The sequence below is a fragment of the Vicia villosa genome, linkage group LG7, assembly GCF_029867415.1.
Source record: "Vicia villosa cultivar HV-30 ecotype Madison, WI linkage group LG7, Vvil1.0, whole genome shotgun sequence".
NCBI lineage: Eukaryota > Viridiplantae > Streptophyta > Magnoliopsida > Fabales > Fabaceae > Vicia > Vicia villosa.
Window position 1 is genome coordinate 84,905,123 of NC_081186.1, and position 72,089 is coordinate 84,977,211.

The following is a 72,089-nucleotide window of genomic DNA, read 5'->3' on the forward strand; positions in this document are numbered from 1 at the left end:
TCAGTCGTTAGTATTTTTCATAAAATAATTATGTTGTGAATGAAGTCAAATAAAAAAAGTTGAGATTGTAGTTAAGCAAAATATAAAAACAATAATTTAATAAATTTATCTAATATATTATATAAAATATAAAAATTAATTGTTTAACGTGTGAATCAAAACTGACAGGTGATCGATATAGGTATTGCAACAAAGAATTTAAATTTTTTGTACGGTGAAAGAGAGATTGATTTGCAAAATTAACACTTTATGTTAATCTAGTGGAACATGGAGTGCATTTGATTGATCATAAATCCAGATCATCTAACATATGTCGCATGTGATGCGGTGAGTGTAATTATTGGATTTTTAGCCGACTTAAAACACTAATTATATTTAATTGCATTTTTTAATCATCAAAAAATAGTTATTTTAATTTATAATATTAATCATAGCGAGTATATATTTTTAAAATAATAATTAATGTATTATTGAATAATTTATTTTTAAAATAATAATTAATGTATTATATAAATGTAATAGTATGAATAGTATTTTCTTAAGAAATCCAAATTTTGTTGTCGCTTTTGGAATTTGGACTAGTTGACAATGACAAAACATAATATCTCTTGTTGTTAATTTTGAGAAAACATGGTTGATTTCAACTGATTTTACCAATTATCAATAAAACAAAATTGAGAAGGACAAAATAGCATGAAGATAAATTTTGAAAACAATGAAACCCATTAATTTCAACAAAATCGCAGTGACTTGTAATATTATTGACAAGTACTACGGTTCATATGGTGATCAAGTTCATGTTATACTGGTTTGTGGGTATTGGTCCACACACACAGAGCAGGTTCGCAGAAAGCACATTAAACTGTCCTTTGACAACTCTTTCTTGTTGTTTTAACCTATAAATGGAGAACAATGCCGTTTATTCTCCGACCTCTTTGTGTTTGCCATTTCACTGGATTGGAGCGTTCTACTCTACACCCAACCCACGTCTAATTTATTTCAACACGCCACTTATTTTGTATAAAAAATAAATAAAATATTCTTGTGTTGAAAAGGCACAATTTATTTTGCAATATATTGGGTAGTTATTGAATTTTTTTAAGGTGTCTGAAAAATTCAAGGGGTGTAATGTGATATTGTCTAATTGTTTGTCGTCTTTCTATCATATTTTTCAATATACTTATGTTTCAAACCAAAAAAGTAGACACTTAGAAGCTATTGACTCTCCCTCTTATATTTAAATAGGGGGACCAATTGAATTGACACTCTGTATATATATTTTTTAATTTTATTTACCTATTAATTTGACTTTATGTGTGCATTTACCTGCGCATGCAAAATGCATAGCAGATAAATTCGCAAGTAACGTCAAATTTACAGGGAAATTTGCAGGTAGTGTAAATAAAATTAAAATAAAACATACCGGGTGCCAATAGAGGAGTCCATTTTTTTTTTTTTGAAACACAAGTATATTGATATATATGATAGAAAATTGTTTATTTTAGAATGTAAGTTGGAAAAGATGGGTATAGGGTAAAAATTTTGCTGTCGCACTAATTGGGATGAGTGGTTAAGTCCCAAAGAAAAAGACATGTGTATGAGTATGTTTTAGTTAGAATAAGCGTCAAGTTTGTTCATGAAGTCAACACTTTTGTATCCTTTTTGCAAGAGTGTTAATGATTTTGAAGTGAACTTTTCATATTACGGTGAGGTGACATGGATAGATTAGGGACCGAGTTGTTTCCAACAAGATAAAAACATGAATTTGACTTTTTTCGAGAGGCAAAACTTCTAGATGCAAGACCAAGAATGACTAGGAGCCAAGTGATGACCAATGACACCTTCTTTATTGTTTAAGAGCCACAAATAGCCTTTTTTTTACAGAAAAATTACTGTTTAAGTGATTAGACCAAACATAGATGTCTTCAGTGAGATTATTGAAATTAATATTTTTTTTTAACATCTATAATATTTAGAGCAAGCTTGGTGAAAAGGTGATTGAGTTGGGGGAGACATGTTGAAAGAACCCCACTCATAGTTAGAGCAAGATCATTGATGTCTACATAAAAGACGATGGTTGAACTAGAAGGGTGACAAACTAGGTTTAGCTCTCCAATCAAAATTATTTTGAGTATATTCTTGGCTTCGATTATATAACTTCAAGTAGGGAAACATGTAGTGACAAATTGCGATAAAATATAGGGACTAAAAACATATCTGTTGGAGAGGATGCTAACTTAAATCTTGTCAGATGCTTGAAGCATGTCTCACACACGGTTTTTCAATCAGAGAAGTGTTGGCATCCTTGGCTAAGCATATTAAGATTGGGTGATAACCTGTTGAACCTAATTAATTAATTTTATAAATCAAAGAAGGATCACTCAAGTTTTTATTCACTTCACAACTTGTAATTACCTATTAAACCTATCCTTTTAGACGTGTTTAGAATTTTCTTTCTAGCTAATCCAAAATATCAACTAAATTTTAATTAGTGCAAACATGGTCCTTGTCATACCCCAATTTTTGACCCTAAGATCCTATATCATTCATATCCCAATCATTAATCAAGAGCTTCACTTGGAAGTTTTGTTTGTGGTGTTGCACTCACCTCATCAATAAGAGGGACCATCAAGCACCAATGATTGTTTATCTTGTATGCATATTGTACTAACCCAAATATCAAAAATATTGCTTTGTTTCTTTGTAGGCTTTTGTTTTGTAGGTACCAAGTGTAGCAACCTGCCCTAAAAATTTAGCTTTTACAGTCGCCACCTATTCTGAAGGGCGAATAGGAAACCCTACGTAGTTGAGAGATCGGGGTAAGATACTATATTCAGGTCGAGGGAAGGTGTTAGGCACCCTCAACCCTTTCCTAAAGGCTAACATTCAAAGATAAAGATTTATGGCAAGGTTTATAAAGAAAGATGACAGAGAGTAGTAAGAGTTAAAGGCTAATTATTTGAACATGATTAGAGTTTGGAAGAGGGGGACTCGCCTTGTTGCCAAGTGCCTACGTATCTCCTTAGGGAGAATCAGAGTCAACGTAGTTCGGGGACAGGGTTGTACGCATTAGGATTTGATTTGATATGGTTTGAAATTGATTAAAGGCTTTTTGAGTGGCCTATTCGCAGTTTGGAAATTGATTTGAAAGGCATTTTGAGTTGCCTGATTGAAAGGGATGAAAATCCGTAGTTTGTGGTTTGATGTGTTTTAAGTATTTTAGATTTGGGCGTACAACCCTGATTTGATTTGTACTATTAATCGCGATGATCAATAGGTTTGACCACCATAATTAATAGATTAGCAGGGATTGCTAACAATTCTAATCGATAGGTTCGATTATCACTAATAGCAAATAAATGTGTTTTTTTAGAATTTAATTATTATCGTTACCCCTCATAATCAATAGATTTGATTACAAATAATAACGAATTTGATAAAGAGGAAATGCTAATCATCGTAACCAATAGATTTGGTTAAAACCATTTAGCAAGATAAGTTTATTTGAATTATATTAATTAATTAAATAATTAATTGATTATTACCCACCGTGATTAATTGATTTAATCAAAGCGAATAAAATTTTAAGATTGGTTGGCTAAAGGCTAAGTTGGTTAGAAAACCCTAATCCTAATTTAATATCCTAATCCTAATTAAATAATATTATTTCAAGAAACAATTATTAAAATAGATAAAAAAACAAAATAAAAATAAGTTGTATATAGGGAGTAGCGCACCACCCTTTCATGAACCATGTGAAATAATTTTAATCACTCTTTTTTGGCTTTTCAAATTAACTTATGTGCCACTAAAATTTTGACATGTGGCATGTAAAAATTAAGAGAGAAAAAAAATAAAATAAAAACACATATTTATGATGGCATACGAAGAGAATTGTTTCTCTCTCTCAGGATGATACAGCGGACAACAACAACACATATTTTCTTTCTTATCTTACACCTTCTCTTTTTTATTTTTATAACATAACATAATCATAAGCATAACACACAATCACACAACAAACAAAAGAGAAGAGGTGATACCTTACAGAATGCGAGGGCTTCAGATCGAATCGGCGAATTCCAACAGCACTTTGAGATACTTGATCGCCTCCTCTCCTTGATTTCTTCCACTGTTCTGGAAACGATTTGAATTGTGGAGTGGATCGTCGAAGGTTCGATTGCTTTTTGCGGTTTTAAGTTGTTGGAGTATCGTACGTCGCGTTGCTCTGTTTACGATATGGATCAGTTGTGAGAGGTCGATGAACTTGTGGATGAGTGTTGGATGTTCTTACGGCGGTGTTGTTCATATCGGCGTGATGGCTTTGCGGCGTATCGGAGAGTGGCTGTGATGAACGTAGAGCGGCGGATATGATGCAGTAGCAGCCGGTGAATGAAGTTGTGATCGGCAGGAAGTGCATCGGGTCAGCACAAGGGCATCGTCCGGTTGCGTATGCGTAGAGTTTCTCACTACTTTTTATTCTCATTGAACCCAACGCTTTTGAAGTTTTAGTTTCTGGATGGTTCGTGATGCAAGGTTGGAAACTTATTTGCTACAATTTATGTTACGGTAATGATGTAGCGTGAGATTTGTCTCTGAATGGGTATGGTTTTGTGGTTGTATTTTGGAATAGGGTGATGGAGTTTTTACTGCTATGAACAAAATAAGGTTTTTTTAATAGTGTGTAGTGATTTCTACAGTGCATATATACATTCAACATATGTGAGAGGTCAAAGCTTTTTTTTTTTTGTGTGGTGTATATACAAAACGAAGACTAGGATATTCGGTAGAAAATTGCTCACCAGCTTTGGTTTGTACGTGAACAAAAGTATATAAGGGTTAGGAAAATTGATGAACTCTATACCTGAAAAGGTGTTTTTTCGGTGTCTCTCCCCGCCCCCTAATTGATAGAATTAGTCCCTATTTATAATGTTTGAATTAGGGTTTTCTATACCTAACGGGCCTATTGCCCAATTAACTATGTAATTATACAAAATAATAATAATAATCCTATAATCTATAATACTAAAAGTTAATATTAACAATAATCCGCAATGATACAATATTATTAACAAGTTTGGAACTAATATAATTAACCCCTAATTAATTAATAACAAAAAAAAGTTAATAATAATCTTATTAATATTAATAATAATTCAAATAATAGCTAATAATACTATTAGTTAGCAAGATACCAATATAAATGATAATAATAAAAATAAGTAAATACCTAAATTATAATAGACTATATAAAAACAAATGAAAGAACCCTTAGAATGAGATATATTGGCTAATATTTTTGGGCTCAAATTCCTGCTAACCACACATCTTTATTTAATTAAAGAGAGTTTTATAAGAGGTCAGGTTTAAAAATAGATATGTTAAACCCCGTAGCCCTTAATTTTAACACCTTTAATAAATTTAAAAATGCGAATTGTATCGGGTAAATTTTAGGGTATGACACCAAGCCAAGACATGCAATAAACAAGACATTTTTCATATTTTGGACTGATGAAATTGATTTCCCTACTGGGTAAATCGATTTCCCTGCAGCAATCTTCAACAAAATCACATTCTGGACAGCATGAAATCGATTTCCCTCCTGGGTAAATCGATTTCCCTAGTGTAGTTTGCGCCAAATTCTCTTCTGGAACAGTGTGAAATCAATTTCACTCCTGGGGAAATCGATTTCCTTAAGGCGAAATTCAAAAAATAGAGAGGGAAGCTTGACATCATTTTGGCACCTTTTTCTTTGATCATTTTTGTTATTTTACCAATTTTCCACCTCATCAAAATTAACCCCTTCATTAAACCCACTTAAGCCTCATTTTACCATTTTTACCATTTAAATGCCACTTTAATTACCAATTAAACACAAGTTAATTACCAAACACAAAAAGACCAAACTACCACTACTCTTGCTCCAATTCTATAAATAGAGACCTCTACTCTCTCATTTCTCAAGCTTTGAGAGCCAAAAAACCCCTTGCAATTTCTCTCCTCATCCCTACCAAATTCACCAAAGTTCTTTGTTCTTTCATAAAGTTTGTGAGTCACACCTTGAACCTCACAAACTTTGAGCTAAGCCACCTTTCATTTCACTCTTTTTCTTCAATTGTTGAGAGATCAAGATTTGTGTTGGTGATTCTTGAAGTAGATCTAAGTTTTGTTCAAGATTTGGTAATTTTCTTCATCCTTTTTCATCTATCATAATGTGATTCTTTTGTGCTTGTATGTGATGCATCTTTGATGCTATATTGGTCTTATTTGATGGTGATTTGATGGAAAATTCGTGCTCCAATGGATATATGATCATAAGGTGTTTGTATGTTTGCTCAAGTTGAGTTTTATGCCTTCTAATGCTGTTTTTTTTGAAAATTGCACAGAGGAAATCGATTTCCTCCTTGCAGAAATCAATTTCCACTCTGTTTCTGCGCCTGATTTGAAAAAACTGCACTATGGAAATCGATTTCCCCTGCATGAAATCGATTTCCTGCTGGCAGAATGTGGTTTTTTGCCTTTTTTTATGCTTGTTTTGGCTTCCTTCTTCCTCCACTTCATTAATATCATTGGATCTAGGATGTTGATAGGTTTGAAATGACCAAATCCATAATATTAGATGAATGATATTAATGATAGTGTGAGTTGATTATCTTTTATGCATTTATTCTTCTTCCTCCACTTCATTAATATCATTGGATCTAGGATGTTGATAGGTTTGAAATGACCAAATTCATAATATTAGATGAATGATATTAATGATAGTGTGAGTTGATTATCTTTTATGATTTTATTCTTCTTCTCCTTTTTTTCTTTTGATCGATGAAAGTCTTAATACTTTGAGAATTCTTATGGATTCTTGGTAAAGACTAGATCGTTACCTATTTTCTTTTCGTGCGGTATTGCTTTCAGAGAATGATCTACATATCATTTCTCTCGCATGCATTAGCACATAAAGTTTTGACCGGCCTCGTTGTAGGGTGATTTCTACATAAATCACTTGGCGATCTGCTTAACATAGCGCAATATTTCGTGTCCCAAATAAAAAAAGATCAAATATGGAAGAGAATTGTATGCGGTTGATTTAAGACTTATGGAGGTTTATCGTGTAGTCGCTATGATTTTATCAAGCTTCTGATAAATTTCCATTGAATTTAAATCCGAGAACATCCTTCACTCACCATCGATCTTCATTACTAACTTTGATAACATACTTGACAAGTTTCAAGATGGTTATCTTTAACATCTAACAACTAACTTTAATTTCGGCACTTTATTATACCGCTCTTTATATTTCTCGCTTTATTGCTTTATTTTATCATTTCATCATATTTACATTCCGCTATTTTTCCTTTGTCCATTTGGACACTATGTTTATGCTTCCGCTATTTTTCTTTTGTCCACTTGGACCATACTTTATTTTTATGCTAAAACACTAATAAATAAACGAAAATCTAAAAAAACACTTAAGGCTCTCTTTTGGACTATTGGTTACTATCCCTAGCATGTTGGAGATTCGGACTTATGGACTTAGTACCTCTGGACCCTTATGATGTTGTTACTCTGCTGTTATTCTGTCTGTCTGGCATTGGATTGTTGTCTGTTTGTATGTGCAGGTATTTCCTTGAAAGCCCTTGATGGTTAATTCCAAGGCATTGAGATAAGGATTTTACCCGAAAACAGCCGTTACTCTGCCCGATTTTCGTCAGAATTTTAATGTGCTTAATGCAAAATGGTGCTAAGATAATAAATTCATCTGGATCCCCAAGTGATAATGTTGGTTTAGTATTGATATTCCAAAGGATGGGAAATCTACCTTGACTCACAATGTCAAGTGTTGGCTTCTTCTTCGGTTAGACCGTTTCTTTCCTTAGCTTTTATTTTACGCAATAGGATAGCCTCTTCATCTCCTCCCATTCTTAAATTTTCAAAATCTTCTCCCTTTTTCAAAAACCTTCTTATGTTTGCAAACCTTTTCAAAACCTTTTCTTTAAAATATCTTTTGCCCTTAGTGGCTTTTTCTTCAAAAGTTTAGACACTGTTAATTGTCGAAACGAGTAGTTATACCCCACGATTTTGAAATTGATTGATATAATGAGATCTTTTCCGCGTGAGAGAGCTAGTGGCATACTCGTCGATTTTATCCGAGTTGGAGCCCTTCTTTCATTTGCGAAGCAAAGAACTCGTTTGTTCTCATGCTCAAGATCAATGGCTAAGTATTTCTCTCCGACGACGATAAAGTGTTTATTCGTTTTTAAAATGTTTTTCCTTTAAGCGGAACTACATTAGCTCTGACTTCTCCATTGCACCGAGGAGGTATGTAGGCCCAAAGCTTAATGCTTTGCCGAGCTTATTTTAAAAAATAAAACAAACCCTTTTTTAGCACACACGACACAGATTTTCAAAAAGGTTCCTGTGGAGTACCACAGATATGAGGGGTGCTTTAAACCTTCCCCTTGTATAATCAACACCCGAACCTGAGTTCTCTTTCTTGTTTTAAAAACAAAACTTTGGGTTTTTCGTTCTTTTCCCTTTTCCTTTGAAAAAATAAAGCGCGGTGGCGATTTCAAACGAAATATTGAGTCGAGTCAATTCCATGGCTTCGATCTCAGATTTTCCCCGCTACAGTCCTCTTTAAAAGCTCTGCTCTAGAATCTTGGATCCTTGGAATCTTTGAATTTTCATTCGTGAATCTTTCTAGTTTTATTATTGTCTCTTGGATCCTTGAAATATTTGGATTCCCTATTGGGAAATTTCTTATTCCTTCTATTTGAAAGACGTCCCACTTTCCTTGAAATGAGGGAAAACTCATCATCTTCTGATGCTTTTGCAAGATCTTCATTTTCTGATTCTTCATCTTGTAGAGTCTTGATCTTCTTGCCTATAGACTTTAAGGAAATAGACTTTTGTTTCTTCTTAAGTTCATATTCATTAAGATATATCCTAAGTCTCTGGAGGGAGATAATAAGGTCTTTAAGAGCTAAGTTATTCTGATCCTCAATTTTTTTCAATAAATATTATTTTTGGTCTTTATTTCTTTAGGAGACTATTAAAGATTTTCCCGACATGAGCAAAACTAGTATAATTTTTTTTTTATGTCCAGATACTATTGTTTAAAATCTAGAAGCAAATCATCTCTGCATTTTCATCGGCTTTCATTTTGAACAACTTATCCTTCTTTATCAAAACATTTGATTTGGATTATTTCACTTGTATGTTCCTTTTTTTTACTGATTCATTATTCACAACCTTATCATACTCCTAGAAGGAAATGGAATTAAGAAAAAAAAAAGCTTATGGATTTGAGATGAAGGTTGAAGTTTTTCTTTTAAGCATCATTAATAGAAAAAGGATCAATGTTCTTTCCTTAAACATTTTAAAGATGATTATAGCCATTACATACAAGATTCCATAGATATAGATAATGGTAGATAAAAAAGCTATAAATTTTATCCTTCAAGTACTTAAATCTTTCTCTATTGAACGGGGAAAATTTAATTGAGTAAAAAGTGTTGTTTCTTTCATTTTTCTCATTTACAATTTTAAATGTATTTTTCTCTTACTAGTTAAGATTTTAAATAAAAGTCCAAAACTCTAGCACCAACTAGAGGTGAAAAAAATACGTCAATCATAAATGTTAGAAGGTAAAGATATAAGGGAAGAAGCATTACTAAGATATCTCTTTGTCCAGCTATTTTAAATCTTAGATTTCTCAAATACAAATAATTGATTCAAACTAGATCTCTTTATCTTTTCAAATAAAATTGACCAACACATAACCCTTTAAAAATTACTACAATCGTATAAATGAATAAATGATAGAATATTATAAATGAATAAATGATAGAATATTTCCTCAATAGACAGAGAAATAAAAGAATGAACTATTATTTCGTAAATCTTACAATTCATATCTAAGTTATAGTCAAAGTTTTCTAGCAAGACAGCCGTTTGATTAACTTCCTTAAATATGCGCTTAGTACAACCACACCAGTTAAGCAGCACTCCAATACAGCTGACAGGAATAATACCCCAACACTAAAACACCCACACATGCTAGAAAAAAAGAAAGGTAAATGGCACTTATGCACGCCAGAAAATTAAATCTAAATAACAACCACAAAGAGAAGAAACCTCCTTAAGTTGGTTGAGAAGATCTGTCAAAGAACAGGGTCAATATAAAGGAGGGCAGAGCCATTCATTTCATAAATTCGTTGAATTTAAAAAATGAAAATTTGCTTTATAACCTTAGTAGATGTTCTAACTTCTGAAAATCATTTATTTTGCCTAAAGAATTGTTTATCATATTCGAATTTCAATAAGTGCAAACAATTTTTGTGTTTGAACTAATTCATATAAAACAAAAACCAGCTTTAAGTAGAGCTCCACAAATAGACAATGGAAATGATCTTCCAAATTAATCAGTCTTAAGACCAAATATCAAATTTTCCAAAAAAAAAAAGCATGACTAGTTTCTTTTTATAGAAAATATCCTCAAATTACAATGAGTGTGTTGGGGCCAATGTAGTCAAGATCGAGATCTGGGTTGTAGGATTGTAAGATCTTACGATCTTTTATTGTCTTTTAGTGCTAAGATCTTGCAAAAATCTTTTTTGTGTGCTTTTGTAGTCAAGAACGAGATCTTTTAAGTAAGATCGTAAAAATCATAGATCTAGGCCTGTTTTGTTGGGCTTTCTAACCGGGTCATATTTTCTAAGTGAACCCAGTTTTTTTTGTCTTACTTAAAGTTCTGCCTTCCTAACCCTAATATTAAGAAACACAAAACAGCTGCAGCTTTTTTTATCCTTTTAAGCTACTTATTTTGAACTTGATCTTTTGAGCTTATTAAATTAGGGGTTGATGGTTATGAATTATTAATTTATAGGTTATCTTGTTCATGTATTATAAGTTTCATGTTTTTGTCTATGTGAATTTACCATTTTGCCCTTTAGTAAGATCTTAAATGCCGATCTACGATCCTGCTTTTACGATCTTTCACTGGCCGTCCAATCTTACTTAAGATCCCGTGTTTGACTACCTTGGTTGGGGCAGTGCATATAAAGGAAAGCACTAGTTTTAAGTGTACCACCATTTTTATATAACCATCAAACTCAAACAAAATGCTCATTACACAGAGAAAGAGAGAGAGGGGAAAAGGGGATTAATCTCCCGAAAGCTTAAAATAAGTGATGCTTCATATTGCAAAACATCAAGAAAAAGGATTTGTTGGAACAACAAACTTTTATTAGACAAGTTAAAATCCAGAAGCCACTTTAATTCCTTATTTTAATTACAATTTACAAATTTTAATCAAGATACTGCATTAAATTTTCTTTTAATAACCTAAAAGCCATCTCTCTAAACCCAAATCTCCAATTTTACAACATATAGTTACACTTCCCAACAAATCAATGTTGTCCATGGCAGTCCAGGTCGGAGAGACAAAATCCCCCCATGCCGAACGCTTTGTGGCGCCGTTATAGCAGATTATGGGGTTATTGGCCGATATTTGGAATTGCAGGAAACCCAAAAACCACCACTTATATCCGCCATAGCACCGCAATTGCAAATATTGGATAACACTGAACAAATTAATTGTCCAAACACTATATGTACATCAAGTTGGAAAACATTTTGACTTTTTATCACCTTTTCCATCTCTCACAATCAAATCAGCAGATATAAATGATGTATTTTTATTTGGCATGGAAACATGATATTGGATTATTAAAGTTCAAATAACTTCAACAGGGTTTCAAAGAAACCTGAATATGCTGGACATGCCAATTTATAGAAACAATAAGTATTACAACCAAAAGTGACAAGAAAACATAGCACATTTCACAGTAGTCTAATTCACAAAATCTCAAATCTTAATCTACCAAATAATGCAAGAATAGCAAAAATAGAAAAGCAAATTTAGATCCAAAAATGCTGACTAAACTGCATTAATTAATAGCACATTACAATAATCTCTTGTCATAAAAATGTCATATATCTATAAGCCCTAAGCAATTTGCTTTGGATCTAAAAGCCAAAATAAACTTTGCAACAATTTCAATTTCAGCATAATACAAGATAAAACGTTGAACAAACCTCATATACTAGAAAACTCCACCGGATCACAGATCTCGCCGTCTACACGCGTCCAACAACCGGAGCAGCGGCCGAGGCAGCGCCGCCAAGGAACGACAAGAATCCCGAACTATTCACCTCTTGATCATCAAGAAACAAATCTTCCGGCACACGAAACGCACCGTGCGCACACACGATCGCCAATCCAACCATAAGCGCAGAGATCAACAACGATCCAACGCTAGTGAGAAACACGACGAAGATAGTAAGAACAACGAGAATCCCTAGGGTTTCACGATCGGCGAATGTCCGGCCGAAGAGAACTAGCGGCTGATCTGAAGGACGGAACAGGTAGAGAAACGACCACGACGCGAGGAGTCCGAGAAGAACCAGAAGCGAAAACGGATGCGTGATTAGCGAAATCGCGAGCGCGAAGACGATTAGGGTTAGGTAATTGACACGGAAGTATGTGAAATTCTTGCGGATCCGTGAATACGCTTCGGCTAGGGTTTCAGGCCGTGAGATTGAGGAACGGTCGACGAGTTCGTACCACGGGCGGCGCTGGGAGAAGGCTTGGCGGAGGGAGGAGGAGATGCGAGATATGAAGGCGCGGAAGGCGGGAGTGGCGATGGGAGGTTGAGATTGGGAGGAGGTGTTGGTGGTGTTTATGTTAGATTGGGAAGTGGAAACGGGGAGTGTCGGTGGAGAGGACATGGTGGCGCGTGAATCTCCGTTGCCGCGCGTGACTATGGGTGGTACCGATAGAGAGAGAGGCAATGGAGATTCGTGCGTGGTTGGGTTTGTGGTTTGTGAGAGGAAATTATTTGAAGTTGTAAAGTTTATAATAGGTTCAAAAATAACGTGGCTTAGATTGGATGGTATGATTCTATTTACAGAATGTAAAGATGTTTGAAATAATAATAGAATAAGCTAATAAGTGTTAGTGTATCATAATTGATTTGAATTTAAGCCACCAATTTTGCCTTTTATTTTTGCATCAAGTTTTTTTTTTTTTTTTTACAATCAAAAACTCAATTCATTTCATTATTATTATATAATAAAGATTCAATACAAGGAGGATTCGTGTAAAATAAACTACGCCTAGTCCAAGAATCGGCTGCTTTTGCTAACGTATGAGCAACGGAATTCGCTTGGCGTTTTACAAACTTTACCTCAAAGTTAAGAAAAGAGAGCAACAAAGACTTAATAGAAGAGATAATGAAACTAAACTCAGAAATACCATTGTGGTTGGACCGAATAGCATTAGTCACGTTTTGGGAATCACTCTCGAAGATAACATGATCCAAACCCAAATCAATAGCGTTAAGCATAGCTTCCTTGAGCGCCAAAGCCTCCATATCCAGAATTGGAGAAATACCAACGTCCCATGCTGCACCTACAATCACAAACGAGCCCAAGCTATTCCTCACACACCAGCCCCAATTCGAGGTCCCACGGAGATTGTTGAAACCCGCATCCACATTACATTTAACCATTCCGAACGGAGGTGGAATCCAAGATGTATTAGTCACCTGAACATGAACCCGATGATCACTCTCTTGAACCATATGCCATTCCTGCCAACCAGTTAGAGCATGCAACCCAAGTTTGGAATAATTCTCACTCTCATTTTTGCATCAAGTTTTAAATATACTATAATATGTTGATTAATTTCTCATATTACTTTAGGTTTAATCCTAGCCTGTATATGATAAAATAAACAATTGAGGCCAAATTTCTTTCATGGATGAGTATAATACACACTTATATGTTATGAATGTGTGTAGTTATGGTATTTGAAATTTTAATATCATCTCTACTGATCTTCATGACTTAAAAATGAAGATGGCTAGTGTCTTTGTTAACGAGTTTGATGATATTTTTATTGCTTAATTTGTGTATCTAATCCATCTCATATGTAAACAATGATTTGATCTTGAGTTTGGAATCTTAAATTATTTGAAAATATTTGTCATTTTGTTTGGATCATGATGCATGAGAAGTTACCTATCAATTATACACGAGTAAATCATCACATGTCAACATATGTCTCTTGTTATACATGTGGTGCAGCTAATGAAACCATCTTACACACTCTTAGAGATTGCCTTAAAGCCATGCAAGTTTGAAACACTTTCAGTTTTCCATCTCACATTCATTTTTATGAGGATGATGTTTATAATTGAATGAAAATTAACGTGGTTGTCAATCATGACCCTTTATTTCTCATTTCTTGTTAGATGATTTGGAAATCTTGTAACGAAGAATCCTTCAAAGACAACATTTAATTCTTAGCCAAATAACCCTTTATTTCTCATATTCTTAGCCAAATAACTACTTTTTAAAACTCTACCAAACATACATTTGTGTTTCTAGTAAGATATTAGCCTCTAGACTTGTGTCTTGGCACACCCTCCTTAGAGAATGTGATAAAGATCAATGTAGATGGTAATTCCATTGGTAATCCAGGGTCATCCGACTTTGGTGGTCTTTTAAAAATCATGGTTTCAAAAATATGATTTGCGAGTTTAATTCTCAAACGACTCTGAAGTTTATTTCAAAGGGTGTGTCTTCTTCTCATCATTATGCGCCTCTGGTGGATTATATTCAATCACTTATTTATAAAAAGTAGCAGTTTTTCCTTTTTCATACCTTATGATGCATATTATTTTTTTTTAATGATACATATTATTTCGTCACGTTAAGCAACACTAGTCTATGATAGTTATTCTCGCACATAGAGTTATCGATCCAACAAATCAGAAATTGGGTTTTATGCATGTTAAAAAATTTCCCACATGAAAAACAATTCTAGTGTCAATCACAAGTGGGTGTCAATTAAACAATTGTGTAAATAAATAATTGGAGTTTAGGAAACATAACAGATGGTAGACCTATGTGGTAAGAAATTTTAATTTTTCTTATAAACATTTTGATTTTAGTTAAAAACTTACTATTAGCAACTACTGAAGGTTCAAAGAAACACAAGAAATTAGGGGGTTAAATTGGATTTCAAGATTAAAACTTTTTTTCACCCGAAAACACAAACAACAAAGCTTATAACAAAAATAGAGACACAAGTATTGTTATTCTGATTCGCTGTTAACGAAGCTACCTCTAGTCCACACGTCAAAGTGATTTTTCCTTCTCGATAAGGACATAATCCACTAATCAAAGATTTGATTACAACCTCGATGATAACCTGTCAAAGACTTCTTGAGAATCCTAACTATATCCTAGTCTCTCAAGAAATTTAATAAATGTTAAATACAAAGTTTGTGTTTACCATATTGCTTTTATATAAGCAGATAGACACATTATAAAACAAATTATACACTTAAGAAAATGTGTATTAAAGTGCTAAGTGTTTCTCTTTATTTTCTCTTTCTCTTTGCGTGAATCACTTCATGGTTTTTCTCTTCTCATTCGTCTGCTTTTCCAAGCTTCCAAGTCCTCTTTATATAGATAATGAAATATATTCATTTGAGGGCAAAATTGGAATATTCTCAGTTTTACAACTTAATGGAGATGCTTGCAGCAAATAATGGGTGTGAGGATGAAACTAGTGGAAACAATATTGGTATAATAGTACAATCCTTTTTCCATATTTTTAGAGTAGTGGAAAGAATATTTGAATTTGTACTAGTTGTGCTTTTGCCACGTATTCTTCTTTTAGAAATATTATTTATTTAATTATTTATTTAGGTTAAATTTAACTCATAGAGATTTAAATTAAAATTAAAATCAAGTTCTTTTAGTGAAACTGTTTTAGATAAGCAAATCTTAACTGAATCTCCACCATATCAAGGCGTGATTATTGCCTAAATCCAATGAAAAAAGCCCAACTATTGATTTCTATATAGAGAGACTCATTTCATGCCTAGAAGACAACGAACTTGAATGATAATTTGTGTTTTAGGCCGAGTCTTTGTTTATGTTAATTATACACCACGCTATTGCTTCATTCATAAGGCGTAGTTGCTAGTTTGTTTTGTTGGGTTGTAATTCAAGATTCATCATTGTGTTTATTGAAGTTGATCACTTGAGATTAGTGATTGAGAGAAAGTGGTAGGGGTTCTAATATTTAGAGGGAGTCCTAAATAGAAAGACACTAGCTAGGTAGAATTAAGAATATGGACATTGAACAAGGGGCTTGTTCATCTAAGACACGTTGTACTAATTTTATAGAAGTGTGGATTTCTTTTCTTGAGTTGGATGTCCCCTAAATGTAGGCGTGGTTTACATTGAAGAACTGAGAATCATATTGCAAACATCACGACGAAAGAAATGCAAGTCGAAGTGTTCAAAAAGTTAATATCTACGATGAATGTTGATAACTTAGACACAATAAATTAGGGATGTGTTAAGAGTAATTCATAGTGTCGAAGCATGTTGTTGTCGAATCACCTAGTATTGTCGAAACGTCGAAGTAGTGTACCTCGACATGGATTTTCAACTTAGGCTTAAATTGTTTGTCTTAGCATAATTACGTATTTTGTAGTTTGCTTAAGGAGAAATCAAACTCAAAATCTATAAATAGAGAGTAACTTTATTATTGTTGTAGTGTGTGATTTACTTGTAGTTGCAAAAGAATAAAAAATCACTGTTTTGAGGGTAGAGAGAAACTCTGCATAAACTCTACTTCTTCTTTCCCTATTTTTGTTAAAACCGTAATTTCTTTTCTTCCCCAATTCATATTTTCTTTTCTTCTTTCATTATCGATTGTGCAACTTAATCATCTTGCAATTAAGGTTGGTTGATTCACTCGAGTGAAGAGTGAAGAGCAAGAGGCGAAATTCGATCGGTTGATTGAATCTTATTCATCAAGATTAATTCAAAATTCTTCATAATTTAGTGTAATTCTAACATATTTATGGCTCCTCACGTTTATCTTTTGTTCAAAATTGAAATTTTCAAATAACGAGAGATTTCTAATTCATACACGAAACACGTCTATGAGATATATTCTTGTCAGTGAAATTTAACTATCAACTCAAACATAAACTCAACATCTCAAATCAAAATATAATTTGATTGTTGATAAATCCATTATTTATATAAACTATGTTTCAACTTTTGTTTGCTTTATTTTATTTCATATAAACTTTATTTCAAAGATTGTTATTGAATATATTCTTAAACAATTCACTCAAATACTTTTATTTTTAATATTATTTTTATTAGTTATTCTTAATTAAAAAACAATTTAAAGATAATCTAGTTCAATTTTAAATATTTTTAAGGTGTGTAAGATAACTCAACTCATATACATACAAAATATAAATTTAGACTCCTACTTTGCAATCATTTGTAAAACAAAACCACCTTGAATGTAAACCATTCAAAGAATATGAATATCAAAACATAAGGCCACCCTCTCATTTTTCTTCTATCAATTTCATTACCTTTAAACCTTTCTCTCTCTCAACCTTACATCTTTTACTGCTTCTAGGAAAAAAAACACTAAAAAGAAAGAGAGAAAAAAAACACACATGAAAGTAATCTTTTAATTCCTTCAAAATTGTTCCCATACATTGATCTATATGAATTTTGAATCAGGAACCTATAAATTTCTGTGCCAAAATCCTCGCAATTATGATAATTATGATATCTGGCACTCTGCCAACCCTCTTCATAACCCACGTTCTCTTTTCTTACTTCAATATTCTTTGCTTTCCATTGTTTCTCAATTTATCTTCCTTTGTATCCAACCTCTTGGTCAATCATCCATTGTAGCTCAGATTCTTGTAAGCTTTCTCTACTCTAAACATGTTTTATTCTTCCATATAATATTAATATTGGAGGAAATATACAATTTATTTCTTTGAAATTGTATGTGTTTAAATATTATGTAACATCGACACCTCTAACATGTATCTGAATCGGTGTGTTGGTATTTTATAGTTGATGAACAACAATTATTATTACAAGGAAAATTACACTCTCTCCTGGAGTTTTTTAAAATGACACTAACACCCTCTCTAATTCTAAAATATACATTAACCTCATCTAAATTTATATGTACCAACAGAAATATTTTAGTGACAGAAAAAAATCGTAGGTACATGTCATTTATACCTATAACTTTTACCTGCCACTAAAAAATTGAGGAGGGTGTCGTTGCCATTAAAACATTGAGAGTGTCATTATCATTTTAATAGACTTCAGAAGAGAGGTTAGTGTATTTTTAAAACTACAGAGAGTTTCAGTAAATTTCTCATTATTATTATTATTATTATTATTATTATTATTATTATTATTATTATTATTATTATTATTATTATTATTATTATTATGATATAATAACAAATGTTGCATGGGAACAGACTGGAGTATTACTTGGGCCATCATTTCTTGGACACAAAAAGTTATTGATATCAAATGCATTGTTTCCTCCAAAAGGCTCAATGGTAATTGAAACAACAGCAGCATTTGGAGCAATGTTCTTCTTCTTCATAATAGGTGTAAGGATGGATCCTGCTATATTATGGAAGACTGAAAAAAAGGCCATGATAATGAGTGCTTCTGTATTCTTGTTCACATTAATAATTCCAAGCAGTTTATCCTATTTGCTGACTCATACTGTTGCCATGGACAAAAGCCTTTCCAAATCTCTTCCATTTATAGCTCTTTCCCAATCCTTTACTGCTTTTACGGCCATCACAATCGTCCTCAATGAGCTAAAGATTCTAAACACAGACATCGGCCGATTAGCCATGTCGATCTCAATGTTTGCTGACATTATTGGATTCTCATTGGCAGTAATTTTCTTTTCAGTAATTCAAAACAAAACTGGTAGTTTTGTTAACTACATACGCATCTTTTCATCTTTAGCTGCACTCGTTCTTTCGATTATCTTTGTAATGAGACCGATGCTTATAGCGGTCTCTAAGAAACTAAAAAGCGAAAAGCATGTTAGTGAATGGTTCTTTGTTTGTATCATGATCTTTGTTCTTATTGCTGGATTTCTTAGTGAAAGTATTGGACAACATTATGTTATGGGACCATTGCTTTTAGGAATTGCTTTACCAGAAGGGCCACCTATAGGAACAAGTTTGATTGCTAAAATAGAGGCGTTTACTTACGCGTTCTTTTATCCGATTTACCTTACGATTTCTGGAATGAAAACTAATATCTTCAAAATTGATTACAAGTCTATGTGGATTGTGTGTTTCCTTGTGGTTTTTTCTGTTGCGGTGAAAATTGGAGCTGTTATGTTTTCGGGATACTACACTAAAGTACCTATGAAAGAATGTTTCGTGATCGGACTGATTCTGAATACACGGGGCGCGGCAGAACTTCTTGTTTATAATCTATGGAGGGGATCCAAGGTACAAAATCATTCTTATATTTCAGTTCAACACTCATTTTTTTCTCCATTGATATATGTGAATTTGTTTTTTTTTTGTTTGTATGACAGTTAATATCGGAACAAGAGTTTTCTTTGGTAGTGTTTTCTGTCATCGCGGTGAATGCTATCATAATACCGCTTATAAAAATCTTGTATGATCCTTCAAAACAATATCATCCTATAATAAGAAGCTCGATTCAACATACAACAGGAGATTTGGATGTTCTTCGAATCATGGTTTGCGTTTACAGGAACGAAAACATCCCAACAATGATGAACCTATTGGAAGTATCTCACGCCAGTGAAGAAAGCAATGTTAGAGTGATAGCTCTTATTCTAGTAGAGCTTTTAGGAACATCAAGACCACTTCTTGTCGCGCATCAACCGCACGATATCCTACGGTGCACCTCGTCGAAATCAACACAAGTCAATCATGCATTTTACCAATATATAGAACACAACAAAGGGTATGCAACAGTTGAATTGTTTACTTCAGTCTCGAATCTCGAAACCACGAATGATGATGTTTGTCGTATAGCAATCGACAGAATTGCCAACATTTTGATTCTTCCTTTCCATAAGCAATGGGAGATTGATGGAAGTGTTGAAGTAACAAACAAATCAATTCAATACATGAACATTAAAGTTCTCAACACGGCGCCATGTTCTGTCGGAATCCTAGTTGATAGAAGTGCAAACCATGCCAAACAACTGTTTTCAAATCCTACAGCACCATTAACATACCAAGTCGGCGTGTTCTTCATTGGAGGTCCAGATGATATAGAAGCACTAGCCTATAGTTCAAGAATGTGCAGGCATGAAAACGTGAAAGTTACGGTTGTTCGGTTTCTAGAATATGGATTGGAAAATTCTATAGAAAAGAGGCGCGAGGGCGATATGATTGGCGAATATCGAAACTTAAATAGGGGAAACCGTAGGTTTAAGACTGTTGACGAAGTTATAAAAGACGGAATAGAAATGTCGAAAAGAATTAAAAAACGGATAGACTCTTTTGATTTGGTTATGGTAGGAAAGGAACATGCAGAATCAGCTTTGCTTCAAGGGTATGAGGAATGGAGTGAGTGTCCTGAATTAGGAGTCATTGGAGACATGCTTTCTTCTCCGGATTTCGAAACAAAGACTTCTATTTTGATTGTGCAACAACAGAGAATTATTCGAAGAAAGTTATCTAAAATGACACATGAAAAAGAAAAAGATTACCTTTTACATTCTCATGCATTTGATATGCAAATAAGAATAGATGAAAAAAAGTAGTGAATTAATAAATGTTTGTGCTCTCTTTTAGTTTATTTTGTTGTTTGATTCTTCCATGCTTGTTAAGTATTTCTTGCACGCACGTAATGGCTAGCTATGAAAATACAAAAATAGGAGCATCTTTGGTTTGCAACATGGTCTAAAATGCAGTTTTCAAATATGAATCAATTTCTGCATCCAAATAATGATCAATGATCATGAATCACAATCACAGCGACAATTACATTATCTCTTAAAGATATAGAATCTAATCTACCATGGTTAATCACTTGCTACATTAACTAGTCAGTAGTGTAGAGTGCAGCATGAAAATTGGAATGTCAATGAGATCAAATTTCTCTTATGTGCCTAGCAAACACCATCAACTACCTAGTTTTTCAACATTCCCTGAAGTATCTTAAAACTAGAGAAACAAAATGATTCTTGTAATTGTGGTAAGTAAAATATAGGATACCGTGCTTACAGTAAGACGCGCAAGAGAGCTTCCTCAGTTCTAATTTGTATAAAGGATTGATCTCTCTAAGTCCGTGTGGCTGAGGGAGTTATAGGCTTAACCCTTTCGCCAAGGAAACCGGTTCCAAGGTTTATATGCTCGGTCAGATAGTAGGAATAGGAGGAACTTAACAGGGGATGCAATTATCTTCCCAGACTAGTGGTGACTCCATTTATCTCTCTCAAAATGTACACGTCCTTCTGTGATTCAGGGTTGAGACATGTTGTGCCACACCAAAAGAACCATGAGACTGAGGCGTATTGGATTGGACCAGACCGGACCATATCACAAGATTGTCACGTGATCTCAAGCTCTAGAGAGGGAAGACAAGCCGACTTGTCAACTAAGCCACAATATACATGTATTTTAGGTCTGCCTCCTCTAAATGTCTGTTTTGTCGTGTAGTATTAATATAATTTTCTTTTACACTTCTAGGTTTTAAAAGTGTTATGCCCGCGTACGTGTCCTGTCTCGTGTTCATATTTTGTGGGATGAGCTAAAACTTTAGATCCGCATCTTTAACTATGCATCTCGTCCTTTTTTTTTTGGATTTTTTTGAATCGATTATAAACGAAACTGGGATATCCGTTTGTCATCCCTAACTCTTATATTATATATTTATTTTTTTTGTCAAATTAAATATTTTGAAAATGGTTTCAAAATAAAAACCTTTATATGAATGAAGAAATTGGAAACAAAATTAATAAGGGAAAAATGTGGTAAAAATTGAAAAGGAGAGAAAGTAAAGATAAGGGAAATTGAAATACTTTTTAAATTGCCAGGTAGGTGAAAGTTAATAAAAGTGAGAGGGAAGAAAAACATGTTCCCTTTGTTATATATTATTTACTATAAGTCCTTATTTACACTTTTCCCATATTAAAAAATATAATTATTATTGTAATCTATGAAAGATTTTATAAAATAATTGTTCATTAATTTTAAAAATCAAGGTTATGTTTAGATTAATAAAAATATAATGGAGACAATGGAATATAGATTTTATTCTATTATTATGTATTTTTTTTTATAATTTGATGGAGTTGAATATAACAAATTAACCCATTCCGTTGCATTCGATATAACCCGCGGCATTTCTTTGTATTTTACATGTCATCAACTTAAAAAAAGTTATTAATTAAATCAATTTAATTATTATTAATATTGGTTTTATCATTTCAGTTTATATTTTTAATATGTCTGTATTACTAGCGTTTTTTTTTTTGGGAAAAGCTAACATGTGCCCCAAGGGCACAAGATAATTAGATATTTATAGAAAAAAATTCTTGGAACGCGTGTATTCAATATATCGAAACTTTAAATATGACTTTATTGCATTTAATTACATTTAATTTTTTCTAATTATAATATCCTTAACATGTGCTTAGCATGACCCTTTTTTTTTTATATTAGAAGATTGCAAATTGTCATGGAAAAAATTAATGATAACGTTTTCCAAAAAACACAGGGAATAAGATGGTGGTTGTTATGTATTTTCAACTGAATGATATTTTTTTACCAGCTTTTCAGTCATATTAGCTCGGAACCTGACTTATAGTAGGTCCCAGCATGATTCTTCTTTCCTTTTCCCTTTTATTGCAGTACAGACTATAGAAAGTTACAATTGATTCATTTTCTTATCTACTATTAGCCAATCATGTCAAGTTCACGGTCTCTGAAAATTGGCATAGTTGGATTCGGTTCATTTGGCCAGTTTCTGGCTAAGACTATGATCAAACAAGGTCACACTCTAACTGCAACTTCTCGAACTGATTACACTCATTCATGCCTCCAATTGGGTATTCAATTCTTCAGGTAAAACTTCATTTTTTTTCTTAATAAGGAAATTAAATTTCAGTACCATATTATGTCGACTTAACACTATGTTGCAGGGATGTTAGAACATTCATTGAGGCAAACAACGATGTCATACTCATATGTACATCCATTCTGTCTTTTTCAAAGGTTCTTAGTTCTTTGCCACTTTCTTGTCTTAGGCGACCAAAAACACTCTTTGTTGATGTTCTTTCTGTCAAAGAGCACCCAAGAGACCTTTTATTACGGGTACAATTTGTTTATTTATTTATATTTGTCTTTGGTTAGAACCTATGAAATGAAACACAGAATCGACACTAACACAAGACATGGAAACTCTGGGACACTGATAATGTCAAAAACATATGAAGGTAGTAATCCTCCAGCCCATGTTTCCATAACAGGTACTGCCAGAGGAGTCGGATATACTCTGCACGCATCCAATGTTTGGACCAGAAAGTGGAAAGGACGGGTGGAAAGATCTCACTTTCATGTATGATAAAGTTAGAATACGTGATGAAGATACCTGCTCTAATCTCCTCCATGTTTTTGTTAGTGAGGTAAGTTAATTCTTTAGTCATTTGTCATCAACTCATCATCAATCACCAAGTCTTTCCAACTATTTGTACAGACAATGAAATAGTAAAAGTATGGACTTAGTTTTCACCCAACAATACTTAGAATCAGCATTAGTATATTCTAAAAAATTTAATACAGAAGAGAAATCATAACTCAAAACAACTGATAGTAAAGTGACACAAGGGTATAGTCATAAATTTTATAGCTTTAGCAGGAGGCTCTACCCATATCACAATTTACAAATCAATCTTTTTTAACTCAACTCAATCCAGCAGCAAGTTTTTAACAGACTCTTCAAGCTTCAACATTAGGAAACTGCAGCTTGCATTCCAAATGAAACACTTATCCTAGGTGATTAATTATTCCACGCTACTTTGTTTGAACAGGATTGTAGGATGCTACAAATGTCCTGTGAGGAGCATGATAAAATAGCTGCAAAGAGCCAGTTTATCACACACACAGTAGGCAGGTAAGCTGCATTCTGAACCTCAAATCAAACATATACTGATATACATAACCAGTAGGTAAAATGTTGGGCTTCTCTTTTGGCAGGACATTGGCAGAAATGAATATTGAGTCTACACCTATTGACACAAAGGGCTTTCAGACACTTATTCAACTGGTACACCTTCAATCATTTTGTTTTCAAACTTTTCCTGTTCTTCATCCAAAAGCTTTCTTAGTTACGCATGACACAGTGAGTATATGATTAATTGACACACCACAACTTAATTGCAGAAGGATACCACCATGAGAGATAGTTTTGATCTTTATAGTGGATTATTTATATGTAACAGATTCGCTCATCAAGAGGTAGGGAACTGTCTCATTCATTTTATTGAAATATTAAAACAAGTATACGAAGATAGACTCATGGTTTGTGTCAAATATACAGCTGGAAAATCTCCAACATGCCTTGCACAAAGTTAAAGAGACGCTGATTCAAAGGAAGAGTGAGGAGCTGAGTCCAAAACAAGACTGAATGTTGATGCTTAATAATCTTGTTGACCTTGTTCATTCATTAAATACGTTTCATCATTTTCTTCTATTAGGCATCGAGCAAAATATCTATGGTATTTTCAAAATCAACAATTACTGGAAATTATGTTTAATAATGAGAGCATCTTTCATATCTTGTGCAAATATCTCCAAGCATGTTTGAACACATACTTGGGGCACAAAAAGGACTCGGGCAAGCAGGCAAACTCAGAAACCAGAGTACTTTTTTTCTTTGCCTGCATCTTCTTATAAATGATAACAAAACTTGAAATAGTTAATACAATATAGCTTATGCAACTAGTATACCATATATGGCCAAATGCCAATTTAGCCAAATATATTTGCAAAGATCAATATTTCTGAATCTACTGTTAAAAGAATTTGCCTATATGCTTATATGTTATTTGCTGCAAAATACAAAGAATAAATGGCGTATAACGAATCATCAACAATAGGAAAGGCTGGCTCACTCGATAGTGTTGAATGATGGTAAGACAGCAATAAGAGGGTCTCCATAACCAACAGCCTCTGAAAACAGTAAGCAGAAAAAACACTAAGAAATTCTTCAAAACTGTGTATGTCGTCAGACTTAAAAAGAAGTGAATGTTCAATCAATGGATGTTGAATTGAACCCCTCATCACGAAGTTTCAAGTTAATGTTCCTGCCAAGTGAGCTAAGCTCACAAAATTGGTAAGACTATAAAAATCCTTTCTATTATACATATACTTGAAACCTAGCATTTCAACAAACCATTTTTCTCCAGTCTTGGTCAATGATTTTTGCCACACTTAATTACTGGAAGCATACTTGTACTACTCTTATTTGAGAAGAGCCATACTACTTCAATCCTAAATATATTTTAGTAGAAGTTACAAACATTATACCTCCATCCTGAAAGAGTATCTTCAACACTTCTCCAGCCACATCTGACTGCAAGATTTGAAAGGAAAAAAAGAAGTCAGGAGCAGTACATAGGAAGGATGAACAGTTACAAAAATTGACAAAGATCACCTTTGCAGGAAGCGAAGTGCCAAACTGATCCAAATAGCCTATAACTTGTCCATCTTTGATTATATCACCCTGTGGATTTCAAAATTGAAAACAGGAAATTGAGTTTATGCAAAATTACGAAAAACCTGGCATACATTTTCAGGATACAACATAAATTACCTTGGTAAAAATATACAGGTCAACCTGTATGAGAGTTCCCAAGATAAAATATCTAATTTACATTTTCATAGATAATTTTACATAAAATTGCCTATTTGTTAAAAGTTAAAACAATTGGGATTCTGACCCAGTTATGTATTATGGATAATAGACACAGGAACATGTCAAATACCTCTTTACACATAGGACGTAGCTGCTTCCCTTTCACAGTTCTACCTCTTCGAAATGAACCAACCTAGAAACAGAGAGGGAGAGAGGAGAAAAATAGTGATTGCAGACTCTACTTAGCTCAAGTCCAAGATGGTAACTAGGTGAAAGCAAAACTCAACGTATATATTCATATATGGCATACCGTAGGAGATGCTACCAAGACATAAATTTTGGTGTCATATGCCTCCAATGCAGCCAACTTTGGTGACTTATCAAGGGAGTCATTTACAAATGGATTGGTTGTTCCTGGAGATGGTTTAGGTGGTGGGGTTGAAGTTGTTGATTCAACTATGAGTTTAGTTGGAACAGCCAGTGGAGTAGTTGGTGAAATGTTGGAAATTGGAGCATCTGCTACTCCAATGCTTCGCTTCATATGCATCTCAAACTCTCCAACCTATTATCATAACAAAAATCAATTAGTTATTTACAAGATCCCATATACAAAAACCAAAAGAAATGTGTCTTTGGAGAAACCGATAAAGATGCAAAGTTAGATCTAAGTTGTTGCATACAATGCTATATCAAATGAAGGCCAGCAATATCTGTGCTATATACATGTGAGCCAACAACATCTTAAAAATTCAATTAGATTGCATGTTTTCATATCAAATGAAGGGTAATCTAATATCAGAGGTTGAAAGGTTGAAGAAGGCAAAAAAATAATATAGGTCAAACAATTAAAAAAGGATTTAGATTTTTATATGAATTGTCTTTAACCATCTTATATATATATATATATATATATATATATATATATATATATATATATATATATATATATATATATATATATATATATATATATATATATATATATATATATATATATATATATATATATATATATATATATATATATATATATATATATATATATATATATATATATATATATATATATATATATATATATATATATATATATATATAACCCTTGAGCATACTTTGCCCGTTGAGCTAGTTTTTGGGGCTGAGTTAAGCCTAAAATCTCAAATTTTAAGACTAATCAAATAAACACACAAAAAGGAAATGTGGAACTTTACCATGTCTCTAGTCTCAGGGTTATAAACATTCAATGAATTTCCACTTTATCCTATAATTATACTTAAAGTGTGTTTTTAATTTTATGAAACTAGAAAACAAGAGACTAGAAGGTCACCTTAAATTTGACTTCAGCAATTTCAGTCTCATCGCATATATCTGTTAGTAAAGCCTGATCATAAGCAAATCAGACCATGTCAGAGAGATAGGAGTTTGTAAGAATATAATAAAAAACACTATCATCATCAAACAGAAGTATTTTAATATGTAGGCAATATAACTTTTTCCTATAGATTGCTAAAAAATAGTGTCAATATGTTTGCAGAGGATTTTAAGATAAGCAGAAAAATAAGTTGATTTGGGGCATACTATTGCTAATTGCCACAGAAGTGTATCATTTTTCAATAATAAGCTACATGATGTTCCTAGTAAATTTAATAAAGAATAGATATAGACCTCAAATCCATTAGGAAATATAGCTGTTGGCAAAGGTTTTTTCTCCACTGATTCTTTTGTAACGCTATCCACAGAAGCTGCAACATTATAACATAATTATCAAATTGCATTAACATGTTACCACCAAAATGCATTTCTCAATTAGCAAAAATAATGCTCATCAGAAAATAAATAGAATTGTTGCCAAATTTTAAGCATACAAGTAAATATATAATTCCTTTGAAAGAAACAAAGAAACAACAAGAAATGAGACACATAGCTCTTACATTACAAGTCAACTTATTCACATACAAACTACGGACAATAACAGAAGTTAAGAATTTCAAATTCGATCAAGATAGTAATAGTTTGAGAAAATATAAACCTTGAATGTGTATAGAAATATAAAACTTTCTAGCAAATACTTTTATAGTGACATATGCAATGATAAATCTTATAACCATTGAAAAAGATAGAAATCAAATATTAATCAATAAAGAATAAGGCTTGTTAGTTGCCATAATCAACACAAAGCCGCATATAATAAATTATAGAATGTAATTACACAACCAGTTTCAGAATCAAAATAACCCACCCTCGGACTTGGTAGTTTGAATAGCTTCCGTTGGTTTCGAGCAAGACACTAGTGTTTTCTTCCTTTTGTTGTGAGAATCATTGTGCTTATCACTTATTGCCAAGCTCTGGATGAAAGTCCTTCTTTGAAAGTTCCATCCAACAATATTTTTTATGGGAATTACAACTGGTTTCTGAAGTGAGGATTGCATGTGGGACATAAAACCTGTGGCATTTGAAGTCAAAAAGTAACATTAAGCATCTGATTGCAATGGTTTTCAATATGATCACTAAGAATATGGTGATAACAATAATTAATACATGAATATCTTATTCGAATAAATTTTAAAAGTATCCCCATTTAAATGATATACAATTAGGCTCAACTAACTATCTTTCATGCTACAATGGAAAAGAAACAGCAAATATCATTTAGTAAGAAAAAAAAAGGGGTTTATAACTAGATATGATAAAAATCGGATATTTATAATGATCAAAGTTTTAAAAAATGTCCGTTACCGCAAAAAACGGCTGCGACAGTATGAGAAGGTGCATATACCGATACTATTATTCACCGTTTTTAAGATAAAAGACAAATTATTGTTAATTCACAATGTGACGCCCGCACTCAGCTTTACATTACCTGTACCGACAGAAATCGCGAAAAATCTTCACGGGACCATTAATCACCGTTTTTAAGATAAACAACAAATTATGGTTAATTCATACCGTGACGATCGCAATCAGCATTACAATACATGTACCAGACCGAAATTGCAAAAGACTTTAGACAACCTTGATAATGATATAACCATTACAATTTTAAAAACATATATGGATTAAATCTTTATCTAGATACAAATTTAACGTGCTTTCATATAGCACGAGGCTTCGCACAAATGTAACATTGCAAAAACGGAGTTGTGATCAAATTGCAAAAACTAAAAATAAATCAAAGATGAAAAACAAACAGCGAAATCAGAAAACACGGAAGCAAAGGTCACATTGCAATGAACAGAGGACAATAGAAAGAGCGAAAGAGAGGGATATACAGTGAGAAGATCGAATGACGGCGGAGAAATCCATGGAAGAAATGAGAGTTTGCAGAGAGAATGGGGAAAGTGTGAAGAGGTTATGTTATAGAGAAGAAATGAAATGCAAATGGTGAAGTTGTTAATAAATTCACGTGTTGTCGTTGTTGCGAAATGCTTTGAAATGTTCACATTCTCTCTTCACTTTCTAATTTTCTATGTTCCCTTTTCGCGATGCATCTATTAAACTTGTTTTTTTTTTTACAATTACTTAGAAACTTAAATGATTCATTCCATAACAAAATAAAAAAGAATGTACCGCTAAGCCTTTTTTAATGGCAAGATATATTAATATAATAGCTGATAATCACCTAAATATATCATAAATCATAAGAGATGTTTAGATGATTTCCAAGGATATAAATAAATAAACAAAAAGAAAACATCACAACAACATAATAATTAATAGCATACCAAAGAGAAAGACAAGTAAAGCATCCAAGCAGTTAGATTAGAGGACGATTTTTTTAAAATTTAAGTTAGATTTCGTATCTTCAGAACCAATATTAACATATCAGAATTCAAGAAGAGAATAATACAAATTACATAGCGCCTACTTCATACATCTTAATAAAAATGAATGCTCGATTCATTATAAATGTTAATAAAAATGAATGCTCGATTCATTATAAGTGGATAGGATTCTGAAGTCAATCAAAGTACGTGCATAAGTTCATCCTTATTTTACCTAAAAATTATTTTTAGACTCCAAAATTATTTTTTTCCTCCACCTCTTTCACAAATTTTATAACACCATTAAAGGTAACATCTTTATGGACTCTCTAAATAGTATAGACTACACTGTGCCATATCTTAATAAAATCACTCTTAAACTTGACCCTACCATCTAAAAAAAAAGGAAAGACTAAAAAGAAACATGTGATCGCTAGGAAAAACCACATGCCAACCTAATAACTGAAAATCCTATATTACAATAAAAAACTTAACTCACAAGTGACAAAAAGATGGGATAGGGACTCAACTAAATCTCACAGAAAAGACAAGAAGTCCATATAAGATCACTAATTACCCCTTTTAGCCAAGTTTAACTAGAAGGGAATTTGTCATGGAAAAGTTGATAGAGAAGACTTCCACTTTAGAAGGAGCTCAGTTGATCCAAATGAAGGAAATAATCAAGTTATCGGCATATGAGACATCGAGAAGCCAACAAATTGAACATGAAAGGCACTAGAAACACATAAAAAACCTTTTATATAATGCTTTCAAATCCATTTATATCTATCCTGAGAGAGAATAACACCTCAAAAGAAAGAGAATATTTTCAAACACCAGTAACTCTCTAAGAAAGAAATTTCTCCTCCACCTAAGACCCAAAATTAGTTCCTTATTTTCCATATGCTTGATCTCTCCCACCAGCCCTTCTGATTGAATGGAGTTAGAAAAAACCAAGAAACTTAAACCAAAAGGGGACATGTCTTAACCAAGGAGCCTTCTAGAAGTAAGTATTGAGACCCGACTCTACTTTCCTAAGAAAAACATCCACAAACCAATAAGAGGAATCATCCTCTTTGGACCCAAGAAGTTACACATATTTACACCAAGAAAAAGTTGGTCGGAACCCCAATGTCCCCCCTCTCTACAAAAAGGAAACAATTGAAGGCACCATGCCTAACTACACGAATATTACACCACAAACCTGAAGCACCTGTAAGAAACCTCCATTTCCACTTAGCTAAAATGAATAAATTTATCATCCAGAGATCCATGACTCCAAGCCTCCCTTTTTCTTAGGCTTACACACATTATACCATTTAATCTAAGAGATCTTAGATCCCCCTTTCATTCCTTCTCAAAGAAACCTTCTATGAAATCTAACATTGGCAAGAATATAGAGAATGTTAGGTGAGAATATGGAAACAAATAGGTCTATAATGGAGGTGGTTGAATAAACTCTTTTCCCTTAAAGACAATTTTAAAAACATTTTAGGTCCCATGTATGAAATCAGAGATTTTAAGAAGCGCGAAAGTAAAACACAAAAACAAAGGAGTTTGGAAGAATCTCAATGAATTAAACAATATGAAATGATACATGATGTTCATTGTACACTTGATTACTTCTAATGCAAGTCAATCACAAGATAAACCGAAGTAGCTTTAAAAGAAACTAATTCAAAACTCTTAGCATATATGTTCCATTAAGACATAATTGGATTCATGATACTTCAATAAGATTGAAACACCACCGACCTAAGCTTATACATTAAATCTTTATAAGAAAAGATTAAATTATGTGACACACAATCAATTCAAAAATGCAATAATGCAATAGAAAGATGATGAATACTGGAAAGGTAAAGGAGGTAAGGGGAGAAGAAAAGATACACAGAGATATATAGTGGTTCGACATTCGTCCTCACATTGCCTTCTCCACTCTTCAATGGCGTTAAAAATCATTGAAAAATAATCACGATCTTCCACAAATATATAATTTTAATTACAAGCATTTTGGTTACAACTAACTATCAAACGATAATTTCCTCTGTTGATACAGACACTCAACTGCTAACAAAAACAAGATCTCTAAAATATCTTGATCCAATAACCTTGCTATCCACAATAATTCTGCTCCAAGTATTTGTATGTGGCAATCCACCTACTCCCATCGATATCTTATCTTAGCAATTACCATAGCCAAGCGTTAATTGGACAACTCTCAACTTTATATGCGAGCAATCTTTCTCCAATGCCACTAAACATGGATAACTTTCATTCCTTTCTTACGGAAATTGATACTAGATCTCGCCAAAACCTTTCTTGGAATATAGTGGAAACTCTATTCTTGATGAATAACAACAAACACCAAACGGCATTCAAGAAACGACACCTGAATCTGTTACAAACAACAAACTTCACATAAAAACATTAGATACCTTAATGTACCACCAGTCTCCCTCAATACTCCATATTTAGAGATGAAGGTCTTCAACAATGGAACAAGACTAAAGGTGAAGATGATGAATAGTGCCCAAATATCTCACAAACACTCTAAAGACACAAGTTATTAGTCAAGGGTTTTATATAAATGTTAATGAAGAACACACACACACAAACAGACAGACACACACACACACACACACAAGGTTCTATCAAGTTTCTAGGTGAACGGGTCTTGGATTTGATTGTTATCAAGCGATTGATTAACCATAAACAACACATCAAGATTAATTAACTCCCCTTCTCTAATTCCCTTAACACAAAAATAAATTGAACAAGAACAAGATGCAACAAAAAGGAGAATGTATTTGACATGAATTCATAATCAAGAAGTTGTCATAGTAAAGAAGAGAAATAATCATGGTGATGGGTATAAAAACACACTAAGAATAGAAGAAAAATCACTCTTTGTCTCTATGGGTTTCTCCATAGGTCTCACTCACTTGTTACTTACATCAAAGAAACAACTATTCAAATGAAGGGTAAAAATTGGATCTTGAAGCTTTGATTCAAATCAAGTGAAAATTCTGATTCAAATCAGTTTGGGTAAATCTAAAATAAAGCTTCAAGATTGCAGTTGATTCAAATCAATTTTTGCACTTGATTCGAATCACAAGAGGTTGTGATTCGAATCATGTTCATATTGTGATTCGAATCAAATTATCCAGAGCCAAATCCCATTTTGCACACCGTTTATGATTCAAATCATGCATTACAATTGATTCGAATCAACTAACTGAAAATACAGATTTAAGAGTTCTAACTTGTGATTCAAGCTACGTATGATGGAACGACAAAGTAGTAATTATCTAGGTTCAAAATGACATAAGGAACAAACACTCTTATTAATTGAGTAAAGATGCTTCTTATTGGCACAACAACACATTAGCCTAAGCAATTACAAATGAAGTACGGAACAAATAAAGTACAAGTACATGACAATATAATCAAATTACAACTATGCAAGTACTAAAAGTATCTATATCAAATAGAAAAAAGCATCAAAACACATAAGTGATACCATACGATACAGTGACAACACTTTCAGAGAAGATAAAATTTATCCATGTTATCTACAACATACAGTAACACATGTAAAAAAATTATAGGACTACGTCTTCACCAAAGATCTCTTTCCTCTCCGTGCAATCGACCACACTTACGATGGTGCATGTATAAATTCAATTTTTCCTCTGTAGAGAAAAAGACACCTCACCAATCCCAAAACCATATTCATTACCAAGTATGTGGTACAAGGAATGCAAGTCCTTCCTCATCATAATTTCTTCACCAGAGAAGGGATCTAGCTTGAGGCAGAAAGAATTGACAGTAAAATAAATGTGAGGCTAAGACCAATACTTCAGGAATTTACTGTTGTAGAAGCGAGAAGACTAAATTGAGTTATAGCACAAGGAAAGATGAGCCTATGGAGTAAGGGGATTCACCAATATGAAACACCTCAGGAAATTGCCTCCGTTATTGGTAAAAGAGCTGAAACAAGGATTGGTCCCTTGATCATGGACGTCATTCTGTGAGGTACGCACGACCTAGAACAAGTCCAAGAACAACCATAGGGAAGACTTACAATACTTGTGCTCAACACAAAACTGGAACACCTTCATGTAAGCCTAAGACCCTAGATGAATCTAGGAGGAGGAAACCTTCAAGTATTTTAGGACGGCTACCTCAAATTTAGAAAAGGACAACCGTAGTTCTATTATGGTGAATATGCACTCATAAAAGGCAAGTAAGCACTCATCAAATGAGCTACATATCCTTTTTTATGAACCCATAGAAAGAAATTATCAATCCAATGGGTCGTTGAACATGATGTCTACAACATCTAAGGATTGTCGTTTTTAGAGTGGATGAAGTCCCCACCACTTCTATACCTACCCAACCATAAATAAATAGAAAATAAATGGACAATAAATTAAACATGAGTTTTAGTTTTGGCAGCCCCTTCATGATTGTAGTTGCGGAAAATTAAATTATGATCTTTCCTACAAAATCCAGCATGAATCACCATTGATACTAACAATTGGTGATATGTATGAGTTTTAAGACTATGAAAAGATCCACTGCTTCTGATGCTAAGAAATAAAAATTGTCAAAGGCTGAGATATGAAAGTATGTTGATTGTCGAACACCCTTTTTATTTTGACTATTTTAATTGAAACAACTTTAAACATTGTCTGTCCAACAGTAAAACCTCGAATCGTTAATCCAATCGATAAGAAAAACTTTTGTCAAATCCATACATACATTGTCTCCTATCCACTCTCACTTGAACTAAAATTTATTTTGTAAAACAATACTAATACACACATTATATTTTTCTATCAACCAAGTAGAGAAACTCTTTTTTTTTTTTTTTTGGGTTGAAAATACAAGGAATATTTATATTCTGCTTTATTCCTAAGCTAAGGAATATTAAGATGCACGATTTCCCTAAACTCCAACCTCCTAGTTTCATGATAAAATGTCCTATACTTATTAGGCAAATAAGTAACCCAAATCCAACCTCTAATTTCCCATTCCATAATCTTCCCTCTAGCATTTTTATCAACTTTCCAACATACACTTTCTCCATATTCATCACCAGCAAAAATAACACCACCTTCTCTAGTAAAAGGACGATAAGCACTTGAATACCTATCCCTAAACCATGACTTTGGATTAATCATATCAAACTTTGAAGGCTTTGATGAAAACACTTCTTTTCCATCCATACTATCATGAAGAAACCAATTCAAATTCGCGCTATAACCGTAAACCGATTCTTCGAACTTCCATGGCTTTAAACTCATTGTTGTTGATTCTCCAGCTGATACGTTCAGTCCTATGTATGGATTTGTTGGTTGAAATGAAGCTTCTAGGGATTTTTCTATGCCTATTTCCATTCTTGGATTTTCTGAGGATTTTCCTACGGATACACTTAGCACTTGATGTTGAAGGGTTGGTGTAAGTTGTAATGATATTCTTGATGGAAAGTATTTTTCAGATGCACCAGCTCCTCTTTCTCTCATAAGATTGTCATCTACTAGTTTGTAAACATCACATCTATATTGCCACAAAAATTGAAAAATTGAAAAAATTAATCATATAATAAAAAAATACTAAGAAAATAAAAATAAAATTACTTTTGAAGATTTTTTATCATAAAGAATAGAGATTTCATTGTTCTAAATATTTTAAATAGTTATAAAAAATACTAAAACAAAACAATAATAAAATTACTTGTTTATGTTTCAAAAAATTAGTTTTTGGAGTTGCATCCAGAGGACACTTGATTTCTACTAAAAAAAATAGCATTACTTGCAAAGATTTTTGTCATAAAAAAAATAGGGATTTTATTAGTCTAATTATTTGTAAAAAGTTCAAATAATTAATTTAAATATTATTACATCTCAACCATTATATTAATCAAACATCAACAAAAAAAAATTAATTATTTATATTAAAATTAATACTCAATATTTAGAAGAAGTGTAAATTACATAAAAATTAGGTTAAACAAGAGACATTTTTAGATAAATAAAGGAAAAAAATAATTAAATATTTTAAATATATATAAATAAAAAATTATTCATCAATATTATTGTATTCATAACCCCTAAATATGTTGATGATTAATCAATTATTATGTTATCTTTACTTAAGATGCTTAATAAAAATTAAATATTCTATAAAAAAATTTAATATAAATAAATTGTATAATGAATAAAATATAAAGAGTAATGTTAAAAACAAAAAGTGATATATTTTTAAAGACTAAAAACAAAACAAAAAGTTTATGAAACTTTAAAATCAAACCTCCTCTTGATTTTAGTGGGACCATTCTTCATATGGAAGCATAAATAATATTACCTTATATTGTCAATGTTCATCATGATTTCAACCCACTTCTCTTTGACAAAGACTCTGTGATTGAATTGAAGAACACCTTCAATTTGTTGATATTTGAGAGAGAATTGAAGTCTCTCATCAGCAGCATGATTATTTGCACTAACAACATCCATGGTTATAAGAGGACAATACAATTGAACTTTCCACAACCCAAATGCTGAAAATGCATAAGAAAACAAAGGACTTGGTGTTCTAAGCATTCTATGATTCATTGTAGCTACTTCTTGTAACTCCACAATCCAATTTGTAATAGCAAGGTTAATAGAACGCATCCACTTCTCTTCTAAATTCGAACCTAAGAGTTTCATCAACATCTTTGATGATATTCTTGATCCACAACTTGATAATTGTTCCTTTATATTATTAAGACATCCATAACGAAGATCGGACGGAGCTTCGTAAATACAAACTAAGAAAAATAGGGTTAAGAAAGCAAGGTTGAAAATATCACCGAAGTTCGAAATAGTTTCGAGCTTCGGAAATTTAATGAAAAGAGTAGTACTATTATTTTTATTTTTTGAGCCATAAAGAAGGATGTCTTGTATGAAATTAGCAAGGAGATTTGAAATGGTTTCTTCATGTGCTATTATAGTGCTAGGCTTGAATGGTTTTGAGGTCCAAAGAAAAATAGGGATATTGAAATCAGCCACAATAGCAAAAGAGAGTTTTTGAGATTGGTGGTTTTTTGATATGGTGAGGTTAAGTGATGGTTGAGATGAGTTTGTTAAAGAACATAAGCTTAAGGATATGGAAGATGTTTTCCATTCTGATATTGGTGGAAGGTTTTGAATCCATGAAAACACATCAATGGATTTGCAATAAGACATAGCTTGTTGTAATTGAATTTACTCAAAGGCTCAATGTGGTTATATATAGTGATTGAGTGTAGCTAGGGTTTTGATATATTTTGAGACGTGTACTTGTTTGTTTTATGGACGCAAAGTTAAGATTCTTGTTAGGTAAAGAAAAGTCAAAAGTGGTTCATGTGATTATAACGACGAATAATTGACACAAGAGGAGTGTTTGGATAAGATAACTAATTTTTAGGGTTTCATGATTTTCCTTCGCATGTGATAGTAATCCTCACACTTAAAGATAAGTAAAAGTTAAAAATTCTAAACCACATATATTTTGATTTTTTTTAATATATGTTTAAATACTAGGCAATATTAATTATGTATATGACTTTTAGCATAATCACAAATTCAGATAAATAAGACAAGGATAATTAATTTATCGATTTGGATGAAATGTACATGACATATTCATTGACTTTTTTTTAGCAATTTATATTAGGTCCTACGAAAATGGTGACGATACGCCATTAAATGTTATATAAAAGGTGTGTTAGACAAGGTGATTCATTGTCCACACTTTTATTTTGTTTTCGATATTTTCATTTCTATTGTTTTTCATGCTGGGTTAATGAGAGTTATTTTAGCTGTTAAAATGTTTTTGATAATTGTTGACATCATCTATGACTAGAAACCGACTCACAACATATGTTACTTTGCCTTTTAAGAAACTTCACTTTATTTCTTAGACTCTTTATAATAGATGAAGGAATTGCGCGTTTCTTCTTTCTCAAATGTATTTAAAATCACTCACATTTTTATAAAAGGAAATTGTTGTGTTGATAAAATGACCAACATTAGTTTACCTATTAGTAACTTCACGTGGTGTGAAATAACTAGGCTAACTCTATTTAAAATGATTTCAATCCTAATAACTTATTTTACCTTTGTAAAGGTTTTATTGATCTGGTTTTTATGTTTGATTCATTGTCTTAATTTTGCACTCTTTTTTCTTTCATTAAAATTTTATTTTAATAAGATTTTTAACAAGTCGGGGTGATTTTCATCGTTAACTTTTGGTCTAATTCCCCAATGTTATTTTGTATTTTTCTTATTTATTTTTATTAACATATTTAGTTAGGCGCTTTTAAATGGTCTCTTTAAAGTATTAACATGTATATTTTATATACCTTTTTGCTTTTATAACTTTTTAAAATAATTTACATGGGCAAGTTTAGGTTAAATAAAGACTTAGTTTTTTTAGGCTGCAAGTCAATTGGACAATTTATTTTAACAAAGAAATTAACATAATAAAGATTTTTTTTTTAATATTTAAATGGGTTTGTCCAATCCAATCCATTTTTATTAACTAAGTATATTAGGCCAAAAAACACAATTAACTTTTTTTAATGCTTCTTACCACTTGGTCTATGCTAAAATATAAATCTGATGGAGTAGGCTCATTTGATTGGAGATTAACTTCAAATAATATGCCAGATGCTTTATAAGACAAACTGCTCCTAACAATGAAAAAAGGTTCAGAAGATGCTCTCTATCCAGTCAAAAACAAACCAAAAAGTTAAAAATTATTCTATATATTATTGACTTGTTTTCTAAGTAATCTATCATAAATGCTTCAACTTCTTTTTCAGTCATATATACATAAATGCTTCGACTTCTTTTGTCTTTCAACGTACTCCTTAAGTTTCAGCTTATTTAAAACAGTAAACCTAATGTGTGAATATATTCCTACTTTGAAAATATACATAACTTTTCATATGAAAAGAGAGGTTTTTTAGATCATATATTCTACGCTACAAGAAAATGGACCATATTCTATAAAATAAATGCCAACTCATAGGGACTTATGATCGCTTGCACGTAACTGAAATGGAAACTTTTATTTGTTCTTCATTTGCATGAGTAATTTGTAGAAATAATTTAGAAAAAACATAGAGATTTAAAGAAAGATGAGAATTACTAATTGATAGGAAAAGAATTTGAACAAAGTACGTGGCAAATGTTCAGGGTTTTATAAATTGAGTTATTAAGGGTTTTGTTGCAGATTTTCTTTTTTAAAAAAAAATAGTATTATAAAAAGAAAATTTCTTTAGCCACCTCCCTATGGGGTCACCCCAGCGAAAATCCCAAAATACCCCTGCTTCGCAAATAAACTTCCGAAGCGCTTTTTTTTTTAAAAAAATTCCACAATTCGGAAGTGCATCTCCGAAAACACCTCATGGGGGGTGTCTTCGGAGATGAACTTCCGAAAACACCTCATGGGGGTGAATTCGGAAATGAACTTCCGAATTATGCAGAAACTGTGTTTTTTTTAATGTTTTTTCTTAAACTGTCTCGCATTTTAATTAAACGCAAACGCCAAATAAAATAAGCAACAGATAAACTGAAAATACTAATATGATAAATCCAATCCAAAAGCACTGTGCGAAAGATACAATCCGAAATCAAAACAAAACAAAACAAAACACGTCAAACAAAAAAAAACACGTTATTCTGCCCGACGAGCGTTAAAAAATACACATCAAACAAAACAAAAACACGTTATTCTGCCCGACGAGCGAACTCCTCCGAATGAAGATAATGATACCAATCCTCATCCCACTCAGTCTCAGAACCATCAGCGTTGATCATGACTCTCACGCCTGAAGACTGAGCCTGTACGTCCGAGCCATGGACCTCCAGGGGACGAGAAGCAGAACCAGTCAAAACCTTCTTCTTCTCCTTCACCTCCTTCACTCCGCGAGAGCACGAGGTTGAAGAACCCTTTCTTCCCTTAGCGCCACCCATTCCTGCGTGAAAATGAAGAAAGAAAGGTCCATGAGACCTCCTTTTATAAAAGAAGAAAGGGGACAAAAACGCTTGGGAAATGGACAAGTCATTAAAGAACAAAGACGTTGGAAACCAGCGACACGCCGTCAAAGAAGTCAGAACGCATGCACACAAACTTCAAAGAAATAGGCACAATAAACAAAGGCGTTAAAAATAAAGTACTTGCAAATTAAAACGGACACTCCCTACCCTGTCTAGCCGACGCAGTCTGGGTGTCCCTACCCTGTCTGATGCGTGCTGGTTGGTTGCCTAACATGTTCCTGTAAACAATTGAAATCGATTAATATGCGAGACAAAATAAAAAACTAAAAAATTTGAACTTCTGATACAATTCGGAAGTTCATTTCCGAAAACTGGGATGGAGGTGTTTTCGGAAATGAACTTCCGAAACATCTCTGCGATGGAGTTTTCTGCAACTTCCATGGCAGACCCCAAAATCAAACACAAAACCAATTCAAAAAGCTTATAAACAACCTAAATACTACTAACAACCAGTCCATATATCATTTATGCAATTGAAACCCTAAATAACATGCATTTGAATAATGAATCTAACAAATTTAAAACTTACAAATTGAGTGATTTGTGGGCTTTTGAATGTTGTATAGCAATGTGATTGGAGCCTTGATGCAGCCTTGGAAGTGTGTTTGCACAAATTTTCGCCTTTGCTTGTTTTTGATTTGAGTTAGGGTAAATGAATGGGGGAGGGGGAGTGTTTTGATAAATCTGCAGAACGCGCAGTATTTCGGAAGTTCACTTCCGAAATGATGTTTTCGGAAATGAACTTCCGAAATAAGATAATTTTTTCAAAAAAAAGGCATTTTCGGAGATGCATCTCCGAAAACACCTTTTTCTTGCATTTCGGAAATGCATTTCCGAAGTCAGGGGTAGTATGTGGTTTTCACCAGAGGTGGACTAGAAGGTAGGGAGGTTGGCAAAGAAATTTTCTATAAAAATGATTTTTTTATGAGAATTTTTAAAAATTAGTTGAAATTATTTTAAATCTTGTTATGTAAATAAAAAGTTTTAATTTTTATAAATTAAACGAGTAATTTTGAGAACTAATAACTTAAATATTTATTATTAAAGATTTTAGAATCACATGATATTTCAAAAAAATAATCATAAGAATGTTTTTTTCTGTAAAAGCTATTTAAAATAGCTTTAAATTTGAGTAATTTTTTGAAACAATTTATAAATTATTGGTTTGTTTGATTGTAATTTTTTAAGAGTGAAGAGTTAGCCTTATTTTTTTAACCGAAAAAAATGCTGATTGGTTCTCTGTGTTTGAAATCTACGATACGTGTCAATTGAGTATAAAAATATCATTGGAATATAGGAATTTGTGTGATCATAGTAAAAATATATTTATGTGAGGAGAACGGACGCTAGCTCTAAGTTAAGAGTGTGAATTCTCGCCAATATGGAGATAGAATGGATCTCTTGGATTGAGGGTGGGATTTGTGAGTTTTGTTTTGGGTGATTCATGAATATCGGAATCGTGATCTGAATCATGATCGGAAGCCATGGTTGTGGAATGAAGTGGGTGAAAGAAATTGAACAAGAGAAGGGAAGAAAAAAATGATGTAAAGAATAGTATGAAACAAAGTTTATGTGCGGAAGGTGAAGATAAAGATGATGATGATGATGAGATGAACCAGACTTTGATACCATATTACAACATGAAGTTGCATCTTGGAGAAGATGAAAATGTAGAAGGAAAAGTTTTGAACTGAATAACTTTGTCGTCTTTCTCATTGAATGGAAAAAATAGGTGAATACATCATATATGTAAAACCTAAATGGACCTGTACTAACAAAGTTCTAAATGGGCCTGTACTAACAAAGTTAAATGAGCCTGTACTAATAAAGTTCTAAGCCCACGTAACAAAAGAAATAAAGCCCAATAGATCAAGTTTTTAATAAAAACAACCCTTTGATCAAAGTCCACGCTTTTGACTCGGATAATGAGATACTTTGATTAAGGTGATTAAGGGGTGTTCTCGGGCCGGTTTGATTTGGTTTTGAGAGAATCCAATATATATTGATTTAGATTGGATTTGCAAATTTGACAAACCGAGAAACAACAGGTTGATTTAAGTTGGATTGATCGGGTAGATTAAAAAAATAGCATAATTTGTCCACATACGTCATTTTACTTTTTAATTCTTGAATTTAAATGCTCCGTAGTAATTTTCATCATAATTAATTATGGTTGGTTTAGATAGACAAATTTATGGGTAGAAAATTGAAAATTAGACATACGAACCAATTGTCGTCGGTGGTTTGACTCGATTATTGTCCAAAAAAAAAATATTAAATTCAAATTCTATAATTTGATTTGAATTCCAATTTTGTTGCATATGAAAATGATTTTAACATGAATGTTACTACAAGAAAATGAGAATGACACAACACTTTCTACTAAGGACTTTAAAAATAGAACATTGTTTGTAAGAGAATGTTCTTATGGTATTCATGTGTAGAAAAGTATGATTCTAATTCTATAGAATTTTGTTGCTATATAACTACAGTAGAAACTCTTTGAATTAAAAATGTCAGGATCGGAGAAATTTATTAATTTAGAGAGTTATTAATTTATCGATAAATTAATAACTATTAATTTAAAGAGTTTTTAAGTAATTATATTGTACATACCAAACAAAAAGGTAAATTAGTCGATGCCTCTTAGAATTACGTTGCAGCAAACCTTGGGACTCAACGTAAATTAGTAACTATTGTGTTCATATGCATTGAAAATTAATAATGACTTTTGAAGTACAGTAAATGTAAACAAGAGGAACAAATGTGTTCAATGTATTCTTAAAGAAAAATAGACTTTTTATTTCAATAGAGTGTAATATATATTTTTTTAATTTCTATAAATTATTAATATAAGATTTTTTTGGGACCGAAAATTATAAAGGGATCTCCCGAAAAATTATTATCTTATTATTTTATCGAGTTTTTCAATTTTTTACATTGGCCCAAGTCGGGACTGGACAAATTTAATATTTTAAAGAATTTATTAATTGTAATATCATAATAGATTTATGTATGTGGCTAATTGTTGCTTGTTCAATTAAGATTTTATAAATTTGTTTTTTTATGTAGGATCCTGTTCTAATTGAATGATAATTGAATGATAGCATAATAAGATTGCTTTGATAGAAGACATCTTCCATTCTATTAAATATCAAAATAAAATTTGAAGAGAAAAAAAAAAGTTAAAAAAATTATGATCAAGAAAGACTATATTCAAGCAATGGAATATAAATTGCCACAGTTACATAGTTAGGTGAAGCATCAAGAGGATACAAACATCAAATATGAACAAAATAAATTGTGTTATTTAGACTTGATAACATTTTTAATTTTCCAATTTTAAAATAATACAAGGTAGATAATTTTTTTTTAATGAAAGAATTAATTATACTAATTTTATCAAATTGGAATAGAATCTCAATATAGTCTAATTTTTGTAATTAAAAGTTGGACAAAAATCATCCATTTATAAATAGTAAAATAGATTTAAAAAATCAATAATTTAAGTTGGCCCATAATTTATACTAACCTAGTAATTAATTGATGACCATATTAAAAAATTTAAATAAAAATTTGACTCATTTTAAATTTGGATTTAAAATTTGATATGACCCAATAATATGCCTAATAGAAAAAAAATATCTAATAAACTGAACCGATTTTAACCAAAAGAAAAAAACCAAAAATAAAAACGGCCGAAATTAAATCATCATATATCACTCGAAAGTTGGGCCGAATCCAATCCGACCTGAACTGATGTTCACCCTAGTTATTATCACTTGACCAAGAAATTTTATAACCATCAAAGCCACATGTAGGGCACGGATATCAGATCAGATGGTTTGTTTCTTGATTGTTTACATTTACAAAACCCTTAAATAAATTCTTGAAAGATATTGTGATATATTTTGAAAATTAAAACAAAAAAGAGTCTTTTGCATTGCATGCATCATACCGCATTCACAATCACCTACACATCCGAGTCAGAGTCTTATTCATTCCTCTCTCTCTCCTCAGAGTCAAGCTGACGCACCGGTATAATACTCGCGCCAATCGTTAAAGAATGGAAGACGATATTGTTGATGATCAAGAGTGGCAAGAAGAAGTTGTTGTCTTACGCTCCGGTATTGAAAGATTAACATCTATGGTTCAAGACTTGGTGGCTGCTCAGAATCAGCCACTAATCCAAACTCAGACTACTGTGATCTCCGAGATAGAAACTGCTCAGATTCCTGCAATTCCTGCAATTTCTCTGACGAATCCTACGACCACTACACAATAAGTCTACATTTTTACCTTGAAGATATGGGGACAGGAATACAGGATTGACAATATGGAAATGCATAAATGAATAGAATAATTTATTTTAGTGAGAGGCAATAATTTGTTAGAGAGAGATACTCATAAAGGCACCAACGGTATAGAAGGTAGCAAATCCCTCGCGAAGATATGGATTAACCACTAGATTGGTTCCTTTGATTGGATTAAATCACATATATTTACAATAGTAAATACAATTCACAGTTCTTACTTTTTCCTAAAAATATTTTCATTTTATATTTTAGTTTAGTTATATTTTGGTCATGCTTTAAATTTTCTGCGATTAAATTTAGGCCATACAAATTTTCATGTTGAATGTTTTAAATGACTTTTTAAATGGAGTATCACCAGTTTAATTACTTAGTTACTTTTAGTTACTTAAAGTTTATTAGTTTATTTTTTTCTTTTTTAACCTTCTATTTAAAATAAATATACTATGTAAACAAATGCGCGTACGAGATCTGAATCTGTGCGTACGCACGAGTTTGTTACTAGTTCTGTATAGCTAATTAGATCATAATATGATATTTGAAATTCTTTAAATTTAATTAATTAGTTCAAAGTCCCAAATCCAGGAATGTAAGGAATTCTGGTGAAAGGTAACCAAACATGAGCATGAAGCCATGGTTCTGCAGTTAACTGAGTCGACTCATATTTAGTAATTAGACCTCTTGCCCATTTCACTCTTCCTGTAGCATAAGCACCAGGTCCAACATTCCCAAACTCTGCAAAGTAAGAGTCTTTAGTATTTGGAACATTTACATTCCAAACTAAGAACCCTTCTTTCTTGATAAAGTTTCCAATATTATTGTTAATAAAAACAGCTGTTGAAAATTTTCCCTACGGCCTTGTCAAATAAGTCGACACCTTCAATAGATATGGTATGAGATATTTGTCCTTTATGATGATAAAGTTCTTAAGGACTATTTCAGAATTCGAAATGTTATTGTATCTTCCACTTGCAACTAAAATGTTATATTGTCCTGGTCGAAGATAAAATCCACAGTTTCGGAGATTGAAAAATTGCGGTAAAATTGACGACCGTATTCTTCACACAACGTTTCTTGATATCCTTGAATTTCACAATTGAAAAAAGCTGATCACTCACCAGCGACATAAAGTGCTATTGCTTGCTCACCTTATGGACTCACTGTGTTCTCAAATGTGATTGACTAGGAAATACAATCTTGACCAAAAGTAGTTGCATGCATGCACATTAAATATAGTACTTAAAATTTATCAATTAACTTTGATTTTCACGTGCACACAAAAAATCTATTATCGATCTAACTATTTTCTTTTTTAACATCCTATTAAAAATGAATATATTATGTAAACAAATGCGCGTAGGAGACCAGAACCCGTGCGAATGCCAAGTTTGTAACTAGTTCAATTTAACTAAATAATTAAATTGATTAAAATTTTAAAATAACAGATGTTGTATTCAATTTAAAACCCTTAGTTCCAATAATGGGATTACATATTTCTTACTGGAAGCTAGACATGTAGAAACTAGACACTCATAATCAACTTTTTATTATAAAGACTCCCTTATCACACATTCTTTATAGCTAAATATTTAAAATTCTTAAAACTTAAGTCTGAAATCCCGGAGTGTAAGGAATTCCTGTGGAAGGTAACCAAGCATTAGCATGAAGCCATGGTTCTGCTGTGAATTGAGTGGCTTCGTCTTTGGTAATTAGGCCTCCTACCCATTTCACTCTTCCTCTAACATCAGCACCAGGTCCATTATTGTTAAACTCAGCAAAATAACAGTTTTCAGTATATGGAACAGTTGGATTCCAAGGTAAAAACCATTCCTGTTGTATAAAGTTGCCAATATTATTGTTTATAAAAACAGCTCTGGAAAAATTTCCCCATGGCCTTGCCAAATAAGTCCTTACCGTCAATAGATATGGTATAAGTTCTCTGTCCGGCATGATGACACGGTTTTGGAGTATTATTCTAGCAGTGTGATTGTTGTTGTATCGGCCACTTGCAACTATGATGTTTTGTTGTCTTGGGTCAGGCTTCCTCACCAATATCATTGAATTCTGGATCAAGGTGGAACTGGTTTGGACGAAGATAAAATCAACCGTTCCGGAGATTGAATAATTGTGGTAAAATTTCTGACCTTTTTCTACACATAACGTGTCTTGATATCCTCGAATTTCACAATCGAAAAAAGTAGATCGGTCACCAGCGACATAAAGTGCTACCGCTTGCTTTCCTTCTGGACAAGTTGTGTTCTCAAATGTGATTGACTTGGCCAGAAAATCTTGACCAAAAGTAGCTGCATGCATACACATTAAAAAATTTAGTACTTAATTGAAGATCATAGTATATATTTAAGGTGTATTGCTTCAGTTTATTTCAATAGTGAAGCATTATCTTTAAGCTGTATTGCTTGAGTTTATTTCAATAGTATACATACAAAATAAAATATGGAAATATGTGCAATGAATTGCAGTAGAGAGCTACCCCAGCCCCATATATGATGATATAAAGGGAAATTTGGTCGGGTAAAAAATCTGGGAGTTTGGTAAGGAAGTGAGAAACAAAATAAAAACATATAATACAATGTGGGTTGTCTATGTAGTTGTGTCCATGAAAAAATTATATGTGAGTAGTTACTTCTTTGAAAAATTGCTCTCCTATTTTATATATATATATATATATATATATATATTTTATTTATATTAAGTTTAGTACTTAGAGATCATGGGATTTGAAAAAGAGAATAAAGCAATTATTCAAAAAAGTGAAGAAAAAAATAAATGAAAAAGGTAAAATGTGATTGACTTGGCCAGAAAATCACATTTTGGTTATCATCATGATTATTTTTGAGAAACTAATTATATATTGGATTAAGGTGTTATTGAGAACTTAAACAAAGGAAATTTCGTCCTATTTATATTGTTGAGGTCTTGCTATTATCTTAAGTGGAATTTAGGTAAATTAGCTGGAAGTGACTAATTAATTTATTCCACGATTCAAACCATGCATGTAAAAATAATTATGAGAAATTATGGGATGTTGAATGTTGGAAAATATCAAACCATGCACGTCTTTTTTACTTATTGAAATGTAAGTATTTCATTTCTTGAAGTATATTTTAAACCTAAATAACTATTCATATTGAAGTATGTTTCCAATATTATTGTTAATAAAAATAACTCTGGAAAATCTTCCCTACGACCTTGCTAAATGAGTTGTCTCATTCAACCAGTATGGTATGAGCTCTTTGTCCGACATGATGACACAATTCTTGAGGACTAATCTAGAATTGGAAATATTGTTGTATATGCCACTTGCAACTATAACATATTTTTGTCCTGGGCCAGGCTTCCTCACCATTATCCTTGAGTTCTGGATCAAACTCATTTTTTCGAAGATATAATCAATAGTTTCAAAGATTGAACAATTGCGTTAAAATTGACGACTATATTCTACACACAACGTGTCTTGATATCCTTGAATTTCACAATTTAAAAAAGTTGATCACTCACCAGCGACATAAAGTGCTACGGCTTGCTCACCTTGTGGACCTGTTGTGTTCTTAAATGTGATTGACTTGGAAATAAAATCTTGACCAAAAGTAGTTGCATGAATGCACATTAAATTTAATCAATAAACTTTGCGTTTCATGTGCACAGAAAAAATCTATTATTGACCTAAATAATTTTTTAATTTTTTAACCTTCTATTTAAAATAAATATATTATGTAAACAAATGCGCGTACGAGACCAGAATTTGTGCGTACGCACGACTTTGTATCTAGCTCTTTATAGCAAATTAGATCATAATATGATATTTGAAATTCTTTAAATTTCATTAATTATTTCAAAGTCCCAAATCCAGGACTGTAAGGAATTCTGGTGGAAGGTAACCAAACATGTGCATGAAGCCATGGTTCTGCAGTTAACTGAGTCGACTCATCTTTGGTAATTAGACCTCTTGCCAATTTCACTCTTCCTCTAACATCAGCGCCAGGTCCATTATTGTTAAACTCAGAAAAATAACAGTTTTCAGTATATGGAACAGTTTGATTCCAAGGTAAAAACCGTTCTTGTTGTATAAAGTTGCCAATATTGTTGTTTATAAAAACAGCTCTGGAAAAATTTCCCCATGGCCTTGCCAAATAAGTCCTTACCGTCAATAGATATGGTATAAGTTCTCTGTCCGGCATGATGACACGGTTTTGGAGTATTATTCTAGCAGTGTGATTGTTGTTGTATCGGCCACTTGCAACTATGATGTTCTGTTGTCTTGGGTCAGGCTTCCTCACCAATATCATTGAATTCTGGATCAAGGTGGAACTGGTTTGGACGAAGATAAAATCAACCGTTCCGGAGATTGAATAATTATGGTAAAATTTCTGACCTTTTTCTACACATAACGTGTCTTGATATCCTCGAATTTCACAATCGAAAAAAGTAGATCGGTCACCAGCGACATAAAGTGCTACCGCTTGCTTTCCTTCTGGACCAGTTGTGTTCTCAAATGTGATTGACTTGGCCAGAAAATCTTGACCAAAAGTAGCTGCATGCATACACATTAAAAAGTTTAGTACTTAATTGAAGATCATAGTATATATTTAAGGTGTATTGCTTCAGTTTATTTCAATAGTGAAACATTATCTTTAAGCTGTATTGCTTGAGTTTATTTCAAAAGTATACATACAAAATAAAATATGGAAATATGTGCAATGAATTGCAGTAGAGAGCTACCCCAGCCCCATATATGATGATATAAAGGGAAATTTGGTCGGGTAAAAAATCTGGGAGTTTGGTAAGGAAGTGAGAAACAAAATAAAAACATATAATACAATGTGGGTTGTCTATGTAGTTGTGTCCATGAAAAGATTATATGTGAGTAGTTACTTCTTTGAAAAATTGCTCTCCTATTTTATATATATATTTTATTTATATTAAGTTTAGTACTTAGAGATCATGGGATTTGAAAAAGAGAATAAAGCAATTATTCAAAAAAGTGATAAAAAATAAATGAAAAAGGTAAAATGTGATTGACTTGGCCAGAAAATCACATTTTGGTTATCATCATGATTATTTTTGAAAAACTAATTATATATTGGATTAAGGTGTTATTGAGAACTTAAACAAAGGAAATTTCGTCCTATTTATATTGTTGAGGGCCTTCTATTATCTTAAGTGGAATTTAGGTAAATTAGCTGGAAGTGACTAATTAATTTATTCCACGATTCAAACCATGCATGTAAAAATAATTATGAGAAATTATGGGATGTTGAATGTTGGAAAATATCAAACCATGCACGTCTTTTTACTTATTGAAATGTAAGTATTTCATTTATTGAAGTATATTTTAAACCTAAATTGAAGGATAGAAAAACACTTAGAAAGGGGGGGGATTGAATAAGTGTGACTTTAAATCTTGGACGATAAAAAATAAATTGCACAACTATTTTTATCCTGGTTCGCTGTTAACGAAGCTACTCCAGTCCACCCCCGCAGAGATGATTTACCTCAACCTGAGGATTTAATCCACTAATCGCACGGATTACAATGGTTTTCCACTTAGTCCACGACTAAGTCTTCCAGAGTCTACAGATCACAACTTGATCACTTCAGGAACACTGCTTAGACAACTTCTAAGACTTTTCTAGAGTCTACTGATCAACCTGATCACTCTAGTTACAAACTGCTCAGCCAACTGCTAAGACTTCCTAGAGTATACTGATCACACTGATCACTCTAGTTCCTTACAACTTAATGTAATTCTAAGAGTATTACAAATGCTTCTTAAAAGCGATAATCACAACTGTGATATTTCTCTTAACGTTTAAGCTTAATCTCACTAAGATATTACAACAGCAATGTAGTGAGTTGATGAAGATTCTGAGCTTTGATTGAATAGCGTTTCAGCAAGTTTATTTTCGTTCAGAGTTGTTAAGAATTGGTTAACCTTGCTTCTCATCAGAACTTCATATTTATAGGCGTTGAGAAGATGACCGTTGAGTGCATTTAATGCTTTGCGTGTTCCGTACAGCATTGCATTTAATGTTATACGCTTTTGTCAACTACCTCGAGCCTTGTTCACGCTGTGTCTACTGACGTAGCCTTTAATAGCTTTAACGTTCCTTTTGTCAGTCAGCCTAGCTTGCCACTTGTACTTCCTTCTGATCTGATGTTTGTGAATACAACGTTTGAATATCATCAGAGTCAAACAGCTTGGTGCATAGCATCTTCTGATCTTCTGATCTTGAAGTGCTTCTGTTGCGTGATACCATCTTCTGATCTTCAGTGCTTCTGATCTCATGTTCTTCTGATGCTTCCATAGACCCATGTTCTGATTCTGCTTCGACCATCTTCTGATGTCTTGCCAGACCATGTTCTGATGTTGCATGCTGAACCATTTGAGACACAACTTCTGAGCGCTGAATTATGCGTACTCTTTATATATTTCCTGAAAGGGAAATTGCATTGGATTAGAGTACCATATTATCTTAAGCAAAATTCATATTATTGTTATCATCAAAACTAAGATAATTGATAAGAACAAATCTTGTTCTAACAATCTCCCCCTTTTTGATGATGACAAAAACATATATAAATGATATGAATTTGCGATCAGAAAGAGTAGACGGCAAAAGACAAATTACACAGCTATAGCATAAGCATATGAATATGTCTCCCCCTGAGATTAACAATCTCCCCCTGAGATAAATAATCTCCCCCTGAAATAAATACTCGAAGAACTTTGATAAAAGACTTCCCTGATTATTTCGGTAGAGACGATCATATAAGCTTCTGCCTTCAGAGAATTCATAGCTTCTGACTTCTGCTTCCATTGGACAGCTTCAGAACTTGAATTTCTTTAGATCCTTAGAACACTCACAGCTTCTGATTCCTGCTTCCATCGTGGACAGCTTCAGAACTTGAATTTCTTTAATCTTCAGAACATTCACAGCTTCTGACTTCTGCTTCCATTCAGGACAGCTTCAGAACTTGAGTTTTCTGGATCTTTTAGAACATTCACATCTTCTGATTTCTGCTTCCCTTGGATAGCTTCAGAACTTTGAATGTCTACCAATCATCACTTCATGCTAGATTTGTATCAGAACATTGTTGAATGTACCAGAGCATCATCAGAGCATCTCTACATCCTGAAATGTTACAGAACACAAACTAAACGACAAAAGTCAGCATGAACGAGTTAGAACATAAAATGTATGTTTGAACACATTATATGTATCAGAGCCATATAGGCTGAAATAATGTATCAGAGCAAATAATGTATCAGAGCCATAACATTATATGTATCAGAGCAAATAGAATTTTGTCAGAACAGGATAGACAATGATATTCAAATTCTATTATCAGTGCTTCTGATTCATTCTTCTTTCTTGCTTCTGATCTCTGAAGCTTGACAGCACTCAGCTTGCTTCAGTTTCCAAGAGCTTATTCCTTTTACAGAATAACGCTTCTTATTTATGGTTTTGCTTCTAGTGTTTGCTTCTGAAGATTCACTTCACTTCTCTGTACCTGCAAAACACTTAAACCATATAGAACTTGCAGTTCTTGTTAGTGAATGTGTGGGAGCCTCTTTACCCAGCAACTGTAGATTTAATCAAATCATTTATCATTTATCTTCTCCCCCTTTTTGTCATAACATCAAAAAGAATATTAAAAAAAAATTCAGATGCATAATACGACAAATAGAATCACTGGAATGTAAATCAAAGAAACTTTTTCATTGATAATCAAAAAGGTTTACAAGAAATTCCTATGTTTAACAAGCAGAAGCAACAAGGAAAAGAAAACTACAAAGACCAAATCCTAGGACCCTAGCTAAGACAACGTCTGTGCCAGCATGCCATGAAGGAGTGAAACGCTTCATTGACTGCTTCTCGGGCTTTCAGGCGAGGAGTCAGGGAGACTTGGTTCTGATGCAGATCTTCCACCATCTTTACCAGAGACAGCATTCCCAGCAGGTGAAGATGAAGAGATTTCTTCAGAAGAGACTAAGGGAGAGGAAAGGTTAGATGAAGAGGAAGCTGAGTCTTGAAGGTCGAAAGATGAGGAAGAAGATGGAGATGATGGAGGGCTTTCACCAGGAGGATGAAACACTCGTCTAGAATAATTTCCAGACAACATTGCTTCGAATGGATTCACCTTGAGAGGATCATAGGTGATTTTGATCTTTTTGGGTTTGGAAGGTGATGTTTCAACAGCTTTTCTTTTGTTGTTTTGATCATTTTCATTATTTCCTGGGCTTGATGAAGAGTTCATGATGGGTTTGCAAAAAAAATGAACAAGTAGGGTTTGATATGGAAGAGAGAGAGAGAAAAAAAAGATAGAGAAAGATGAGAGGGAAAGAGAAGAGTTTGAAGAGTATTTAAAAGGAAATAAAATGAAACGAATGATGACTAGCATTTAATGTTACGTGACGTGAGGAGAGATAATAAAGACAAATGAGGTGACTAGCACAGTTACCTATGGTCGGCGTCCCTTCAACTGCACGCGCGTTTATCCATGAATAGTAACGACAAGTTTACCATCCCGAGATAAAACGTAACAGCTGTTTTGCTTTAAAAGAGGTTCTGAATCAACTTAGACAATGAAACGTTAGTAATAACCGAATCATAATTTCTAAAAGATTTCAATCAGAACTTCTGATTGGAAAATCACATTTCATTTCAGAAGATACTCATATATAAGAACTTCTCATTTTCTCATTCTGGGCATAGATCCATACTGATGTTCTTCAGAATGAATTTAAACCTATCTTCAGCCAGGGGTTTTGTAAAGATATCAGCCCATTGATGGTCTGTATCCACAAAGTTTAAAGAAATAACACCCTTCTGAACATAGTCCCTTATGAAATGATGTTTAATCTCAATATGTTTAGCTTTTGAATGAAGAATAGGATTCTTAGATAAACATATAGCAGAAGTATTATCACAGAATATAGGAATGTTACTCTCAAATATCTGATAATCTTCCAACTGACTCTTCATCCAGAGCATCTGTGTACTACAGCCAGCAGCAGCGACATATTCTGCTTCTGTTGTTGATAGAGCAATAGTTGCTTGCTTCTTGCTATACCAAGAGATCAAATGACTTCCAAGAAATTGGCAACTTCCTGAAGTACTTTTTCTTTCAATTCTGTCTCCAGCATAATCAGCATCACAGAATCCTACTAAGTTGTATTCTTTAGATTTTCTGTAAACTAAACCAACATTAGTAGTACCTTTCAGATACCTTAGAATTCTCTTAACAGCAGTTAAATGAGATTCTCTAGGATCTGATTGGAATCTAGCACACAAACAAACACTGAACAGAATGTCAGGTCTAGAAGCAGTCAAATATAGAAGAGATCCAATCATACCTCTGTATAACTTCTGATCTACCTTCTTACTTACCTCATCCTTACCTAGGATGCATGTTGGATGCATAGGAGTTTTGGCTTCTTTGCAGTCCAGAAGATTAAACTTCTTCAGAAGTTCCTTCACATACTTGGTTTGGTGAACATATGTTCCTTCTGATGTTTGATTTATTTGTATTCCAAGGAAATACTTGAGTTCTCCCATCATGCTCATTTCAAACTCAGCCTGCATAGACTTAGCAAACTCCTTTCCAAGTGTAGCATTAGATGTTCCAAAAATAATATCATCTACATATATTTGACAGATTAAAATATCCTTTTCAAAAGTTTTACAAAAGAGAGTAGTGTCCACTTTTCCTCTAGTGAAACCATTATCTAGAAGGAAAGAACTTAAGCGTTCATACCAAGCTCTGGGAGCTTGCTTCAATCCATATAATTATTTCTTTAATTTAAACACATGATTCGGAGACATAGAGTCTTCAAAACCAGGAGGTTGATGGACATAAACTTCTTCATCTATATAACCATTTAAGAAGGCACTCTTAACATCCATCTGATAGAGAGTGATGTTATGTTGAGTGGCAAAAGAAATTAATAGACGAATAGACTCTAACCTGGCCACTGGTGCAAAGGTTTCTGTATAGTCAATCCCTTCTTGCTGACTATAACCCTGAGCCACCAATCTGGCTTTGTTCCTTACCACCTCACCTTTCTCACTGAGCTTGTTTCTGAAGACCCATTTTGTACCAATTATATTGAATCCATCTGGTCTAGGAACAAGATCCCAAACATCATTCCTTGTAAACTGATTCAGTTCTTCTTGCATAGCAATTATCCAGTCTGGATCTTCTAGAGCATGATCAACAGAAGTTGGCTCGATCAAAGATACAAGACCTAATTGACAGTCTGCATTGTTCTTAAGGAATGCTCTTGTTCTGATTGGATCATCCTTCTTTCCAAGAATGACATCTTCTGAATGACCAGAGATGAGTCTGGATGATCTTCTGACAGATGGTTCTTCAGAAATACTTAGATCCTCCAGAGAAGCTGATACTTGATCTTCAGATTCTTTGCTTCTGAGAAGCTCTGCTTCTGATGCGTTGCTTCTTGGCTCAACAACTTCTGATATATCAATATCACAATCTGCAAAATTATCAAACTGCTTTGGTTTTTCAGAACCAAGCTTATCATCAAACCTGATATTGATTGATTCTTCTACAACCAATGTTTCAGTATTGTATACTCTGTAGCCTTTTGAGCGTTCAGAATATCCAAGAAGAAAACATTTTTGAGCTTTGGAATCAAACTTACCAAGACGATCTTTAGTGTTCAGAATAAAGCATACACATCCAAAAGGATGGAAATATGAAATGTTGGGCTTTCTATTCTTCCACAATTTATAAGGAGTCTTATTTAGAATAGGTCTGATAGAGATTCTATTCTGAATATAGCATGCAGTGTTTATTGCTTCTGCCCAGAAATGCTTAGCCATATTGGTTTCATTGATCATGGTTCTGGCCATTTCTTGCAGAGTCCTATTCTTTCGCTCTACAACTCCATTTTGTTGTGGAGTTCTAGGACAAGAGAAATCATGGGCAATACCATTCTCTTTGAAGAATTCTTCAAAGGATCCGTTCTCAAATTCACCACCATGATCACTTCTGACCTTTATGATTTTACACTCTTTTTCAGATTGAATCTGAATGCAGAAATCAACGAACACTGAATGAGTCTCATCCTTGTGTTTTAAGAATTTTACCCATGTCCAGCGACTATAATCATCTACGATGACTAATCCATATTTCTTCCCTCTGACAGATGCTGTTTTGACTGGGCCAAACAGATCAATGTGCAAGAGTTCTAATGGCCTTGAGGTAGAAACAACATTCTTAGACTAGAATGCAGGTTTGGAGAACTTGCCCTTCTGACATGCTTCACAAAGAGCATCTGATTTGAATTTCAGATTAGGGAGTCCTCTGACAAGATTCAGTTTGTTAATCTGAGAGATCTTTCTCAAACTAGCATGACCTAATCTCCTGTGCCAGACCCACTGCTCTTCAGAAACAGACATAAGACAAGTCACCTTCTGACTCATAAGATCTTGCAGATCTGTCTTATAAATGTTGTTCTTCCTCTTGCCTGTAAATAGGATTGAGCCATCCTTCTGATTTACAGCCTTGCAAGACTTTTGATTGAAGATTATATCATAACCATTGTCACTTAATTGACTGATAGATAAGAGGTTATGAGTTAATCCTTCTACAAGAAGTACATTAGAAATGGAAGGAGAGTTACCAGACTTTATAGTTCCAGAGCCAATTATCTTGCCCTTCTGATCTCCTCCAAACTTGACTTCTCCTCCAGACTTAAGCACCAGGTCTTGGAACATAGACCTTCTTCCTGTCATGTGTCGCGAGCATCCAGAGTCCAGGTACCATGACATGTTGTGCTTTGTCCTTCTTGCAGCCAAGGATATCTGCAATAGGAATAATCTTATCCTTAGGTACCCACATTTTCTTGGGTCCTTTCTTGTTAGATTTTCTCAAGTTCTGATTGAACTTGGGTTTGACATTATAAGCAATAGGAGGAACAGCATGATAATTTTTAATATGAGTTTCATGATATTTCCTAGGTTGTGTCACATGCTTCTTGGTGTGTGTTATGTGAAAACTTTGTGCATGTGAAGTGTGCCTAATATCATGAGAGTGGCCATACTTGAACTGATCATACAATGGCTTGTATGTGAGTTTCATTTCATCAACAGGTTCAAGTTTGTATGGGGTTTCACCCTCATAACCAATGCCAACTCTTTTGTTTCCAGATACGGCATATATCATAGAAGCTAGCTGACTTCTGCCAATACTTCTAGATAAGAACTTCCTGAAACTTAAATCATATTCTTTCAGAATATGGTTTAGACTAGGAGTGGATTTTTCTGAATTAGAAGGAGATCCAACATCATTGGATAATTTTAAAAGTTTATCTTTCAATTCAGAATTTTCCAATTCAAGCCTCTTTGTTTCAAATTCAAATAGCTTTTTCAGCTTTTTGTATTTAATACAAATCTGAGACTTGGATTCCAGAAGTTCAGTTAATCCGGAAACTAACTCATCTCTAGTAAGTTCAGAAAATACCTCTTCAGAATCTGATTCTGATGTAGATTCTGATCCGTCATCTTCTGTCGCCATCAGCGCACAGTTGGCCTGCTCATCTTCTGAATCATCTTCTGACTCATCCCAGGTTGCCATAAGACCTTTCTTCTTATGAAACTTCTTCTTGGGATTCTCCTTCTGAAGATTTGGACATTCATTCCTGAAGTGTCCTGGCTCATTGCATTCATAGCACATGACCTTCTTCTTGTCAGATCTTCTTTCATCAGAAGATTCTCCATGTTCAAATCTCTTTGAACTTCTGAAGCCTCTGAACTTCCTTTGCTTGCTCTTCCAGAGTTGATTTACCCTTCTGGAAATCATGGACAGTTCATCTTCTTCTTCAGATTCTGATTCTTCAGGATCTTCTTCTTTGGCCTGAAAAGCGTTAGTGCATTTCTTGATATTAGATTTTAATGCAATAGATTTACCTTTCTTTTGAGGCTCATTTGCATCCAGCTCAATCTCATGGCTTCTCAAGGCACTGATCAGCTCTTCCAGAGAAACTTCATTCAGATTCTTCGCAATCTTGAATGCAGTCACCATCGGACCCCATCTTCTGGGTAAGCTTCTGATGATCTTCTTTACATGATCAGCCTTGGTGTATCCTTTGTCAAGAACTCTCAATCCAGCAGTCAGAGTTTGAAATCTCGAAAACATCTTTTCAATGTCTTCATCATCCTCCATCTTGAAGGCTTCATACTTCTGGATTAAGGCAAGAGCTTTTGTCTCCTTGACTTGAGCATTTCCTTCATGAGTCATTTTCAAGGACTCATATATATCATAGGCTGTTTCCCTGTTTGATATTTTCTCATACTCAACATGAGAAATAGCATTCAGCAAAACAGTTCTGCATTTATGATGATTCCTGAAATGCTTCTTTTGATCATCATTCATTTCTTGCCTTGTCAGCTTTACGCCACTGGCATTTACTGGATGTTTGTAACCATCCATCAGAAGATCCCATAGATCACCATCTAGACCAAGAAAGTAACTTTCCAGTTTATCTTTCCAGTATTCAAAGTTTTCACCCTCAAATACCGGCGGTCTTGTATAACCATTGTTACCGTTGTATTGCTCAGCAGAGCCAGATGTAGATGCAGGTGGATTTGTCGGAGTTTCACCAGCCATCTTTTAAATGAAGCGTTTTTCTCTTCCTGAATCTTTTCTAAACACGGTTAAGTGCTTGCACCTTAGAACCGGCGCTCTGATACCAATTGAAGGATAGAAAAACACTTAGAAAGGGGGGGGATTGAATAAGTGTGACTTTAAATCTTGGACGATAAAAAATAAATTGCACAACTATTTTTATCCTGGTTCGCTGTTAACGAAGCTACTCCAGTCCACCCCCGCAGAGATGATTTACCTCAACCTGAGGATTTAATCCACTAATCGCACGGATTACAATGGTTTTCCACTTAGTCCACGACTAAGTCTTCCAGAGTCTACAGATCACAACTTGATCACTCCAGGAACACTGCTTAGACAACTTCTAAGACTTTTCTAGAGTCTACTGATCAACCTGATCACTCTAGTTACAAACTGCTCAGCCAACTGCTAAGACTTCCTAGAGTATACTGATCACACTGATCACTCTAGTTCCTTACAACTTAATGTAATTCTAAGAGTATTACAAATGCTTCTTAAAAGCGATAATCACAACTGTGATATTTCTCTTAACGTTTAAGCTTAATCTCACTAAGATATTACAACAGCAATGTAGTGAGTTGATGAAGATTCTGAGCTTTGATTGAATAGCGTTTCAGCAAGTTTATTTTCGTTCAGAGTTGTTAAGAATTGGTTAACCTTGCTTCTCATCAGAACTTCATATTTATAGGCGTTGAGAAGATGACCGTTGAGTGCATTTAATGCTTTGCGTGTTCCGTACAGCATTGCATTTAATGTTATACGCTTTTGTCAACTACCTCGAGCCTTGTTCACGCTGTGTCTACTGACGTAGCCTTTAATAGCTTTAACGTTCCTTTTGTCAGTCAGCGTAGCTTGCCACTTGTACTTCCTTCTGATCTGATGTTTGTGAATACAACGTTTGAATATCATCAGAGTCAAACAGCTTGGTGCATAGCATCTTCTGATCTTCTGATCTTGAAGTGCTTCTGTTGCGTGATACCATCTTCTGATCTTCAGTGCTTCTGATCTCATGTTCTTCTGATGCTTCCATAGACCCATGTTCTGATTCTGCTTCGACCATCTTCTGATGTCTTGCCAGACCATGTTCTGATGTTGCATGCTGAACCATTTGAGACACAACTTCTGAGCGCTGAATTATGCGTACTCTTTATATATTTCCTGAAAGGGAAATTGCATTGGATTAGAGTACCATATTATCTTAAGCAAAATTCATATTATTGTTATCATCAAAACTAAGATAATTGATAAGAACAAATCTTGTTCTAACATAAATAACTATTCATATTGAAGTATGTTTCCAATATTATTGTTAATAAAAATAACTCTGGAAAATCTTCTCCACGACCTTGCTAAATGAGTTGTCTCATTCAACCAGTATGGTATGAGCTCTTTGTCCGACATGATGACACAATTCTTGAGGACTAATCTAGAATTGGAAATGTTGTTGTATATGCCACTTGCAACTATATCATATTTTTGTCCTGGGCCAGGCTTCCTCACCATTATCCTTGAGTTCTAGATCAAACTCATTTTTTCGAAGATATAATCAATAGTTTCGAAGATTGAACAATTGCGGTAAAATTGACGACTATATTCTACACACAACGTGTCTTGATATCCTTGAATTTCACAATTTAAAAAAGTTGATCACTCACCAGCGACATAAAGTGATATGGCTTGCTCACCTTGTGGACCTGTTGTGTTCTTAAATGTGATTGACTTAGAAATAAAATACTGACCAAAAGTAGTTGCATGAATGCACATTAAATTTAATCAATAAACTTTGAGTTTCATGTGCACAGAAAAAATCTATTATTGACCTAAATAATTTTTTAATTTTTTAACCTTCTATTTAAAATAAATATATTATGTAAACAAATGCGCGTACAAGACGAAAATTTGTGCGTACGCACGACTTTGTCACTAGCTCTTTATAGCAAATTAGATCATAATATGATATTTGAATTTCTTTAAATTTCATTAATTTTTTCAAAGTCCCAAATCCAGGACTGTAAGGAATTCTGGTGGAAGGTAACCAAACATGTGCATGAAGCCATGGTTCTGTAGTTAATTTAGTTGACTCATCTTTGGTAATTAGACCTCTTGCCAATTTCACTCTTCCTCTAACATCAGCACCAGGTCCATTATTGTTAAACTCAGCAAAATAACAGTTTTCAGTATATGGAACAGTTGGATTCCAAGGTTAAAAACCATTCTTGTTGTATAAAGTTGCCAATATTGTTGTTTATAAAAGCAGCTCTGGAAAAATTTCCCCATGGCCTTGCCAAATAAGTCCTTACCGTCAATAGATATGGTATAAGCTCTCTGTCCGGCATGATGACACAGTTTTGGAGTATTATTCTAGCAGTGTGATTGTTGTTGTATCGGCCACTTGCAACTATGATGTTATGTTGTCTTGGGACAGGCTTCCTCACCAATATCATTGAATTCTGGATCAAGGTGGAACTGGTTTGGACGAAGATAAAATCAACCGTTCCGGAGATTGAATAATTGTGGTAAAATTTCCGACCTTTTTCTACACATAACGTGTCTTGATATCCTCGAATTTCACAATCGAAAAGAGTTGATCGGTCACCAGCGACATAAAGTGCTACCGCTTGCTTTCCTTCTGGATCCGCTGTGTTCTCAAATGTGATTGCGTTGGCCAGAAAATATTGACCAAAAGTAGCTGCATGCATACATATTAAAAAATTTAGTACTTAATTAGAGATCATTGTATATATTTAAGGTGTATTTCTTCAGTTTATTTCAATAGTGAAACGTTATCTTTAAGTTGTATTGCTTGAGTTTATTTCAATAGTATACATACAAAATAAAATATGGAAATATGTGCGATGAATTGCAGTAGAGAGCTACCCCAACCCCATATATGATGATATAAAGGGAAATTTGGTCGGATAAAAAATCGGAGGGTTTGATAAGGAAGTGAGAAACAAAATAAAAACATATCATACAATGTGGGTTGTCTATGTAGTTGTGTCCATGAAAAGATTATATGTGAGTAGTTACTTCTATGAAAAGTTATCTCCTTCTTTATATATATTTTATTTATATTAAGTTTAGTACTTAGAGATCATGGGATTTGAAAAAGAGAATAAAGCAATTATTCAAAAAAGTGGAAAATAAATAAATTAAAAAGGTAAAATGTGATTGACTTGGCCAGAAAATCACATTTTGGTTATCATCATGATTATTTTTGAGAAACTAATTATATATTGGATTAAGGTGTTATTGAGCACTTAAACAAAGGAAATTTCGTCTTATTTATATTGTTGAGGGCTTGCTATTATCTTAAGTGGAATTTAGGTAAATTAGGTGGAAGTGACTAATTAATTTATTCCACGATTCAAACCATGCATGTAAAAATAATTATGAGAAATTATGGGATGGTGAATGTTGGAAAATATCAAACCATGCACGTCTTTTTACTTATTGAAATGTAAGTATTTCATTTGTTGAAGTATATTTTAAACCTAACTAACTATTCATATTGTTAAAGTTTTTTGTATATATCCAGAAAGAAGGGTTCTTAGTTTGGAATGTAACAGTTCCAAAAACGAAAGACCCTTATTTTGTAGAGTTTGGGAATTTTGGACCTAGTGTTGATGCTACAGATAGAGTCAAATAGGCAAGAGGTCTAATTACCAAAGACGAGGCAACTCAATTAACTGCAAAACCATGGCTTCATGCTCATGCTTAGTTACCTTCCACCAGAATTCCTTATAGTCCTGGATTTGGGACTTTGAACTAATTAATTAAATTTAAAGAATTTTAAATATCATATTAAGATCTAATTAGCTATACAGAACTAGTAACAAACTCGTGCGTACGCACAGATTCAGGTCTCGTACGCGCATTTGTTTACATAGTATATTTATTTTAAATAGAAGGTTAAAAAAGAAAAAAATATTTAAATTTATAATAGATTTTTTCCGTGCACATGAAGCTCAAAGTTAATTGATAAAACTCTAAGTACTAAATTTAATGTGCATGTATGCAACTACTTTTTGTCAAGATTGTATTGCCAAGTCAATCACATTTGAGAACACAACAGGTCCACTAGGTGAGCGAGTAGTAGCACTTTATGTCGCTGGTGAGCGATCAGCTTTTTTAAATTGTGAAATTCGAGGATATCAAGACATGTTGTGTGTAGAATATGGTCGTCTATTTTACCGCAATTGTTCAATCTCCCGAATTGTTTATTTTATCTTCGTCCAAAAGAATTCTACCTTGATCCATATCTCAAGGATAATGGTGAGGAAGCCTGGCCTAGGATAAGAGAATTTTATAGTTGCAAGTGGCATATACTACAATATTTCCAATTCTAGATTAGTCCTATAGAATTGTGTCAACATGCCGGACAATGAGTTCATACCATATCCGTTGAAAGTAACGACTTATTTAGCAAGGCCGTAGGGCAGATTTTCAAGAGCCGTTTTTATTAACAATAATATTGGATACTTTATCCAGAACGAGGGGTTCTTAGTTCAGAATGTATTTGTTCCAAATACTAAAGACTCTTACTTTTTAGAGTTTTGGAATGGACAAGAGGTCTAAGTTTGGAATGTATTTGTTCCAAATACTAAAGACTCTTACTTTGCATAGTTTTGAACTCATTGTTCGTATAAAGAACCCTTCTTTTTAGCTATAAAGAACAAGTAACAACCTCGTGCGTACACATAGATTCTGGTCTCGTACGCGCATTTGTTTACATAATTTTTTTATTTTAAATAGAAGGTTAAAAAAGTAAAAAGAATATTTAGATCAATAATAGATTTTTTTCTGGGCACATGAAACTCAAATGTAATTGATAAACTCTAAGTACTAAATTTAATGTGCAAAGAAGCAATTACTTTTGGTCAAGATTGTATTGCTGAGTCAATCACATTTGAGAACACGCGGGTCCACAAAATGAGCAAGCAATAGCACTTTATGTCGCCAGTGAGCGATCAAATTTTTTCAATTGTGATATTCAAGTATATCAAGACATGTTGTGTGTAGAATACGGTCTTTAATTTTACCGCAATTGTTCAATCTCCGGAACTGTTGATTTTATCTTCGGCCAAACGAGTTCTACCTTGATCTAGAACTCAAGGATATTGGTGAGGAAGCTTGGCCCAGGACAAGAAAACATTTTAGTTGCAAGTGTAAGATACAATAACATTTCCAATTCTGAAATAGTCTTCAAGAACTTTGTCAATAATGTAGGATAAATAGCGCATACCATATCTGTTGAAGGTAATGACTTATTTGGCAATGTTGTGGGGAAGATTTTCCAGAGTTGTTTTTATTAACAATAATATTGGAAACATTATCTAGAAACAAGGGTTTTTAGTTTGGAATGTAATTGTTCCAAAAACTAAAGACTCTTACTTTGCAGAGTTTGAGAATGTTGGACCGGGTGCTGATTCCATAGGAAGAGTAAAATTGGCAAGAGGTCTAATTATCAAAGATGAGGCAACTCAATTCACTACAGAATTAAGGCTTCACGCTCATGCTTGGTTACCTTCCACCGACATTCCTTACGATCCTGGATTTGAGACTATGAACTAGTTAATTAAGTTTTATGAATTTCAAATACCATAATCATATTAGCTATAAAGAACTAGTAACAAACTCGTATGTACGCACGAGTTTTGGTCTTGTACGCGCATATGTTTACATAATATATTTATTTTAAATGGAAGGTTAAAAAAGAAAACAAAAATATTTACGTCAATAATAGTTTTTTTATAGAAAAATATTTAGATCAACAATAGATTTTTTCGTGTATATCATTTTTGGATCATAAATACCATTTTTAGTATATAAAAATATTTAGATCAATAATAGATTTTTCCCGTATACAAATATTATTTTTGTTTAGATATTTTTTACAAAAATATGTGGATCAATAACAAATTTTCGTTTATAAAAATATTTAGATTAATAATAATTTTTTTCCCTTATACCATTTTTTAATCAAAATATTTAAATATCTTTTTTCATATATAAAAATATTTAGGAGTCACTATAATAAAAAGTTAATTTTGAGTGTCTAATTTCTACATGTTATTATCACTTCTAGTAAGAAAAAACTAATAGATTGGAAAGTAATACATAATACCATGTTGGAACTAAGAGTTTTAAATTGAATTCTACATCCATTATATAAAAATTGGCTTAATACATCTTTTATCCCTTAACTTAATTTAAATTTTCACTTTTGTGCTTTAATTAATAAACGCTATGTTTTAGTCCCTCAAAAACTATTCCTAGTTAATTTAGTCAATTCTATTTACTTTTTAACTTTAAATATATTAGGTGAGACAATATTCTTGTGTGTCTACCATAGACTTTTTTTTTTTTTTTTTATTTTAACCATTAAATCTTTTTAAAGAATTTTAGATCTTGAGGGCCTATTAATTATAGTGGTACACCATCAACATCTAATATTTTACTGTTTATCTTTATCATCTTCCCCATGTTCATCTTCATCTTCATCAATATCTTCTTCAACCTTCAACTAAATTCCAGAAAAATTCCAGAAAATTAAAACTCCAAAAATATAAAAAATCTTCATTAATCTTCAACCAAATCTTCTCCTAAATCCAACCATAAAACCTCCAACAACAAAAAAAAAAAAAAAACAAAGAACAATTTCTCTGTACCAAAATATTACCAAAGTTTCATGAAATTTCATCTTCTTAATCTTCTAATTTCATCCTAAAATGTTTTTCCTTAAATAAGGATTATTCTTCCTTTAATAAATTTGTTTATCTGTGTGAAAGCTATATTAATTTGTTTGAACTTCTATTTTGCAGGAGTAAGTTTGTTCCTTTTTAGAAGTAAAAGCTAGTGTCTATTCTCTCACAAGACTTTCCATTCATTCCTTCTATTCAGCCAACCAAATTGGTTCATCTTCAACCGACTACTTTACAATTTTTTAAATTAATTTAGAGATTTCTAATTACTTATTTTATCTACTAAATACTTTAGAGAATTTTTTTTGCTATTTTAGGTTTCATTGTTGGATTTGGGGTTTTTTTTTTTATGCAAATTTTTTAGTTTTGAAATGTTTTATTAAAATTTTTAGATTTGGTTGAAGATTAACGAAGATTTGGTAAATTTTTATAATTTTGGAGTTTTAATTTTCTGATTTTTTTTTTAAAATATGGTTGAAGATCGATGAAGATAGTGATGAAGATGAACAGAGGAAGAAGATGAAGATAGAAATTAAAATATTAAGTGTTGATGATGTACTATTATATTTAATAGGCCTTCAAAATTTAAAGGTGTAAAATTATTTAAAAAGATTAAATGATTAAAACTATAAAAAAAAAAAAAAGTCTATGGTGGACACTCAACAATAATGTCTCACCTAATATATTTAAAGGTAAAAAGTTAACAGAATTGATTAAATTGATTAACGGAATAGTTTTTGAGGGACTAAAATGAAACGCTTATTAATTAAAGAATCAAAGTAAAATTTAAATAAAATTACGGGACCGCAGGACCAATTAAGTCTTAAAAATTTAAATCAATTTAATTATTTAATAATTTGATAATATTAATTAATTTATAAAATTATTTTTCAAAATTTTATCACTATTTTTTAATAATATTTATTTATTTTTAAGTGAATTAATTTATCAATAAATTAATAACATTTAAATTATTAAATAATTAAACTGATAATATTTTAGTAACTACATTGACAATAACTTTAAAATTATTTAAAATTATAGATAAATTTATTAAAATAATTAAAATATAAAACTGATAATTTTTTAATAATAAAATTATCCATAAATTTAAAAATATTTAAACAATTTAAATTTATAGATAAATTAATAAAATTTAAATATTTTATTTATTAAACTAATATTGTCTTAATAATTAAATTGTCTATAAGTTTAAATATTTCATTCATTGACAAGACCTTAAGACAATATTAGTTTAATAAATAAAATATTAGTCTTGTCTTAAAATATCATTTAAATTGTCTTAATCATTTAAATTGTTTTAAGGTCATGTTGAATGTTTTAAGTGAACTTTTTAAATGGAATATCATTGACAAGACCTTAAAACAATTTAAATGATTAAGACAAGACCTTAAATTGTCTTAATCATTTAAATTGTCTTAATCATTTAAATATCATTGGTGATGTTTAAATTGTCTTAAAATATTAAACTAATATCATTTATTAAACTAATATTGTCTTAAGGTCTTGTCTTAAAATATCATTGTCTTATTTTATTTATAATATTTTATTTATTAAACTAATATAATTAAATTGTCTACAAATTTTAAATAACTAACTAATTAAACTGGTGATGTTTTAAGGTCTTCTCAATGATATTCCATTTAAAAAGTTCACTTAAAACATTCAACATGAAAATTTGTATAAAAAGTATTTCTTAAATTTAATCGCAGAAAATTTAAAGCTTGACCAAAATATATTTAAACTAAAATCTAGTGATTAATTATTCATTATTGTGGGGTTGAAGTTGGTGGTGGAGAAAGGTTTTAAGCATGTTGTGTTTGAGTCGGATTCGAAAGAAGCAGTGGATATTAGTCACAAGCGGAGTGGCAGTAAAATGAGCAATAGCAATTTGGTGCGTAAAATTCATTTTTGGATGAATGCTTTAGAAAAGGTGGAGATTCGTCATATTTATCGAGAGAGTAATGGTTGTGTGGATCGTCTTGCTCTTTTCGGTAAAGAGTTGAGGATTGGTTATGTTTCCTTTCTAACTATCCCTAGTTGGCTTGTTGATTTATTTGATAAAGATTCTAAGGGTGTTTTGTAACCTAGAATAGTGTGTGTTTAGTTTTTTTTTTCCTTGGGCTTAGGCCCTCCCTTTGATAAAAAAAAAATTATTCATTATTGTGCTGCAAATGAGGTTGCCGATAGCAAGCTCCGAAGATCTGAATCCATATTCTTTGAGGTAAAAATGCATAGGGGTGCTCAAAACCAAACCAACCCAATAGAAAACCGCAAACCAAACCAAACCAAACCGAAACCGCAAAAAACCGTATTTGGTTCAGATTAGTTTGGGTCATTTTTTAACAAAACCGCACGGTTCGGTTCGGTTTGCGGTTTGTATTTTGTAAACCGAACCAAACCGAATCAAACCGCATTATATTACAACCTAACTTTTACTTAACTCACATTCAACCCAAACTTAAATCTATTATATCTTAATCTTATGATTACGAACAATTTTCTCATCCTTACGCATGATTTTAGACTCGATCTTCTCAAATCTCTAATAGCATTATCGCGCATTCTTTGCCACATATATCTTCCCTTTTTTTCTATAATCTCACTCTCTTATATTCTTTCTTTTTCACCTTCTAATTTTTATGCAAATGTTCCCTATTTCAGTTTCGTTTTTATCGCAAATCTTCTTCTCTAATCCTCAACTCTTTTGTTTTTTTTTCTTTTCACCTTCACTAATCTCTCATCTCTTCTATTTTTTTGTTTCATTCTAATAATTTTTATATTGTTTTATACTATTTTTTTATGTTTATTATTTCACTTTTGTCTAATTTAATTTTTACATATTAAATAGAAAGTTGTTGTCAAAATATGACGAGTTTTGTTGTTATTTGATAGTGTATGAATGTCTAAATACAAAGTTATGTTGTCATCTATATGTATATGTATGGTTCAATAAAATATTTTGTAAAAAACTGAACCAACCGAACCGAAACAAACCGCATTAGTTTGGTTTGGTTCGGATTTTTTTTAAAAGTCAACCGAACCAAACCAAACCGCACGATTTTTTCTCTTGCGGTTCGGACGATTTTTTTGGTCAAAACCGCCCAAACCGCACCGCGAGCACCCCTAAAAATGCAGACTTACGTGTGGACCCCACAATCAAGAAACAAACCATCTGTGCCTCTCCACATGTGGCTTTGATGGTTATAAATTTTCATGGTCAAGTGATAATAAAATGCAGAAACTAATTATTATTATTATTATTATTATTATTATTATTATTATTATTATTATTATTATTATTATTACTATTATTATTATTATTATTATTATTATTATTATTATTAGAATAACATTTTTGTCTATGATTCGAATTAACGTGTTGCATGATCTAAATCATGAATTATATTAGCTTTTTACTTAATCAAGGTTAGGGTGTTTTTTTTTTATGTGAAAGAAAATTTCATTAGAGAAGACGAAACAGACGCTAACACTATGTTTGGTATCAATGAATGTGAGAGGAAAGATAGATATGGGAGGAGAAAGTTTATAGGGAACTGTGCTTCCCTCCTTTGGTTCTCTTTACAACAGGAAGGAACGAAAGTTTTTTGTGGGGTCCACTTAAAAAAAACTTTCCGCTCGGTTCTGGAAGGAAAGGGGCATGAGTCTGAGTTTGTGTTAAAATTACTATATTTATCCTTATTTAAGAATTGAGGCTGTACATTTATTTGTTTTGGTTAGGCTTTAAATTCTTCACATTACATCCCTTAAATTATTATAAAAACTTCGTATTAAATTGATAGACATAAAATATTGTTAGTAATTTCGATGTAAAAGTATTTAATAAATAAATATTAATTATTTAATATAATGTTACTAAATAGATAAAATATTATGTGAGTATATTTTTAGGAGAAAAGGGGTTATGCACTGACAGTGTAAAATATTTTTAACTGTCAATCAATCACCACCATGCATCCAATTAAAACATTATTTTATTTAAAAAAAACTTTAATGACATGGCGCATTCATGACTCCCTATTGGATGACAGTGTAAAATAATTTTACACTGTCAGTGCACTACCTTTTAACTCATATTTTTAGACAAAATATTGAAGTAATTAGTTTTATTTGCATATTTTTATGTATTTATTTAAAGTGATAAAATAAATATTACTTAACAATAATTTAAAAAAATAATTAAGGTTATTTGATTGTTTTATTTAATTTAAAATAAAGGCTATTTTTGTCATTTTAAATATATACAGCTTTCTTTCCTTTCTCTTTCTATCCACTTTCACTTAAAACAAACAACTAAAAATTCTTCTTACTTTCCACCCACTTTCTACTCACTTTCATTCCTCTAACATTCTTTCCTCCTATTTTCTTTCCTTTCATTTTCTTTTCTCATCCAAACAAAGCCTAAGAGATCTCTGACAGAAATGTCTCCTATTCAAGTTCTAGATCTATGCAGTTTATTCAAATTAACTAAATTATAGGCATCAATATTACAATTTCTACTGATAAACATGTCAGAAGACAAACTAAAACTCCTGAGCAAATCTCTGCAGTTTATTCAAATTAACTAAATTATAGGCATCAATATTACAATTTCTACTGATGAACATAATTCTGGATTTCATTAATATAATCCACTACCACTAGAGTATCCGATTGAACCACGACTGATAGGAAGTTGCTCCTACCAAACTAGGGTTTATAGAATAGGAAAGGAAAACACTAAAAGACTAGAGAAGACAAATAAAAACTAATTTAAAAAGATAAAATTCATTTGTTTTCTTTTGATACCCTAATGTCTCAATGAGACTACAATATATAATGTTACTAGTGGATAACAAATTATAAAGCCCAAATATTAATAAAGGCCCAAATAACAATATCAATAAAATTACTACTTATATAAATTCTTAATAAACTTAACTACTAAATTCTACTCTCTATCATTGCTGCGGGGTCCACTTGAACCTTGTCCTCAAGTTCTAAAATTGTGACATTTGATCATCAGAATGGAGAATGCTTGTTTTCATTTTTGTTGGTAGAAGGACATTGGACATATATTTATTTTGAATGGGCATAACGTAAATGAAAAGGACACTTTAATTTGTGTGTGAATGCAACACCACTATTTTTATGTTTGCTATCACATGTCTTAGATGGAAGGTAGCTAAGGCAAAAAAATAGAAAAATATCCCTCAATGACAAGTAGTTGTCCCATAGGTAAGTGAATGGGGGACAAGAAATTGACATATTATCCATAATATATGGAGAAAAGTTAGGTGAGGAAAGACATTGGGGTGCGTGAGGTGAGTGGGGGAGGAAATGTGTGTTCAACCATTTTTTCCAATTTTTTTCCCAGATCCTATTTTCTTTCCTTCTCTCTCTTTTTCTCTTTTTTTGTCCTTCTCTTTTTCTCACGTGCTTCTCTCTTTCTTTTTTTTTCTTTCTCTTTCTTTCTTGTTTCTTTTCCTTACTTTGTTTTTTTCTTCAACAATACTAAATAAAAAACAAAGATAATGGTAGCAGTTTAGAAATGGAGATGGTTTAGGTAGTTTTGGAAATGGGGATAACAAGTCTGGTGATTTTTCTGATGAGTGCAAAAAGAAATTGTTAAACAGTGATAACAGAACCGGAGATGAAGATAAAACTGAGTATGGTGGTTTCCACGGTGGTTTCAGTGGTGGTGGCTGAGATGAAACAAAGGACAAGAGTTTTAATGGTGGATTCAAGGGTGATGTTTTTGTGTCTGCAACTACACAAAGAGAGTAAGCCATGGATGGATCAATACAAGGTTGCAAGAAGCTCGGAAGTGACACTTGAGTTGGTGTCGGAGTTGTTGAAGAAGACCTTAGAACTGTCGCCGGAGTAGTCACCTGAGTTTTTGCCGGAAGCGATGTCAGAGATACCTTCGGGAAAGTCGTCGGAGATGCTGCCGGAGTAGACACCGGAAATTTCGCCGGAGAAACTATGTGTGAACCAGAATTTTCTTTTTCTTCTGTCTGTTCCTCTACATTTCTCTTGAAAGCATATTTTTCTTTAAATTTTTCTTGTGACTTTTTCAGTGAATCAGAAATATTTTGAATCTGTTCCTTCAACTCCTCTCTATATTTGTTTGAGATCTCATGAGTTTCAATCAAATATTGTTTTAGAGTTTCTAGTTGTTGGTGAAATGTTTCTGATTGTGAATTGAAATTTTGAGGTTGTTGTGGGTATGAAATGTATGGGTTAGGTGATGAAGGTGTTGTGTGTGTGACAATGGACTCATAAGGAGAAGAGAAAGTGAAGGGTGGTTGTTGATGTGGAGCAGAAATGATGTGTTGTTGTTGGTATGGAATGAAGGTTGAAAATGGAGGATTTAAGGATGGGTAATAACATGTAGGATATGGGTGTATGGGTGATGGAACGGAAATATGATAAAATTGATGGTTGTAGCAAGAATATGCTATGGAAGAGGTTGAGTGCATAATGAAAGCACCAATTGATAGGAAGTTGCTCCTACCAAACTAGGGTTTATAGAATAGGAAAGGAAAACACTAAAAGACTAGAGAAGACAAATAAAAAATAATTTAAAAAGATAAAATTCATTTGTTTTCTTTTGATACCCTAATGTCTCAATGAGACTACAATATATAATGTTACTAGTGGATAACAAATTATAAAGCCCAAATATTAATAAAGGCCCAAATAACAATATCAATAAAATTACTACTTATATAAATTCTTAATAAACTTAACTACTAAATTCTACTATCTATCAACGACCTTCTCAACCTTTCAACTCCTTGACAGCCTAACTCCTCACCGTATAGCCAACACCTTCACTACTGTCGGGTCCACTGTGATTAACTCCCCATTGCAGGAAGCAAAAAAGATGACATTTTGCTGGTTCCAAAAAACACAACCAAAGGCTGCCACACCCTCCTAAAAAAATCCCACATCAATATGTAAAATCTGAGTGTCGAAGCTCCTCCTCTCCTTATGGTCCACAATCACCACATGTTTTCCTTTGGCCACTGTAGCTCTATTAAACTCTAAAACACATTCCAACGCCTCCGAAGCTAAACTCACAGGCCGCACTTGCCTATTCTTGAACACCAGCTCGTTATGAGCAATTCAAATCTTGTACAACATAGTTCAAAGGAGTTGGATACTCATAATGTCAGCACAACACACAACACTCAACAACCAATTCTCCACAGCAATCCCCGATGGGACACGGTACGACATGATGGAAGAGAAAAAAGTTTACTTAGCAAAATCACATTCTAGAAACAAATGGGCAGCAGATTCAGGTTCATAATCACAAACGGAACAACCAACATCTAACCTAATACCTTTTTTCCATAAATTTGTCTTGGTGGGAAGAATATTCTTTGCCAACCTCCAGAGGAAGTTTCTTGTTTTGTTTGCAACTAGTATGCGCCTAATCTCCTGCCACAATTTCTGAAGGGGCATACTAGAAGGACCAGGCAACCTTGCATCCTTTACCTGCATACGAATACGATACACATATTTAACAGAATATTCACCATTTCTCTCAAAGTGCAATATTAACTTATCCTCACCCCTTGTTGCTGATAATGGAATGCTGATAATTTTATGGGCAGTGTCCTAATCAAAATTTGCAAGAATGAGATGATTGTTCCATCCCCCAAGGTCCTTGTCAATTAACTTGCAGACTTTTTCATCTTTAGCGAGAGCGCA

The 72,089-nt window shown here is 32.8% G+C and overlaps 7 protein-coding genes and 1 pseudogene across 8 annotated transcripts in view; 2 read left to right on the top strand and 6 right to left on the bottom strand.

Annotated features, from left to right (window-relative positions):
- Positions 1-4,880, bottom strand: part of LOC131621040 (probable leucine-rich repeat receptor-like protein kinase IMK3) — an 8,956-nt gene extending 4,076 nt beyond the window's left edge. Inside the window, exon 1 of the mRNA XM_058892246.1 lies at positions 4,044-4,880. The gene's annotated coding sequence lies outside the window, so the exon portion shown is untranslated. The remainder of the gene's footprint in view (positions 1-4,043) is intronic.
- Positions 4,881-11,918: 7,038 nt separating this feature from the next.
- Positions 11,919-12,933, bottom strand: LOC131621041 (PRA1 family protein B3-like). The gene has a single exon (XM_058892247.1). The coding sequence runs from the start codon at positions 12,787-12,789 to the stop codon at positions 12,139-12,141; it is 651 nt and encodes a 216-aa protein (XP_058748230.1). The 5' UTR covers positions 12,790-12,933; the 3' UTR covers positions 11,919-12,138.
- A 4,582-nt stretch (positions 12,934-17,515) lies between these two features.
- On the top strand, positions 17,516-20,713 carry LOC131617654 (cation/H(+) antiporter 15-like). The gene is made up of 3 exons (XM_058888912.1): positions 17,516-17,822; positions 18,402-19,406; positions 19,496-20,713. Exons 1-3 carry the CDS (start codon positions 17,619-17,621, stop codon positions 20,699-20,701), a joined length of 2,415 nt encoding a protein of 804 aa, XP_058744895.1. The 5' UTR covers positions 17,516-17,618; the 3' UTR covers positions 20,702-20,713.
- Positions 20,714-22,697: 1,984 nt separating this feature from the next.
- On the top strand, positions 22,698-24,715 carry LOC131621044 (arogenate dehydrogenase 1, chloroplastic-like). Of its 2 annotated transcripts, none has more exons than XM_058892250.1 (7): positions 22,698-23,006; positions 23,189-23,255; positions 23,411-23,566; positions 23,972-24,054; positions 24,138-24,207; positions 24,324-24,398; positions 24,481-24,715. In XM_058892250.1, exons 1-7 carry the CDS (start codon positions 22,849-22,851, stop codon positions 24,565-24,567), a joined length of 696 nt encoding a protein of 231 aa, XP_058748233.1. In that variant the 5' UTR covers positions 22,698-22,848; the 3' UTR covers positions 24,568-24,715. The 2 variants fall into 2 exon arrangements, with proteins under 2 accessions (XP_058748233.1, XP_058748232.1); XM_058892249.1 differs by having other exon boundaries at positions 22,704-23,006; positions 23,084-23,255.
- On the bottom strand, positions 23,404-29,250 carry LOC131621043 (uncharacterized). The gene is made up of 9 exons (XM_058892248.1): positions 29,067-29,250; positions 28,037-28,240; positions 27,463-27,539; positions 27,125-27,178; positions 26,108-26,359; positions 25,928-25,990; positions 25,597-25,665; positions 25,470-25,515; positions 23,404-25,112 (listed from the first exon to the last, which is right to left on the bottom strand). The coding sequence occupies exons 1-9, from the start codon at positions 29,098-29,100 to the stop codon at positions 25,051-25,053; spliced, it is 861 nt and encodes a 286-aa protein (XP_058748231.1). The 5' UTR covers positions 29,101-29,250; the 3' UTR covers positions 23,404-25,050.
- A 5,198-nt stretch (positions 29,251-34,448) lies between these two features.
- LOC131617655 (uncharacterized) lies at positions 34,449-36,829 on the bottom strand. The gene is made up of 2 exons (XM_058888913.1): positions 35,931-36,829; positions 34,449-35,123 (listed from the first exon to the last, which is right to left on the bottom strand). Exons 1-2 carry the CDS (start codon positions 36,794-36,796, stop codon positions 34,484-34,486), a joined length of 1,506 nt encoding a protein of 501 aa, XP_058744896.1. The 5' UTR covers positions 36,797-36,829; the 3' UTR covers positions 34,449-34,483.
- An 8,744-nt stretch (positions 36,830-45,573) lies between these two features.
- Positions 45,574-47,596, bottom strand: LOC131619556 (probable pectinesterase/pectinesterase inhibitor 44). Its single transcript, XM_058890645.1, has 2 exons — positions 47,488-47,596; positions 45,574-46,271 (listed from the first exon to the last, which is right to left on the bottom strand). The coding sequence occupies exons 1-2, from the start codon at positions 47,594-47,596 to the stop codon at positions 45,574-45,576; spliced, it is 807 nt and encodes a 268-aa protein (XP_058746628.1).
- A 220-nt stretch (positions 47,597-47,816) lies between these two features.
- LOC131619557 (pectinesterase-like) lies at positions 47,817-60,341 on the bottom strand (annotated as a pseudogene).
- Between the last annotated feature and the right edge of the window lie 11,748 nt (positions 60,342-72,089).

Coding starts and splice junctions, on each gene's coding strand:
- LOC131621041 (XM_058892247.1), bottom strand. CDS start 12,789: ATGTCCTCTCCACCGACACTCCCCGTTTCCACTTCCCAATCTAACATA.
- LOC131617654 (XM_058888912.1), top strand. CDS start 17,619: ATGAATTTTGAATCAGGAACCTATAAATTTCTGTGCCAAAATCCTCGC. Junction 17,823..18,401: donor CCATTGTAGCTCAGATTCTT/GTAAGCTTTCTC, acceptor GCATGGGAACAG/ACTGGAGTATTACTTGGGCC. Junction 19,407..19,495: donor ATCTATGGAGGGGATCCAAG/GTACAAAATCAT, acceptor TTTGTATGACAG/TTAATATCGGAACAAGAGTT.
- LOC131621044 (XM_058892249.1), top strand. CDS start 22,849: ATGTCAAGTTCACGGTCTCTGAAAATTGGCATAGTTGGATTCGGTTCA. Junction 23,567..23,971: donor TCCATGTTTTTGTTAGTGAG/GTAAGTTAATTC, acceptor TTGTTTGAACAG/GATTGTAGGATGCTACAAAT. Junction 24,055..24,137: donor ATCACACACACAGTAGGCAG/GTAAGCTGCATT, acceptor CTCTTTTGGCAG/GACATTGGCAGAAATGAATA.
- LOC131621043 (XM_058892248.1), bottom strand. CDS start 29,100: ATGGATTTCTCCGCCGTCATTCGATCTTCTCACT. Junction 27,540..28,036: donor TCAAACTACCAAGTCCGAGG/GTGGGTTATTTT, acceptor ATAATGTTGCAG/CTTCTGTGGATAGCGTTACA. Junction 25,516..25,596: donor GCACTTCGCTTCCTGCAAAG/GTGATCTTTGTC, acceptor CAAATCTTGCAG/TCAGATGTGGCTGGAGAAGT.
- LOC131617655 (XM_058888913.1), bottom strand. CDS start 36,796: ATGTCTTATTGCAAATCCATTGATGTGTTTTCATGGATTCAAAACCTT. Junction 35,124..35,930: donor ATGAACATTGACAATATAAG/GTAATATTATTT, acceptor GTGGCAATATAG/ATGTGATGTTTACAAACTAG.
- LOC131619556 (XM_058890645.1), bottom strand. CDS start 47,596: ATGTGCATTCATGCAACTACTTTTGGTCAAGATTTTATTTCCAAGTCA. Junction 46,272..47,487: donor CGTAGCACTTTATGTCGCTG/GTGAGTGATCAA, acceptor GTATGCATGCAG/CTACTTTTGGTCAAGATTTT.